The 72,089-nt window shown below is 35.4% G+C and overlaps 2 protein-coding genes across 2 annotated transcripts; one reads left to right on the forward strand and one right to left on the reverse strand.

Moving 5' to 3' along the window:
- Nucleotides 1–43,640: 43,640 nt before the first annotated feature.
- On the reverse strand, nucleotides 43,641–44,609 carry LOC149546087 (sugar transport protein 7-like). The gene is made up of 2 exons (XM_089794538.1): nucleotides 44,369–44,609; nucleotides 43,641–44,173 (listed from the first exon to the last, which is right to left on the reverse strand). The coding sequence occupies exons 1-2, from the start codon at nucleotides 44,589–44,591 to the stop codon at nucleotides 43,674–43,676; spliced, it is 723 nt and encodes a 240-aa protein (XP_089650664.1). The 5' UTR covers nucleotides 44,592–44,609; the 3' UTR covers nucleotides 43,641–43,673.
- Nucleotides 44,610–46,054: 1,445 nt separating this feature from the next.
- On the forward strand, nucleotides 46,055–47,077 carry LOC149546088 (uncharacterized). The gene is made up of 2 exons (XM_089793887.1): nucleotides 46,055–46,393; nucleotides 46,487–47,077. Exons 1-2 carry the CDS (start codon nucleotides 46,055–46,057, stop codon nucleotides 47,075–47,077), a joined length of 930 nt encoding a protein of 309 aa, XP_089650013.1.
- Nucleotides 47,078–72,089: the final 25,012 nt, after the last annotated feature.

Raw genomic sequence — 72,089 nt, forward strand, 5'->3', positions numbered from 1 at the left:
TACAAAGAGAAGAAAGCTGCAGGATGAGCTAATGTATGTATGGTTCATTTGATAAATTAAATAGAAGAATTTTATAATCTGTCTCTTGTTGGTGCTAGTTCCTATTGCTATTGTGTTTGCTTCCATTTTGTTTTACCTCTGCATCACTGTTGGTGTCAGAGCTTGGGGAAAGCTCTTGAAGCAATTAGATTTTATGTCTGGATCGGAGTCAGAAGTTGAAACATCAAACATGGTCACTAATGCTGAACTGGAAAAGAAGATGCAAGAACAAGAGAAAATCAACAAGTGGTTATTAGATGAATTTGAGAAGATGAAGGGCCGGATGGAAAAGAAAGCAAAGGTCTCCTTAGAGCAAGAGGAAGAAGGGGAAGAAGAGGATACCCCAGAGCAAGAGGTGGTTAACTTACCTGCAGATCAGAGATACTTTATAGAAGCCCTTGAGAGAGTTGGTAAGAAAGATGCCAAAGGTGACCTACCCATCTTCTCAGGAAAGATGGATGTTGATGTTGTTTTGGATTGGATAGAAGCCTTGAACAACCATTTTGAATGTGAAAATATAGCAGAGAAGGATAAGGTAAAAATTGCCAAGTCAAAGTTGAAGGGACCAGCCCTCACTTGGTGGAATTTCATTCAAGGAGAAAGGGTCAAAGAAGGTAAGAACATGATAACTTCATGGGAAAGGATGTGTGCCAAGGTGAGAGAAACATACTTACCTAAGGATTATGAAATCCAACTTCATCAAAGGAGACAAAGTTTAAGACAAAAGGAGCTAGATGTCATTGCCTATACTGAAGAATTTCAAAAATTAAGCCTGAGGTCAAAGCAAAGTGAATGTGAAAGTATAAAAGTTGCTAGATATCTCAATGGATTGAGGTTGAACATTCAAGAAGAACTTAATTTATTATGTCCAGATACAGTACAAAAATGTTATCAACTAGCATTGAAGGTGGAAGCCAAATTGAAAAGAAGACAAGAACAAAATAGTAGAGGAATAGGAAGAAATCAAAGGGGAAGAGGAAATTTCCAAGGAAGACGACAAAACCATGAAGATCATAAGGAGATAAAGCAAGAAACCAATCAAAGTGAAGGAAATTTCAGAGGTAACTTCAAAGGTAGAAGAGGAAATTCAAGAGGTGGATTTGGTGTAGAAGGAAAAGTTCAATTGTTTGTTTTAATTGTAATAAGGAGGGACATTATGCATCTAGGTGTCCAGATAGAGCAAGTTCAAGTTCACAAGGTGAAAGAAGAACCCATTTGGTACAAGATGATGACTGCCAAGAGAAGAAGATGGTTGACTCAGATAGTGTACCTAAAAGAGGAGAAAGTTTAAGGATGAGAAGAACACTTTTGAAAGTTCCTACTACCATGGAACCACCACAAAGGAAAACTATCTTTAGGATTGCTTGCAAATCTGAAGGTAAGGTATGTAAAGTCATTATTGATTCTAGATCTACTGAGAATTTAGTTTCTCTTGAGATGGTTGAGAAGTTAAAACTTAGAATAATACCTCATCCTTTTCCTTATAAGGTTTCATGGCTAACAAAGGGTCAACAAACTCTCGTAAATGAGCAAGCATGGGTTGATTTTCATATTGGAAAGTATAAGGACAGAATTTTGTGTGATATAGTTGATGTGGATGCATGCCACCTATTATTTGGTAGGCCCTGGCAGTATGATTTACAGGTACAACATGATGGAAAACTCAATATATACACCACCAAGAAGGATGGAAAGGTGATTAGATTGATTCCATTTGCTGATCATGAGGAAGTGGAAGAAAATAAGGAGAGGAAGCCAACATTATGATGGTTAATAAAAAGGAATTCTTACGAGACATAAAGGATGAACCTAAGCCTTGTTTTCTTTTGATGCCTAACCCACAGCCACAAGAACTCATTGGAAAAGACAGAAAGGAGCTTGAAACAAAGAAGGCAATTCCTAATGAAGTGAAAGAACTTTTGGATAAATATGAAGGTTTGATTTTAGAAGGTATGCCAAAATCTTTACCACCTATACAAGACATTAGTCATTGTATTGATTTAATTCCTGGAACTACTTTACCCAATAAGGCTACATACAAGATGACACCACAACAAAATGAAGAGATTGCCAGACAAGTAAAGGAGTTACTTGATTCTGGCTTGATTACGAAAAGCTTAAGCCCATGTGTTGTACCTTTTATTTTGGCACCTAAGAAGGAAGGAACCTCGAGGTTATGCATTGATTCTAGAGCCATTAATAAGATTACAATTAGATATAGGTTTCCAATGCCAAGAATTGAAGATTTGCTTGATTGTTTGGGAGGTGCAAAGTATTTCTCCAAGATTGACTTAAAAAGTGGGTACCATCAAATAAGGATAAGAGCTGGAGATGAGTGGAAGACAACATTCAAAACCAATGATGGATTATATGAATGGAAGGTAATGTCATTTGGACTCTCTAATGCTCCTAGTACCTTTATGAGACTTATGAATGAAATACTCAAGGACTTCAATGGCAAGTTTGTCATAGTATATTTAGATGACATATTAATTTTCAGCAAGACAAAGGAAGAACACCTAGAGCACATTGACATGGTTTTGAGAAGACTTCATGAGGAGAAATTGGTAATAAATTTAGAAAAATGTTTGTTTATGCAAGAGGAGCTGAGCTATCTAGGTTTTGTGATCTCTCAAGGTTGCTTGAAGATGGATAAAGAAAAGGTAAGTGCTATACTATCTTGGCCACCCCCAAAAACAGTTGGAGATGTTAAAAGCTTTCATGGTCTTGCTACATTTTATAGGAAATTCATAAGAAATTTTAGTCATATATGTGCTCCTATGTTAGAAACTATTAAAGGAGGAAGGAAGTGTAAGTTTGCATGGAGTCAATTAGAAAATGAAGCTTTTGAGTTGCTTAAGAAAAAGGTTAGTGAGAAGCCAATTCTTTCTTTACCTAATTTTAACAAAGTTTTCCAAGTAGAATGTGATGCTAGCAAGGTTGTGATAGGGGCAGTTCTTAGTCAAGAAGGAAAACCAGTGGCTTTTTCAAGTGAAAAACTCAATGAAGCCAAGCAGAAATACTCTTCATATGACTTAGAGATGTATGCATTGGTTCAAGCTCTCAAAAGGTGGAGACATTACTTATTGCCAAAGGAGTTTGTTGTGTATACCGATAACCAAGCACTTAGTTTTCTAAATAGCCAAGACAAATTAAGTCATAGACACATGAAATAGATGGACTATTTATAGGCCTATACCTTCACCATCAAGCATAAGAAGGGCATATCAAATAAGGTTGTTGATGCTCTTAGTGGAAGGAATCTGACTGTCTCCCAGATACAGCTAGAAAGTGTGGGCATTGAAGCACTTAAGGAAATGTATGTAGCAGATCTAGATTTTGGTGACATCTACAAGGTGGGTATGTGCAAGATCATGGTGTACCAAACTATGGCCTTAAGTGGCAGTGAAAAATCAACAAATCAGGGTTATGTCAACTTGACACATAATTTTGAAGTGGTTATGGACTTTATATCAAAAAGTTGTAAGAAAATAATTTGTAGAAAATTGAATGTAGTTTCTAAACTACTAGGCCTTATTAGGAGAAAAAAATAATTGATTGGTCAAAAGTTTGAATTTTAATGCAGTACTAAGAAAATTTCAGGGCGAAAATAAAAAGTAGGTGTATGTCTTACCACCTTAATCAAAATCAAATCATAATATTTTTTTAATATAATTATAGATATGAAAACTAGACTCATGCTCGGATGTGACGCATATTTTTTGATATTTTTATTCCAAATAAATAATTAAATATGAATTTTCTACCAAAAAAATTTTGGATTAAAAAAAGTCTCGTGTCTGACCACCCTAACTAATAGAAAATTTGATCAAATTTTTATTTTTTTATTTTTTTCTTATACTAGGCAAAGTATAGAATGTGACGCAACTTTTAGATTTAAAAAATGTTATACCGTTTGAAAGTTATAGCTATTTTTCCTTCAGTATGTCAATCAGCACTTTACAATAATCTTCATTGATAATTAACTAATAAATACTTATCGAACTCAAAATTTGACAGAAATTATATTGATGGAATCTAGAGAGCGATATTAAAAAACCCATTTCGTTTCATTCAATTTCGATCAAAATAACATTGTCAGACGGCTACCCGAAGTTTGAGTATCACTAAAACTCTCTATAAACACGTCTTTGGGGTTGACCGGGCAAGCTTGGTAAATACCAAGCCTGATCAGATATCCAATTCAAAATCGGATATCCGATTTGATATCGGATATCCGATATGGCTTGGTAGTCAAATTCTAAAAATCTTCAAATTTTGGAGGAAAATTCGATTTAAACGTTCTAGTTTTTTATTTTTAAATTATTTCACTTATATTAATATGTAAAGGCATATTTTAATATATTTTATATATATAATAACATAATGTAAACATACAAGATATAATCTAGTAATATATAATAATATCTTATGTTAATCTTATTACAATCTATAAATATAATATATATTATTATTATTTTTACTAATTATAATAACGTAATTTATATATATATATAAAATACGTATTATATATTATTATATTAATATGTATAATAATATAATATTTATATAACAACGTAATATTTTTATTAAATATAATATATATTATAAATATTATTATATTAATATGTATGTTATTAATATATTTATATAATAACGTAATATTTTCATTAAATATAATAATTTAATATGTATATGTGTGTGTGTGTGTATATATATATATATATATATATATATATAAAATTATATTGATATGTATATTATTAATATATAAGAGTCAAAGGGGGTCATAGGGTGACCTATAACCCTCTTTGACCCATTAAACGACGATATATGTCTCTAGGGGTCCTAGGACCCCTAGGGACATATGTCGTCCTTTAATGGGTCAAAGGGGGTCCCTTTGACCCATTAAATGACGACATATGTCCCTAGGACCCCCAGGGACATAGCCGAATCGTTCATATCGGTCAAAGGGGGTCATAGGGTGACCTATGACCCCCTTTGACCCATTAAACGACGACATATGTCTCTAGGCGTCCTAAGACCCCTAGGGACATATTCGAATGGGTATTATGGGTCAAAGGGGATCATAGGGTGACCTATGACCCTCTTTGACCCATTAAATGATGACATATGTCCCTAGGGGTCCTAGGGACATAGTCGAATCGTTCATATGGGTCAAAGGGAGTCATAGGGTGACCTATGACCCCCTTTGACCCATTAAATGACGACATATGTCCCTAGGGGTCCTAGGACCCCCAGGGACATAGTCGAATCATTCATATGGGTCAAAGGGGGTCATAGGGTGACCTATTACCCCCTTTGACCCATTAAATGACGACATATGTCCCTAGGGGTCCTAGGACCTCTAAGGACATATTCAAACGGGTAATATGGGTCAAAGGGGGTCATAGGGTGACCTATGACCCTCTTTGACCCATTAAACGATGACATATGTCCCTAGGGGTCCTAGGACCCCTAGGGACATATTTCAATCGTTCATATGGGTCAAAGGGGGTCATAGGGTGACCTATGACCCTCTTTGACCCATTAAACGACGATATATGTCTCTAGGGGTCCTAGGACCCCTAGGGACATATTCAAATGGGTAATATGGGTTAAAGGGGGTCATAGGGTGACCTATGACCTACTTTGACTTATTAAACGACGACATATTTCTCTAGGGGTCCTAGGACCCCTAGGGACATATTCGAATAGTTCATATGGATCAAAAGGGGTCATAGGATGACCTATGACCACCTTTGACCCATTAAACGACGACATATGTCCCTAGGGGTCCTAGGACCCCTAGGGACATATTCAAATGGGTAATATGGGTCAAATGGGGTCATAGGGTAACCTATGACCCTCTTTGACCAATTAAACGATGACATATGTCCCTAGGGGTCCTTAGACCCCTAGGGACATATTCGAATCATTCATATGGGTCAAAGAGGGTGATAGGGTGACCTATGACCCTCTTTGACCCATTAAATGACGACATATGTCCCTAGGGGTCCTCAGATCCCTAGGGACATATTCAAATCGTTCATATGGGTCAAAGAGGGTCATAGGGTGACCTATGACCCTCTTTAACACATTAAACGATGACATATGTCCTTAGGGGTCCTCGGACCCCTAAGGACATATTCGAATCGTTCATATGGGTCAAAGGGGGTCATAGGGTGACCTATGACCCTCTTTGATCCATTAAACGACGACATATGTCCCTAGGGGTCCTAGGACCCCTAGGGACATATTTGAATGGGTAATATGAGTCAAAGGGGGTCATAGGGTGACCTATGACCCTCTTTGACCCATTAAACGATGACATATGTCTCTAGGGGTCCTTGGAGCCCAAGAGACATATTCGAATGGGTAATATGGGTCAAAGGGGGTCATAGGGTGACCTATGACCCTCTTTGACCCATTAAACGACGACATATGTCCCTAAGGGTCCTAGGACCCTAGGGACATATTCAAATTGTTCATATGGGTCAAAGGGGGTCATAGGGTGACCTATGACCCCCTTTGACCCATTAAACGATGACATATGTCCCTAGGGGTCCTAGGACCCCTAGGGACATATTCGAATGGGTAATATGGGTCAAATGGGGTCATAGGGTAACCTATGACCCTATTTGACTCATTAAATGACGACATATATCTCTAGGGGTCCTAGGACCCCTAGGGACATATTCGAATCGTTCATATGGGTCAAAGGGGGTCATAAGGTGACCTATGACCCTCTTTACCCATTAAATGACGATATATGTCTCTAGGGGTCCTACGACCCCTAGGGACATATTCGAATGGGTAATATGGGTCAAAGGGGGTCATAGCATGACCTATGACCCTATTTGACCCATTAAACGATGACATATGTCCCTAGGGGTCCTCGGACCCCAAAGGACATATTCGAATGGGTAATATGGGTCAAAAGGGGTCATAGGGTGACCTATGACCCTCTTTGACCCATTAAACGGCGACATATGTCCCTAGGGGTCCTAGGACCCTAGGGACATATTCGAATCGTTCATATGGGTCAAAGGGGGTCATAGGGTGACCTATGACCCCCTTTGACTCATTAAACGATGACATATGTCCCTAGGGGTCCTAGGACGCCTAGGGACATATTTGAATCATTCATATGAGTCAAAGGGGGTCGTAGGGTGACCTATGACCCCTTTTGACCCATTAAATGACGACATATGTCCCTAGGGGTCCTAGGACCCCTAGGGACATATTCAAATGGGTAATATGGGTCAAATGGGGTCATAGGGTAATCTATGACCCTCTTTGACCCATTAAATGATAACATATGTCTCTAGGGGTCCTAGGACCCCTAGGGACATATTCAAATCGTTCATATGGGTCAAAGGGGGTCATAGGGTGACCTATGACCCTCTTGACCCATTAAACAATGATATATGTCTCTAGGGGTCCTAGGACCCCTAGGGACATATTCGAATGGGTAATATGGGTCAAAGGGGGTCATAGGGTGACCTATGACCCTCTTTGACCCATTAAACGACGACATATGTCCCTAGGGGTCCTAGGACCCCTAGGGACATATTTGAATGGGTAATATGGGTCAAAGGGGGTCATAGGGTGACCTATGACCCTTTTTGACCCATTAAAGGAAGACATATGTCCCTAGGGGTCCTAGGACCCAAGAGACATATTCAAATGGGTAATATGGGTCAAAGGGGTTCATAGGGTGACCTATGACCCCCTTTGACCCATTAAACGATGACATATGTCCCTAGGGGTCCTAAGACCCTAGGGGCATATTCGAATCATTCATATGGGTCAAAGGGGGTCATAGGGTGACCTATGACCCCCTTTGACCCATTAAATGACGACATATGTCCCTAGGGGTCCTCAGACCCCTAGGGACATATTCGAATGGGTAATATGGGTCAAATGGGGTCATAGGGTAACCTATGACCCTCTTTGACCCATTAAAAGATGACATATGTCTCTAGGGGTCTTAGGACCCCTAGGGACATATTCGAATCGTTCATATGGGTCAAAGGGGGTCATAGGGTGACCTATGACCCCCTTTGACTGATTAAACGACGACATATGTCCCTAGGGGTCCTAGGACCCCTAGGGACATATTCAAATGGGTAAAATGGGTCAGAGGGGGTCATAGGGTGACCTATGACCCTCTTTGACCCATTAAACGACAATATATGTCTCTAGGGGTCCTAAGACCCCTAGGGACATATTCGAATGGGTAATATGGGTCAAAGGGGGTCATAGGGTGACCTATGACCCTCTCTGACCCATTAAACGACGAGATATGTCGCTAGGGGTCCTAGAACCCTAGGGACATATTCGAATGGGTAATATGGGTCAAAGGGTATCATAGGATGACCTATGACCCCCTTTGACCCATTAAACGACAACATATGTCCCTAGGGGTCCTAGGACCCCTAGGGACATATTTGAATCGTTCATATGAGTCAAAGGGGGTCATAGGGTGACCTATGACCCCCTTTGATCCATTAAATGACGACGTATGTCCCTAGGGGTCCTAGGACCCCTAGGGACATAGTCGAGTCATTCATATGGGTCAAAGGGGGTCATAGGGTGACCTATGACCGTCTTTGACCCATTAAATGACGACCCTCTTTGTATTATATATTATTATATTAATATGTATAATAATATAATATATATATATAACAACATAATATTTTTATTAAATATAATATATATTATAAATATTATTATATTAATATATATGTTATTAATATATCTATATAATAACGTAATATTTTAGTATATATAACGTAATATTTTAGGATATACTATTTATACTATTTTAGGATAATAATTATAATATAAATAAACACTAAATATTAATATTATTATATGTGTAGTAATAATAATAATACTATTATAGCTATAATAATAATATATATTAATACTATATATTGTAGCTTAATATAAATAAACACTATATATTTACACTATTATATCTATATTAATAATATTAATACTATTATAGGTATAATAATAATATTGATACTATAGGTATATTAATACTATTTTATATTAATATTATTGATATTTTATACTAATACTAATATACTATTAACTTAGTTATAAATTAAAGTCGTTTGCCTCCAAATATTTTCATAATATTAATATTATTGTGGCAAAGGAGGGAAACCTTAGCAAGTTTTCCCCCCAAAAGTCCTCTTCCTATATCGGATATTCGATTATACTGGCATCAATTTCAAATATTTGACTGTCCCTACAGACCCGACAACATTACTTTTTTACCTCTTTTTTCACGAGATTTGTAAAAAGTCGTGTTTTGGGACCCAACCAATCGAAAAGAATTCGTAAATATAACCTTAGGTGTTCGAATTTGTCATTTGAATGGGGAGCAGCAGTCGTCGAAAGAATAAACGTAAAAGGAAGATATCCAATGAAGACATTGTAGCATATAGGGAAAAGGACAAAATGAAACACCGAAAAAAAAGACAAGGTATGCTAAATATCAATCAAGTTGACGATGAATTAATAGAAGGTGAAATCATAGAGTCAGATAATGAAAATGTACAGTTGGGGAATGAAAATGTACCTATTGAAAATGATAATGCAGAAATTGAAAATGTAGAGATTGAAAATTTTGAAGAAGAAATGCCACCAAGTCATAATCCAAATTGCATAATTGACCATGTCGAAGATGACAATGCACAGGAACTTAATGCACAAGAACCTTACATATCTCCTAATTATAATCGACATGAAGGTTCTAAAACACCAAAATGGATAATTGAAATTGATGAAACGATTATGACTAGTTTGGAAGGAAAAAAATCAGAAAGAACCATTTGGTTATGGGCTTCAAGACTATATCAGATGTTTTTCGGCAACAAGACAGTGGTAGAGCAATGTCAGCTTTTCATGCACTTATTAAAGATGCAAATGATGAGACCTATGCTTTCCAAATTGAAAATTCGTGTCAATAAAAAGTTGGAAAGAAATGCCATTATTGTGAAGAATATTTTCAGTGCTCTCAATAGCATTGGGAAAAATAGCAGAGAGAAGGATAATAGAGCTGCTCGAAGGGTTATTACAACCTCTTTGGTAAGTCATCATTTGAGAAAGGGTAGATATATGAGACAAACTTGTATTGATTTGAATCTAAATCATACTACTTTGAGAAGAGCACTTAGTCGACGAGAGAAAATTGATGATCCTCTTCAAAATGAAACATGGGCATTTGGTGGGAGACTTCCACGTTTTGATAAGAAGCTATCCGATGATGTGAAGGAAGAAATTATACAATTTTGGCACTCTAACTCACGAGTATCACCCAATGCTAAAGATGTCTTAAAGTTGAGAATTGGCATCAGAGACCGCACGCCACATCCTAAACACTATTTGGAGGTAAGTCAAACTATGTTGTTCAAACAATTTAGAGAGAGTCATCCAAGTGTTCATATATCACAAAGGGCTTTTGAATCTTTGAAGCCATTTTATTGTGTGCCACTCAAAATTCGAAATACATGTTGTTGCAAATATCATGTTGAGTTTTCTATGCACCATGAACTATTATGCTCCATCCATTCTACTTTGCATAGTAAAGAAATGTTGGAGGATTGTGGGGCTAGTGGGTTTCCAAAATCATCAAGAGACTTGTTAGATCAACTCTTATGTCATAGAGTTGATGGTTGTTCCTTTTATAAAAATGCTTGCTTAAATGAGAAGTGTTCAGAATGTGGTGGCTTATCCAAGTTTGACACATGTTTCCATGAGGGGTGTGAACAAGATCTTGGAAAGACAATAGTGAAAAAAAGGGTCTATGAAATGGTGAAATACACATTGAAAAGTGGGAGTGAGAGCTCTAGATGTGAATTGGTTGGAAAAGATATCAATGTGGCTAATTTTATTTCAAATTTCAAAGAAAATCTTTTTTACAAGTATGCAAGACATAGTCACAGGTCTTAGTGGTTGGATCAACAATTTAGAACGTGTAAGGAGACTTTTCCCATTGGCACTATTATATTAGTTGTTGATTTTGCTGAGAACTACACATTGCAACCTCAAAATGAGACACAATCTTAGTATTACAACTCTATTCAGATTGCAATTTTTGTTCACATAACATATAGACATGCCCCTGATAGTGCGGAAGATAATCGAAAGATTATTAGAGAGTATATTTTTATATGAGTGATGATAGATCTCACTCTCACGAGTTTGTGCAACATTGTTTCGAGAAAATTTTTTATTTCTTACATGAGCATGCAATTTCTATGGATAGACATATCATTTGGTTAGATAACTGTACAGGTCAATTCAAGAATGCTCGCATGTTTTATTGGTTGTGTAGGATGCACGTAGAGAGAGGGGTGCCTCATATTTGGAGTTTTTTTGAGTCTGGCCATGGAAAAGGGGAACATGATGGAGCAGGGGCATGTGTGAAGAGAGCTCTAGTTAAGGAGCAACTGAAGATTTCAACAACAGAGCTTCTTGATGCTCGTAGCATTGTTGATTGGTGTAGTTTAGCATTATCACAGGGGGGGACTCTTAATTCAGTGGTACGCAGGTTCTTTTGGTTGGTTGAGGAAGGGTCCATAGGTGATAGATCAGATTGTGCTACAGTGACAAACTCATCAAAAATGCATTCATTTCGAAGCTCTAATTCTAGTACATGGACCATTTGGACACGACAACTAGCTTGTTTTTGTCGTACTTGTTTTCAGTGTGATTGGGATCACTATGAGTCAAGTGAGTGGGTGGACACATGGGCTCCACATTATCTTACTCCATTGTCTATCATACCCTCTATCAAAAATGATGACATGGAAAGTTCACTTGAGCATAATCATCTATCAGATCTACTTTAGCCAGGACATGTCTTTACATTGGTTGCACCACAGGGGAATGATGAGAAATTTGATTATTTGTTAGCACGTTGTGTAAGAGGAAAACAAAAACTTGCACAACCGATCACAGATGATGATGGATTCACGTATCCTACTGGTTCAGTGGTTGTTTCTGGAACATGGCTACGGACATACATGCTTAGAAGGAACGAAATTCCTACATTTGAAGACTATCAGAAGCACAAAGTAATTCTCATATATTCGCATCTTATTATAGCAACAAATGTAAAGTTATTGAAGCATCAAGGAAGACCAAAAGTAAAAGAACTTTTTACTATTGCTAATGCTGATCATGAAGCATTGTTGGAGACCCTAAAACAGAGAGAGGACCCTATTGGAATACTTGACTAGGTATATATACTTCTTATGTTATTTTCTTCATAATGATTTAATGAATTGATAATTATCTTGTTTAATACAATAAGTTACTAATTTTTGTATGATATTGGAATGTAGGTACATCATGAAGAGTTGGAGGGGGGTGGTATTGGCGAGAATTTCTAAAATTTATGATGTATTATGATGTAAAATGTGTAGTTTTTTGTATATGGTTTTTGTATTTTGGTAGGTTCTTTGTAAGGAATTATAAGAGGAAGATATTGAACAAGTTCTTCCAAATCATATTTGCATGTGATACAAGGCTATAACGACAATTTTAAGAGCATTTATAACTATATGAAAGATAATTGCATGCGGATATCTTATTACAAATTTGGTTTTTTCCTTATTTGACATAAAGCTGACATTATGATTATTAAAAATATTTTTATCAAACTAATCAAATAAGAAAAATCCATAAAGTACGGATGAACAATTAGAATACTTGATTTCTTCCATTTTACAACCAATCATAGCATTTGAAAGCATAAAGAGTCATAATATTGTATAATGTTTTGAAAGACTTTCATATTTAAAAGTTGTATGAAGCACATTTGGGATAAGCCATAAAATCCATGAAAGAAGATAGCATGTAGGATAAGCAATTAAAGCCAATAAGCAAGATAGCACATGCATACTGACATGATATGAAGTTGGATATGAAGGCTATGTGTGGATGAGTCATTAGAGGTATCAACAATCCCATCATAAATGAGATCTTGGATTTTATGTTTCAACACTATGGAATCTTTAGTTTTATGAAATTTTCTTCCATGGAGATTAATTTAAGAATGCCCCATGTGTATGTAAAGGTCTTAAGGGAGATTAATTTAAGAATGCAATATTCTCCTCTAACCTTTTCTCAAGTTTAGAATTGATTTCTATCATGTGCTTAGAGAGATGAAGGTAAGAAAGATTATTTGTCTCTTCTAGCTCTTTGTATTGAACATATAGAAAGAGAGATGACAAGTGAACAAATTTAAGTGTAGTCAATAGATCAAGGAAACCATTTAGTGAAAGAAATTCTTAGTATGCATATCATAGACCATGAAGTTAGAAAATACCAATAGCTCTAAGACCAAAGAGCCATTTTAAGTATGTTCAAGCACTAGAGACATAGAAAATCAAAGTCAATTTATGAAACTCCCCTTAGCAAAAAATGCAAACAAATATTTGCATTTGACATTTTGACTTGGTTGAAAAAGTTTGACAATAATTGATAATATTGCAAGCTTGATGTTCAAAAGCAATTTTTTTTCCAAGAAAGATAGTGACACATGGAGTAGTCTTCAAACAATCATCCATCATTTGCGGCCACCCCGTACCGAGGAGTCTCCAAGGCGCTCTAAGTGCATTTTGAGGTCAATCTTTCGAGGGTCATAACTCAGAGCTCGTGATGGCTATCGATGAACTATCAAATGCTACAGGACGGTGATCCTGAGGCCTAAAATAACCTATCTCATTTTCGAGAGATCACATTCTGTTTGGATTTAGCATAGCGATCTCGCTCGATGCCAAAACTCGCAGTGTGCCTCAGTTCATAGGTGCACCACAGCGTAACTTTGAAACCACTGATCTTGGCATCGAATCATCAGTGCCATTAGCTCCGGATGGGTGAGTGAACCCTAGTCACACCCTTGTTCTGGCCACGAAGACCATCCATCATTTGCGGCCACCCCATACCGAGGAGTCTCCAAGGTGCTCTAAGTGCATTTTGAGGTCGATCTTTCAAGGGTCATAACTCAGAGCTCGTGAGGGCTATCGATGAATTGTCAAATGCTACAGGACGGTGATCCTGAGGCCTAAAATAACCTATCTCATTTTTGAGAGATCACATTCCGTTTGGATTCAGCACAGCGATCTCGCTCGATGCCAAAACTCGCAGTGTGCCTCAGTTCATAGGTGCACCACAGCGTAACTTTGAAACCGCTGATCTTGGCATCGAATCGTCAGTGCCATTAGCTCCGGATGGGTGGGTGAACCCTAGTCACACCCTTTTTTTGGCCACGAAGACCATCCATCATTTGTGGCCACCCCGTACCGAGGAGTCTCCAAGGTTCTCTAAGTGCATTTTGAGGTCGATCTTTCGAGGGTCATAACTCAGAGCTCGTGAGGGCTATCAATGAACTATCAAATGCTACAGGACGGTGATCCTAAGGCCTAAAATAACCTATCTCATTTTTGAGAGATCACATTTCGTTTGGATTCAGCACAGCGATCTCGCTCGATGTCAAAACTCGCAGTGTGCCTTAGTTCATAGGTGCACCACAGCATAACTTTGAAACCGCTGATCTTGGCATCGAATCGTCAGTGCCATTAGCTTCGGATGGGCAGGTGAACCCTAGTCACACCCTTGTTCTGGCCACGAAGACCATCCATCATTTGCGGCCACCCCGTACCGAGGAGTCTCCAAGGTGCTCTAAGTGCATTTTGAGGTCGATCTTTCGAGGGTCATAACTCAGAGCTCGTGATGGCTATCGATGAACTGTCAAATGCTACAGGATGGTGATCCTGAGGCCTAAAATAACCTATCTCATTTTTGAGAGATCACATTCCGTTTGGATTCAGCACAACGATCTCGCTCGATGCCAAAACTCGCAGTGTGCCTCAGTTCATAGGTGCACCACAGCGTAACTTTGAAACTGTTGATCTTGGCATCGAATCGTCAGTGCCATTAGCTCCGGATGGGCGGGTGAACCATCCATCATTTGCGGCCACCCTGTACCGAGGAGTCTCCAAGGTGCTCTAAGTGCATTTTGAGGTCGATCTTTCGAGGGTCATAACTCAGAGCTCGTGAGGGCTATCGATGAACTGTCAAATGCTACAGGACAGTGATCCTGAGGCCTAAAATAACCTATCTCATTTTTGAGAGATCGCATTCCATTTGGATTTAGCACAACAATCTCGCTCGATGCCAAAACTCGCAGTGTGCCTTAGTTCATAGGTGCACCACAGCGTAACTTTGAAACTGTTGATCTTGGCATCAAATTGTCAGTGCCATTAGCTCTGGATGGGCGGTTGAACCCTAGTCACACCCTTGTTCTTGCCATGAAGACCATCCATCATTTGCGGCCACCCCATACCGAGGAGTCTTCAAGGTGCTCTAAGTGCATTTTGAGGTCGATCCTTTGAGGGTCATAACTCAGAGCTCGTGAGGGCTATCGATGAACTATCAAATGCTACAGGATGGTGATCCTAAGGCCTAAAATAACCTATCTCATTTTGGAGAGATCACATTCCGTTTGGATTCAGCACAACGATCTCGCTCGATGCCAAAACTCGTAGTGTGCCTCAGTTCATAGGTGCACCACATCGTAACTTTGAAACCGCTGATCTTGGCATCGAATCGTTAGTACCATTAGCTCTAGATGAGCGGGTGAACCCTAGTCACACCTTTGTTCTGGCCATGAAGACCATCCATCATTTTCGGCCACCCCGTACCGAGGAGTCTTCAAGGTGCTCTAAGTGCATTTTGAGGTCGATCCTTCGAGGGTCATAACTCAGAGCTCATGAGGGCTATCGATGAACCGTTAGAGGAGACAAGTTCGTAAGGATGGAGTGGCTTAGTGTTTTTGCTAAAATAAGTTAGTGGGAAGGCTTTATTAGAGGGTCTTGGCCAAACTAGTGGGGTGTTTGCCAAAATTTCTTGTTTTATTTCTACTTGGTTTTGTTTTCTTGTTTTGTGCTTGAGTATTGTTATGGGATTGGGACTTACACTCACCCTTGTGGGAAGGGAAGAGAAGTCCATGGTGAAGGGCTTAAGTTGGGTTCGAAAAATGTATTGAGAACCTTGGAGTATGGGCTCCATTGTATGCCATAACATTTCATATCTTGCTGGGGGTGATAAGGAAAGTATGGTGTAGAAAGGAAGTTTGAGGAGTTACAGCTGATGGTAGTGGGTTTAGAGGAGGAAACGTGGAGGCCTCGAGAGGGCATTAAATGGTTCATTTATATAGCCCCGAGAGGGTATGAAAATTGTTTATTGCAAATATGGTTTGGTATGGCAAGTGTCCATTTTAGAACACACCTTCACCCTATGTTTATGGTTCCATCTGTGAAGCCATTGTGAAATAGTCTTGGGGGAAAATTGTTCAAGTTTGAAATGTAATGTTTATGCATTGAAAGATTGTATGTGTATCCCAGTTTGAGCCTTGTTCCCTAGCACGGGGGTGGTCTCTTTGAGGCCTATGGTTGGGTGGAAAGCACCCATGGTCCTTGTTATTTTGTTGTGTTGCATATGCAGATTTGTGTCCAAGGGAGCAATGGAAATGGCTTGGAATGATCATCTTGCAGATTGATGTTGGATGAGAAAACTTGACATTGTGCCCTCATTTGTGAAGGAGGATTCACCAGCTTATTCATGTTCTCAACGATCATGTTGGAAAATGTTCATGCTACTCATTGTCCATATCTTTCAATGTCCATGTTCCTTATGATTTTGAAAAGTCCCTTATGTTGCCCCATTGTGATGGAAGGAGATTGTATCATTGTTACCTAATGTACGTGTAGAAGAAAATATTGATAAGGTTGTATATGCATGTTTCATTTGGAGTTTATATTGTTATGAAAGCATTGGTACGAGTCACAAATTTTCTTTGACATCATTGTTATCATTTGAAAATGTGAAAGAAAGTTTTCTCCTTGTGGTATTGTAAATGACTAGTTGATAATAACAATCCATAGATGTTATGTGATACCATTGATTGTATAAATTTAAAACTTAGTAGATTTCTTACAATCTTGTTGTGCACTCAATAATTTGGTGAGGAAGCAATGTTGATAGATAATGAGGATATAGTAATATACTAATTGTCACATTAATATATATTGTAATGATTAATGAATGTGTATACATTGGTAATGAGGATAATAAGTAATTCTGATCCCCTTCCCTTACATGCTAGAATCACGACCTAGTCCATATGATACAACTGACAGACCCTAATAGAATATTAGTATCAGAGGCTTGTTAGGATATGAATTACCTCACTAATTTATGAGTGTTGTATCTTGAACTTGCTCGTTTGACTCGTGACGCTAACTTGAACTAGACTGTCATCCAATCTATTTGGAAACCACCTGTGACTAAAATGTTAACACCTTCACACTATTCACATGAGTCTTGAACTCCTATTCAATGATAACCTTGTTTTACAATATGTAATTTCTTATGCGACTTCATAAGCTAAAAAAAAATAAAAAATTTGTTGTGTTTTTACTAGTAAAATTTAGGGCATGACACATGATCCATGATAAATTGAACAATACTAGATACTAAATTAATATGTATATCATTGTGCACGTAAATGATAAAAATATATATCAAAATACATGTATCCATAGACAAAATTTTACACAAATATATATCAAAGATCATGTATCCATAGACAAAGTACTCAAATATATATATATATCAAAATACATAGATCTATATACAAAATGTGGCTGATCCTGCCATTAGAATGTGTATAATATCAATGTTTCTATATACAATGTGGCATATGCCATCTCAAAATGTCTCATGATGCATCCTACGAAAACTATACTATCCTAGGGTGCTGGTGGATGATCAAAATGCAGCCTCTTCGCTGCACTAGGTGGATCGGATGCCTCCTACATAAACAAAATGGGAAAACCCAAAGTTAGACTACTAAATTTATATGATTCTACGTATCTAACATTGAATTACTCAAATTCATAATGATCTTTTCCATATTGAAGATTAATACTATCAAAAATTCATAATAAATACCTCTCTCGTCGACCTCCTGTGCCGCTCAGGAGTCCTCTCGTATGCCCTCGGCAATGCTGGTACCTCTTTGATTGTGGGCTGTATATGTTCAAATACCTTTGTCAGATGAATCTACAATTTAAACTATAACATTATTATTCATAGCATGCTAAATTTATAACATATTTAATCATGAATTCAAACTACAACTTACTATTGTAGGCTCCTCCTCAGGAGTGAGTGGCCGCGTCCTCAAATCTACATAACTGTCCCGTCGAACCTCATGTGCACTAGGAGTCTCCTATGAGATACAAAATAGTAGTTGTTAATATCACGGAAATTAGTTTTGAATTTATTTATGAAGATAAGTGATGCAAGAGCATCCCATGCTCATCAGGGGAACATTGAAGATCCAAGGCATTACAGAGGTCATGGAACATCTCTTGAAGTCAATTGGGCAATCCTAGCACCAATTATGGCTCATGGAAGCATACAACGTTATAATGTTGGACTCATATGTGGAAGAAAGTTGTAATTGGGCATGAGATAGGATTTTAGGATTTTAGGATTTCTGCATCAATTAAAGAAATAAAAAATAAATGATTCTTATACATACAATGGGGCTCTCTATGCGAATGAAAATCCCTGATGATCTAGGACACCGAATCTGTACAGGCTCATTGCCAGTAGCCACACCCTATATACAATAAATAATGTAATTAAATGAGATTAACACAAACATTTTACAAGAATTCATCAATATTTAATCAATTAGAAAACATCTAATTACCTTTCCTTTGTCAATGCATGCTGGCTCACCCCCCGCACTTTGTCCCCCCGGGGCAGGTGGTATTTGCAAGATAAAAGAAATATTAGCAACCATATATGCTACAATATCAAATAGAAAAAAGAAATGCGAACACAACATAATGTACCGTAGATGTCTCAAGGCCAAATGAAATGGCCGAGAGTGTAGCATCATCTATCTGTCTGAGCTCCTCCTCGGTCATCAACTAAACATGAATGAAGATCACATACATGTAAAAGTCAGTATGGCTTAAAAATTAAAATTACTCTATTATAAAAATTAACTTTAAATCACATATGTCATAACAAAAAAATGTATACACGTATCGACACCGAAGGAGTCCATGCCTCTACATTCCCCTCCTCTCTCGCATCAGGGTCTGTAGCCTCTGCACGTGCGTCTGGTGTATCCTCGTCTAATACAAAATGATACTCAGGAAGATCACCTATGGGACCCAGGAAAATATTCTTGCATGTAATGCAAGTGTGAGGCACACAAACGTGTGATGAGCTAGCCGATGATGAACTGGCACCAACATCATCAACACGAGGAGGCAAAACTGACCTAGCCTGAGATATCATTAGGCTACTCAGCCTATGAATGGCTCTGATGGTCTAAGAGCTAGCCTCTGCCATAATATGTGGATGCTGCACTCGAGGAGGGGGGGAGATATCAGGGGGGGGGACAAAAGTGCCAAGTTTCTTCCACTGGGAAGAGGGTCTATCCTGAGGAGCTCCTAGTCCTAAGCCCATGTTGGGCTTCATGCTCCAATAGTTCGCTTTAAGTTTCAACACAAATTCTGCATATAATTTTTTAAGGAAATAAAATGGTATGTCTAAATTTCCATGTGGAGGGATATCAAAGACCATCCACCAACAGTCCCAAAAATTTGCACGTATGGCGTCATTTGTGCACCATTTAATCGATAGTTTGGTTTTTTTTTGGGTCAACTGGTATACCCGTTTTTGGGTTAGCAAAAAGGCTTGCCAAATCATCTTTGGTTATGTTGAGGGCCGCGACCTCATCATAATCCAAACCATCATCAAACATTTGGTGCATTTCATCACGCCAACGAAGAGCAGCATTTTGTTGGTTTGTAAGAGTTTCAATGTTATCCACTATGGTGTTTAACGTGGATAACATAGGAGCCAGTGCAGGTACATTATTGTATGTTCTATGCAAACCTCTCAACTCAATGAGATTTTCATTTATCAAATCCTCGATTCGAGGAGGGTTTTGAGGAGGTAGAGGATCATTTGGTGGACAGTTTTGTGGGGATACTGGATCGTTTGGTGGTGGGTTGCGAAGAATATTATTCCCTGCCTCAGTGTCATCATTTTGATCAGCCATTCCTATTGAATTGCAAAACGTAATATATATTAAAAAAAAAATCTAAATTTTAACCATTTTTGTCAAAAAAAAACCCTAGATTCAACTAAAATAAACAAAATCTTGTTAAAATCTATTAAATTTAGGTTAAAAATGAGTCGAGGGGGGGGGGGGGGGGGGGGGGGCGGGGGGGGAACATACCTGATATCTGATATCCGATTTGCTATCTGATATTCGATTTATTATCTGATATCCGATCTGACTGGCCCAAATTCGCGTGGAAATAAGGGCCGCGGGTCTGTGATTTTGTATTTAATCCATGCATAGGTATCGGATATCCGATATTATAATATATATAATATAACATATATATTACATTTTATATATTTTTATATTATATTTTATATTTATTATATTAATTTACTATATATTATAATATAAAATATTATTATTATACTATATTATTATAATTTATAATATATTATACTTTTTTATTATATATTATATTATAAGATATTACTTTTTATTATTATATTATATTATATATATATATATATATATATATTATATTACATTACTATATATTATAATATATGAAATATTATATTATATTATTATAATATAATATTTTATTATAATATTATTATTATAGTATAATATTATACGATTATAATATAATAATATTATTATTATTATATTATAGTATAATAATTATTATAATAATAATATTAAATAATAATATTATTATTATAATATAATAGTATGATACATTATTTAATAATATTATTATTATTTTATATCAATAATAATAATATTAAATAATATATCATACTATTATATGATTTTAATTATTAGTTGGATATTGGATTTAAAATCAGATATCCGATATCAAATCGGATATCCGATATCAAATCGGATATCCGATATGATATCGGATATCTGATAAGGCTCGGCTTAACCTTCCAGGTTTGGTTCCTGGATAGGTAAAAAAAAGTCAGAGCGGATTTTGAAGCGCTTTTAGGCGTCTTCAAACTCTCTTTTTTTCACATCGCCACTTTTTGGCACACCATGATCCTGCACATACCCAAGTATGTATGGAGTTTGGTGAGAGATACCATGCTGATTTTCCTGATTTCTTGATACAAGACAGACTTCTTTTCAAAGGAGGACAACTATGTGTACCCAGGTGCTCTATGAGGACAAACATTATCAAAGAGAAGCACAGTGGAATAATGGGTGGACATTTTGGTTTGGATAAAACCTTAGAATTGGTTAGAAGGTACTACTATTGGCCTAAACTTCAGACTGATGTGAGAAACTTTGTGGCAACATGTATGATTTGTCAAAGGGCCAAAGGAAGGACTACAAATGTTGGGCTTTATCAACCTTTGCCAATACCATCTAGACCTTGGGAAAGCATAACAATGGATTTTGTAATGGGGCTGCCACAGACACAAAAGGGGTATGATAGTGTATTTTTTGTAGTAGATAGGTTCAGCAAAATGGCTCACTTCTTACCCTATAAGTCAACCAATGATGCTTCTCATATAGCAAATCTCTTTTTCAAAGAAGTCATAAGGATTCATGGGCTACCCCTCAATATAGTTTCAGCTAGGGATGTGAAGTTCAAAGGACACTTTTGGAGAACTTTATGGAGGGAACTTGGAACCAATTTATCATTTTCATTAGCCTACCACCCTCAAACTGATGGCCAAACAGAGGTAGTTAATAGAACATTGGGCAATTTGTTAAGAACCCTCACAAGACAACATGCAACAAAATGGGATGTAATCCTACCCCAAGCTGAATTTTCATATAATGACTCCATCAATAGAAGTACAGGAAAATCACCATTCCAAGTGGTATATGGAATTCATCCTAGAGGGATTTTTGAGTTAAGGGATATGAGTTCACATCAACAAGTTAGTGCCCAAGGAGAAGAATTTGCTATTGCCATAAAAGAAATCCATGATGAAGTCAAAGAAAAACTCCAAACTAGCTCTTACAAGTATAAGAAGCATGCAGATCAGAAACGAAGACATTTAGAATTTGAAGTGTGAGATTTAGTATGGGCAAATCTCAAGAAGGAGAGGCTACCAAAAGGTAAATCTACCAAACTTATGTTGAGAAAACTAGGTCCTTGTAAAATATTAAAGAAGTTTGGACCAAATGCTTATGAGATTCAATTGCCACTTGAGATTGGCATTTCTCCCATTTTCAACATAGCAGACCTCACACCATTCAAAGCAACCATTGAAGAAATTGATACAGGATAGATTGCTGATACAGAAGACATTCAACATCTACCATTTAAGCAGACACCACAACTAGACATGATACTTGACACCAAAGTCATTAAGTAGCGAAAAGGACAGGAGACCAATCAGTATTTGGTACCACTCTACAAGATATCAAGAAGCAAGGTACCACTCTACAAGAGCTCATCTCAAGTGGGCTTGAGATAAAATTTCTTGGGGGGTATGGTGCAGGAGCACCCACATAAAGTATTTAGGTCAAGTTTTATGTATTTAGGTCAAGTAGGTCAAGTTTTATGCATGAGCCAACTTGAGAAATTTATCTTGATTTCGTAATTAGGATAAGATAATTTTCTTGGGATTTGTACAGATCATTGTGGGGTCATTCTTCCCCATTCTATACTAATTATCTAGAATTTTCTATTTTGTAATAATCTAGAATTTTTCATAAACTGTCTTAGCAAGTATAAGTAGAGTCTTAGGCTTAGGTTTAGGTCAGGCTTGAGAGCAAATTTTCTGGAAACAAAGTTACGAAGAGAAGAAAGCTGCAGGAAGAGCTAATGTATATACGGTTTATTTGATAAATTAAATAGAAGAATTTTATAATCTGTCTCTTGCTGGTGCTAGTTCCTATTGCTATTGTGTTTGCTTCCGTTTTGTGTTTTACCTCTGCATCACCTCTATATATATATATATATAATCATGTCAGTAATTACCAATTACCATGGTAATTATGTCTTTATATATGTATATTTTAATTTATTTAATAATAGATCTGGTAGGAAAATTAATTACTACTGTTCAAATTTGTCAAATAAAAATCCATGTTTTCTTTGCCAAACCCTATATTCATAATTTTCTAAATCCATCCCATTTTCCAAAATGAGTATACTCAAACAAGGGTTTCAAATTGATTTAATTCACATACATTTTTTCAATAACAAAGAACAATAAATTTCAATATGAGGATTTCAACCTGAATAAATTCTAAAACAGATCCATACAAACATGGAGCAGACAATGAAATTTTGAAGGGAAACTACTATGCAAATCTCAACAAGATCCTACCTCGATCTCTAACCAGATGAATGCTCAAAGCTTGCAAGAAATTCACATCTTCTCAAAAACCCTATTTCTCAGAATTTTCTCCTCCAAACTTGTGTTTGGAGAAACGAGCTCTAATTTCTTAACAAAGAGCTTTCTCCCTTAAGGGTTTTGATTTTACAATCATGCAAACCCTTTTCTTTATTATTTTAATTTCACATGTAATCTTTTTGCATTTTTAATTAAAATAAACTCTATTTAATTTACTCTCTCTCTCTCTCTCTCTCTCTCTCTCTCTCTCTCTCTCTCTCTCTCTCTCGCGTGCACGCGTGCCCGCACACACACACATTAAATTACAAGATGTCTTTAAATGTATTTATTAATTTAAATAATAATATTTAGAGTTCATTAATTAAAATGAAACTACTAAATTAATTATTATTAAATTAAATAAATATTATTACGCCAAATTTGAACCTTTAATTAAATATTTTAAATTTAATTCTTTTATTTAGTTAATTTCTCAATTAATTAAATATAATTAAAAATTAATTTTATTTATTAAATTTTCATTAAATTAAATCATTTAATAATCTTTTCATTTGATTTAATTATAATTGAAAATCACAACAAGCCCACAAAACTAAATAAGAAAATCCATTATAAAGACAAAGTACTAAATCAAACTCAGGGGTCAAAATCTCGGATTCATGTCACTTGACAAATTGATAAGAGTAAATAACTTAGATACTTGTCCTACTTTCGAGGACAATTGGCTTGGGTTTAGAATTTGGACTCAAGAACTATCTTCCCTCTTTACCACTGAGATACTACAATAGGTCACACTCATTTTGGTACTTCAGGGAAGTTGATGCCTGGTACCTGCAATCTGCATAAAAGTCGAGCATATACATATACAATATAAATCTAAGCTAAATAAGCAATTGCGAGGAGTGGTGCATTGTGTAGATCCCAACTAGTAGGTGACTACGATTGCTTCCCTCAACCACATCAAGAAAGTCAAACATAAAGTAAAACATACAAGTACACCATACACATGCAAGTATGGTGTACGTAACCATAGAAACTGCATATAAATCATTTATCTATCACCATGAGATAATTGAAAATCACTATATGCAAGCATCATCATCGAAAGAATGATCGTGAACACATGAAATAATCGAGTATCAAGTAGCTCATCAACAAAATCAACTGAGTATGAAATAACATCCAAATCAAATCAAGTAACCAAGTACCACTAATCATAGAGCATAACCATAAAGCTGGCCTAAAAGAATTCAATAATAAAACATGAAAAGTAAACTAGGGGTAGGCATTACACATCCAGTTCCACAAATATGAGCATGTCTTATCCTCAACAATGGTACAAGAGATAGTTGCATCCACCAATCGTGATTTTTACAAACATCGTCCTTGTATGATGATGTATCCTTAGTTGATATATTACACCTCTAGTTATCACGTGGGTAAAGTCTAGACTTTATTGCATTATTGCATTAGACTACTACGTGTCCATGCATTATAAAGAACCCAATTACTAGAATGAGTTAGGATTTAAATGCTTGTTTTTTAATTATTGAGAACAAGATTTCAATAATCCTTAAGATTATCTATAAGTTATTTTTGCATTCAATTGTGTGAATATTTTTGGATCACACTTCATGATTTGAAATGTTGATGTAAAAATTTTCATGTGATCAAATTGTTAGATCATAAAGTATGTTTCAAATCGTTGTTGCAAAAATATTTACAACAATTTATTATTGAAAGATATCAAGATTTGGATCCATCAGAAATGGAATGAGAATGCACAACAATATATAAATTATGATATAGTTAAATAATCTGTCATGTCCCCTATTCAAATAATTAAAATAAATAAATAAATAAACTTTGTTAAGGCAGGCAGGCTCCAAAAAGGTGAAATTTCAGAAAAAGAGGCTAATCTTTGGAAACCAATGGACTAATAAATAAAAATTATTATTAAATTATATTTTATTAACCCCTCTTGGACATGAGTTAGGGTTATGCCCTCTTTAAAAGGGGTTTGGAGGCATTTTGGGCACATCCTACATCTTGATTCTTGCTAATTTTCTTGTTGTTCTTCAGAGGCTGCCAAACCTGTGGAGAAGGAGACCCAAGAACGGGAGTTTGCAGGTTTCCAGGAAGGCTAAGGATGGGAATTTGAAGCCATTCCATGTGCATGCTCATACAGAGTTTGCCCTTGTGCTGAATAGTGCCGATTTGGGTGTTTTCGGGGTTGTTTTTTGTTTGAATTTGGGTTTTCAGTTGAGTGTTTCATATTAGTTTGGTTTGCTGCTGTATTTCAGACTTTATGATGTTAAAATAGAGCTGAATATATGTATTGGGTCGTGATTAAACTTCTGAGATAATTTATGAGTGTTTTGTGGTGTTTCCGAGCATTTTTGTGTTAATTTCAGGAGCCCGATTGAGCATAGTTTTGCCCTACATTTGTGATCTGTTGTGTAAGGGCTATACAAATCTGGAAATGTCATTTTGTAGGCTGTTATGCTACTGAAATTTCTGTAAAAATGTCCATTTTCAGATTTACTAATAATTTGTGAAGTTGTGAAGTTTTTGGCACTAATTTGGACATACCCGATTTGGGTTTTATTGGGAAATTGGCAGATCTTTGTAATATTGGTTGTTTGATTTTAAAGTTCTGATTTGAGGCTGGAAATATCATAAAAAATCAGTAAAGGGACATTTCAGTGGTATCAGAGTCGTGATCTTGCCAGCCTGAGGGTTTGTAGAAGTTGCATGTCAGTTTTAACAACTACCCAGATCTTGCATGTCAAGTTTTGATAACTACCCAGATCTTGCATGTCATATTTTATGATTGCATGCAACTAAGTGAAAGAGAAAAAAGATATTTGCAGCGAGAAAAGAATAAAAAAATTTTGATCAAACCCCCAGTTGAAAGCAAAAGTACAAAATCCAAGGAAGAAAAAAGTATGGTTGATCCATATGAGATGGCAAAGAAATTCTTCCAAGACATCCAAAATACTCAGAAGCAAACAGTGGATGGGTTGGCGGAAACTAGAGAGGCTTTGTGAATATTGACAGAAAAATTACAAGGAATTGCATCTATTAATGAGAAAGGGAGCACTTCAGAGGAGCCAAGAAATGGGAGATCCACACCATCTAAATCAACCAAATCTATTTTCTTGCCTGCAGATGAGCCACCAGTACCAAATCTAGCCATTAATCTAGTGGAAGAGGTTACAGGTAATTTGATTACATTAAGAGCTACTTACAATGGCTTAGATGATGACTTTCGTAGTTCAGTTCCTTTTAGAGAATATGTGGATATGATGAACGCTTTGATGCCCAAGAAAGAGAACAAGAGGGAGCATGACACAAGTGGAAGAGAGCTCAAAAATAAAATAAGCAAGTTTACAGCACCTACTTTTGATGGAACAAATAAAATTTCAGCTAGAGCATGGCTACAAAAATTACAAACTTTCTTCACACTTAACCCCATGAAAGAGAGTGATGCTATTCAATTTGCAAGTCTACACTTGGAAGATGCAGCCTATGATTGGTGGTATCATGGAATGACTACTCAAGGTCACGATCAGGTAACTACATTTGAAGATTTCAGTCAAAGGGTGATAGATAGATTTGACCTCAAGGATGATGAAGAGTACTTTAAAGAATTGTCAAAGTTGAAGCAAACCAAATCAGTTAATGAGTATATAGAAGAATTTCAAAAAGTGGCTGTTATGGTACCTGATATGAGTGAAAAGAGGATCGTTTATCTTTTTCTTGATGGTTTAGAAGATTCTGTTAAGGGTTTGGTTAAGGCTTTCTCACCCTCAACCTTACAAGAAGCTATCAAAAGAAGCTTGCAACTTGAAACTTGCGTGCCTATGAAATCAATCACTAATCAAAAACCCCCAAATCTTTGGCAGCATAAGGGAAATTTTCAGAAAAAGACTTTCCCAACACTACCACCAAAAGATGTGACAAATGTGGCAAAAAAGAAGGTAGATGAAGAGACAAGGAGTGAATTACGAAGGAAAAAGCTTTGTTTTACTTGTAGAGAACCATGGGTTCCAGGACACAGATGTTTGGGGAAAGGTCAAGTGCACTATATTGAAGTTGTTTCAGAATCTGATTCAGATGAGCATGAGGAATTTCATGATACTAGGGAGGAGGTAGAAGAAGAGAAAGTAAAAGAAATCAGCAAGGATGGCACTTTAGCAGCATTATCAGGAGTCCCAAGATACCATCCCTTCCGAATTCGAGGGGTACTAGCAGGGCAAAGGTTGACTGTTCTTCTTGATAGTGGGGCAACTCACAATTTTATTGATGAGGGATTTGTTATGAAAAGAGGGCTTAAAGAAGAAGATTTTGAGGGATTCAATGTTACTGTAGCTGATGGATTCACTATGCCTTGCACACGGGTGGTGAAACAACTCAAGATGACCTTAGGAGATTATGAGTTATGTGATGACTTCTATGTGGTTGGTATTGGGGAGACAGATCTTGTATTAGGTGTTCAATGGTTGCACTCTATCGGAGGCTATTACATGAACCATCAAACTATGGAGTTTAAATTTCATTCCAATGGGAAAGAAGTCATATTGAGAGGGTTATCGAATGGAGCACCTAAGGAGGTCTCTGCAAAGAGGATGGAGAGGACTTTTCGAAGAGGACAAGTAACATGGGCAGTAGGAGTCATAATCCAACCAACAAGCTCTCCAAAGAATCAAGGTAATTTCCATTTTGAAATTCAAAATATTCTTGATAAGCATAGTATAGTTTTCAATGATTTTCCTCTAGGATTACCACCAGATAGAGGTTTTGAGCATGTTATAGAGTTAGAAAAGGGTGCCAAACCAGTTATAACAACCCCATACCGCCATCCAAGAGGTTATAAGGAAGAAATTGAAAAAACTATTAAAGAACTCCTGGACATGGGATTCATAAGGCCTAGCTCTAGTCCATTTGCATCATTTGTGGTACTTGTCAAGAAAAAGGATGGTACAATGAGAATTTGTATAGACTACAGGGCTCTAAACAAGAAGACCGTAAAAAATAGGTATCCCATACCATGCATAGATGAACTCATTGATGAGTTACATGGTGCTGTATACTTCTCAAAAATTGACTTAAGATCAGGCTACCATCAAATCTGAATGAGGAGTGAAGATGTGGAAAAGACTGCTTTCAGATGTCACTAAGGGCACTTTGAATTTCTTGTTATGCCATTTGGACTCACTAATGCACCTGCAACATTCCAATCTTGTATGAATAAAGTATTCAGTCAGCATCTTCGAAAATTTGTTTTGGTATTTTTTGATGATATCTTGATATACAGTAAAACATGGGAAGAGCATCTAAAGCACATAGACATTGTTTTGAGAATCTTGGAGCAGCAATCCTTCTATGCTAAGCTATCTAAATGTGAGTTTGGTTTGACAGAGATCCTATATTTGGGACATATTATAAGCTCTAAAGGAGTACAGGTTGATCAACAAAAAATCCAGGCAATTTTGGATTGGCCTCCACCCACTAATCTTACACAGTTGAGAGGTTTCTTTGGGTTGTGTAGCTACTATAGGAGATTTGCCAAGGGATTTTCTCAGCTTGCTGCCCCCTTGACTGATTTGACAAAGAAAGGAGCTTTTGTTTGGACAGAAGAGGCACAAAAAACATTTGATAAGCTTAAGGAGGTAATGAGTTCATGCCCTGTGCTTGCAATTCCAGATTTCTCTTTACCTTTTGTTGTTGAATGCGATGCTTCTGGAGAAGGTATAGGGGCTGTCCTAACTCAAAGGGGACATCCAATAGCATTTGAGAGTCGAAAATTAAATCAATCAGAGAAAGGGTACTCCATCTATGATAAGAAAATGTTGGCAATCATGCATGCACTTCATAAGTTTAGACAATATTTGGTATGTGGGAGATTCATTGTAAAGACAGACCATAATAGCCTCAGGTTCTTCTTGAACCAAAGGGATTTGAATGATTGTCAACAAAAATGGGTAAGCAAATTGCAAGCTTATGATTTTGATATTGAATACATGAAAGGAAAGAATAATGTGGTTGCTGATGCTCTCTCAAGAAAGCCCACTTTGTGTTCCTTATCATCTATCTCTGCTGATTGGAAAGTCTCCATAATTTTAGAGTATGCTAAAGATTCATTTGCCACCAAGATTTTGGATAAGTTAGTGGATGATAACAGGTACAAGGTTGTTGATGAATTGATTTATTACAAGAACAGGATCTTCTTAGTGCCAGGGTCAAAAACTAAGGAGAGAATATTGAGGGCCTTTCATGACACACCTTTGGCTGGTCACCAAGGATACTTCAAGACATACAGGCAAATTCGAGAGTGGTTTTCATGGAAGGGTATGAAGGAGGATGTCCTTAAACACATTAAAGAATGTATGGTATGCCAACAAAGCAAGAGTGAGCAAAATTTTCCTGCAGGGTTGTTGCAGCCACTTCCTATTCCCGAACAAAAATGGGAAAGTATTTCCATGGATTTCATCACTGGGTTGCCCAAGGTTCAAGGTAAGGATTGCATATATGTGGTGGTAGATAGACTAACTAAGTATGCACATTTCTTTCCTATCACATCTGATTTCAAGGCATCACAAGTGGCCGAATTGTTCTTCAAGAAAATTTTTAGATTACATGGTTTGCCTAGAAACATTGTTAGTGACCGGGACAGTAGATTCCTCAGCTCTTTTTGGAAGGAGCTCTTTCATTTGGCAGGAACTGAACTCACTCCTAGTACTAGTTATCACCCTCAAACAGATGGACAAACAGAGATAGTTAATAAATGGATAGAAGGATATTTGAGGAACTATGTTTCAAATCAACAACATGCTTGGGTGAAATGGTTACACCTAGGGGAGTATTGCTACAATACATCTCATCACATGTCTATTGGTATGCCTCCTTTTCGTGCTCTTTATGGTTATGATGCCCTTTCCTTTGTTGATCTAATACTTTCCGATATTAGAGTACCCGCAGCAAGTGATTTCATCAAGCAAAGCCAAGACATAATAAGGTCCCTCAAGGATAATCTACAACATGCACAAAACCAACAAAAGATATATGCTGACAGGAAAAGGATTGAAAGATCTTTTGAGGTGGGAGATTTGGTATTTGTTAGGTTGCAGCCATATAAGCAAAGCACCTTGAAGAGAAGTGGGGCAGAGAAATTCAAGCCAAGGTTCTATGGGCCTTATAAAATCATCAAGAAGGTAGGAGAGGTAGCTTATGAATTGGAGCTCCCACCAAACAGCAAAATACATAATATTTTTCATGTATCTTGCTTAAAGAAGGTTCTAGGCCAGCAAACCATAGTATCTACAGAATTACCACCTCTTGATGATGAAGAGAAATTAGTTTTGATACCAGAAGAGATTTTGGATACAAGAGAGAAAAGGTTGAGAAATAGGAGCATCATAGAGCATTTGGTCAAATGGAAAGGATTACCACTAGAGGATGCAACTTGGGAAGGAGCACATATTCTTGAGAATTCCAACCTTCATTTCTTGAGGACAAGCAATATTTGGGAGGGGAGGACTTGTCATGTCCCCTATTCAAATAATTAAAATAAATAAATAAATAAACTTTGTTAAGGCAAGCAGGCTCCAAAAAGGTAAAATTTCGGAAAAAGAGGCTAATCTTTGGAAACCAATGGACTAATAAATAAAAATTATTATTAAATTATATTTTATTAACCCCTCTTGGACGTGAGTTAGGGTTATGCCCTCTTTAAAAGGGGTTTGGAGGCATTTTGGGCACATTCTACATCTTGATTCTTGCTAATTTTTTTGTTGTTCTTCAGAGGCTGCCAAACCTATGGAGAAGGAGACCCAAGAACGAGAGTTTGCAGGTTTCTAGGAAGGCTAAGGACAGGAGTTTGAAGCCATTCCATGTGCATGCTCATACAGAGTTTGCCCTTGTGTTGAATAGTGCCGATTTGGGTGTTTTCGAGGTTGTTTTTGGTTTGAATTTGGGTTTTCAGTTGAGTGTTTCATATCAGTTTGGTTTACTGCTGTATTTCAGACTTTATGATGTTAAAATAGAGCTGAATATATGTATTGGGTCGTGATTAAACTTCTGAGATAATTTATGAGTGTTTTGTGGTGTTTCCGGGCATTTTTGTGTTAATTTCGGGAGCCCGATTGAGCATAGTTTTGCCCTACATTTGTGATCTGTTGTGTAAGGGCTATACAAATCTGGAAATGTCATTTTGTAGGCTGTTATGCTGCTGAAATTTCTGTAAAAATGTCCATTTTCAGATTTACTAATAATTTGTGAAGTTGTGAAGTTTTTGGCACTAATTTGGACATACCCGATTTGGGTTTTATTGGGAAATTGGCAGATCTTTGTAATATTGGTTGTTTGATTTTAAAGTTCTGATTTGAGGCTGGAAATATCATAAAAAATCAGTAAAGGGACATTTCATAATCTTGTATGTGAAACTGGACTCACCATAGATCTTCTAACCCAAATTCCTATAATATTAAGATCACCAAAATGTAGAAATGATTACAAGAAAGTAAAAAGATTAATGTTAGATACTTAAAATGTTTATTTGCTTAAGTATCACACATTCCAGTGTTTCAAGATGTGAGTTTGAATCATGATAAATCATAAAGAGCTACAAAACCCACAAAAGCTAATAAGTGGAAAAAATTAAAGCTACACTACTTTGTCACCATCTTAGAGTGTTTGCGTAGAAATCATGTCTTAAATGAAAGATCAGTTGATAGTTGTCGACTTTTATAGCTTGATTGAATCATTCTTTTTATGTTTAAATCAAGAATATTTTTCAGCTAATGAAGTTTAGAAATTACATCACTTAAAGATTGCCAAAAATTATAGGATTTATCAATAGTGTAAGCCATGTCATGTTTTGAGCTGAAGTTAAGGGGGATAAAAATGTAATAAATCATTAGATAGGTCTTGGATAGGGGTAATAGAAGTGTCTTTGTGGAGCAAGGCTATACATTAGATGTGTTGTACTTCGATCAAATAGGAAGTTTTTAATGGAGATAATTTGTTTTATCTTATTTTGTATCAAAGGAGTTTAATTTTATGTTTCAATTTTTTGAATTGTTTTTATAAATTAATAAATTATAACATTAGCAAACTATATTCACTTATTCATCATATTTATACATTCATATTACTTTAAACACAATTTATCTATTTTAACTAGACCTCTAACATATCCCATGATTAATTTATGATTTGAAATATTTATCATATACAAATTAAATTGATACAAATATTTAATTTTAAAAAAAAAATCTAAGATAAATTATTTATAGATTAATTTTTGTACAATTATATTATTGTTAAAATCCATTAAAATAACCAAACCCTCATTAAAAAATTACAATTCAACTTATTAACAAATGATTAAAAAATCTGTTATAAGTGATATAATATTTTATTTAGTATTTTTACATTATTTAATAACATATTGTAAATTAGATATTTTTATACTATATATATATATATTAGTTTACAATTATTTTAAAATATAATACACAAAATTAGAAACATACATAGTAAATTTGATTTTTGCGTAGCTTATAACTTGTTTTATAGTTATTTATTTATTATTAGTCCCTGCCTTATCTAAGGCAGGGAACTAATGTTCCCAGTTGTGGTGTACAGTTTAATTTGAATAGCTACAATCACCCTATTTCTAAAGTTCAGAAATGAATTATTTTTAAATTAATTTTTACATATTAATTATTTAATTTTGATTGGCTGACGCCTATTTTTCTAGGGGTAAAATTGATTTATCCATACAAAAATTTGCTGAAATTAAATTCTGGAAACTTCTTTCCAAATTTCTGGAATGTTTTTCATAGCACTGTGAAATGTTGTGTTGGAAGCTTGCGTCTATAACATGGCTTCCTCCAATTGAAAGGTGTAACATGGCTTTCAAAGTCTCTGAAACGGAAGCAAAAGCAAAGAAAGCTTTGGCACAGTAGCCATTAAAATAGCAAGAGCACCTTGAATCTGATTAAAGTGTAGATCATTGACAATAAGCTTTCACTGTTCATACAGTAATTTGTATAGGCACTTGGAGAGAAGTAAATCCCTTATGAGATAGAGTTAATTGTTGCAACGACAGATGATTGAAAAACCCTAACTACAAATCACCAAAAAATTGGTTGCCGCTAAAGTCCACAACCTGAGGCATCTCAAGCGCTGTTAAATCTAACCACAAGATGCCAGAAAACTGGTTATTTATCAAGCTAAGCTCCACAAATGGCGGCCGTCAGATTCTGCTAAAACTACAGGATTTGCCAATTTCTGCACTCAGCTTGAGCGATTCTTCAGATGTGCATCTCCTCAAAACCACGACCGCTAGTAGAGATTTCTTCCTAAAATTTGAAATGCCTTTACATCCTTGGCTTTAAACTAACACGCTCTTCCAGGGCCAGATCTGTAGCACATCAAGGGACAAGCATTCGATGGCAAAATTGCTAGGGTTTCACCTTCAGCTTCAGGTCCCGCGTCCAAACCCTGACGCAATTTCATATCAAAATTGTGCAAATTCCTCTCATCATCATATTGCAACACCATATCTAACTTAGCCATAAGCATGCCTGAGTTTGTCACTTGTTTTGTCGCCTGCTCCTCGTCCTTCTCGTCTTCCTCCTCATAATCCATCGGAAATCGACATTGAAGATTTTACAGAGTGGCAACAAAATAGAGAGTACCTTTCTTAAAGCCGATGATTTGGGCGAAATGCCATTGCATCCTGGGGCTCGATGCCGAAACCCTAAGCCTTTCCTTGTGACTAAAGCTTCTCGATCTCCGCCATTAAAGACTTCTAGGTCTTGCATTACTCGTTCAACTTCACTCTCACCTGCCCCACACAGGTCAAATTCGGTGGGCTCCTCGGCTTGGTACTCAGAATTCTTCTTGCTCGGGATAAAAGAACATAGGACTCGAATGCCCTCTCGCACTGTTCCACCCAGCCCAAAAAATCGACTTTGTCATTAAGTGAAAATAATAAAATATGAGTATTATCTTTATATAAAAATGAGGCACAATGCATTTTATTTAACAATTCAAATCATTATTTGCATGAAACATTACAGCTAAATTTTTTTTTTGGCATAGGTAATTATAGATTCACTAGGGGAGAGGACCCAGTAGTTGTGCACCCTAACTTCGTGCTTCTCAAAATCCTATGTGGAAATTTCAAATAACTCTCATTTTTTGATAGCAGCTTACTTGGCAAGTCCCCTGCTTATAACTAAGGTTTCAGAGCCACATCATCAAATATGATGCCACATCAGCATGCTTTTTGTCAAAGTGTCCAAAACAGCCCAAAAAAAAAGTGAGACCAATCATAGTGCATTGGATACCCCCATACTTGTGCAGCTGACGTGGCATCACACTATTGGTTGTTTTTTGAAAAAAGAGACACTTTTCATTCACTTATGGGTAATTATCATTAACAAAAACAACTTTAAAGTCACATCCATTGATACAATCTTGTCAAAAATGTTGGATATTAAATCAACAAGTATGGGTATTAAGTTAACAACTACTATCACAACTATTGGAACGCGCTCAACTACTGGGTCCTCTCCCCTATTAATTGTATCATTTCAAAAGATAAAATTTAGTAGATCATATTTTTAATATTAATTAATCATAATATAGTTATTAGATATAAATTATGATAAAAAAATATAAATTAAAAAATGTCCTTTTATTAAGTTATCATAAGCATAAGACTTATTTGATACTATGCTTTTTTATTTTCATTAAGGGAAAAAATCTATATTCATATATATTTTATTTTTATTTTTGTAATTGCTACTCATAATGCAAATTCATATATTTAATGTATATAAGAAATAATAATCTTTATATATTTTTAATAACATATTTTTTTTCCATAATTCAATATTTCTACAAAGAAAGACCATGTCAAACTTGATTTATGTCTTTGCTCTTAGCTATTAGCTTAATGTTATGCAACATTATCAAGGCATTCTTTCACTTGTAACCCTTGCACAAGGTAGGGACTCAAGCTTTAAAAGAGCTTTTGTTCTATAATACTTAAAGTATATGTATTGTTCAATGTCCGATTGTAAGGGTGGAAATGGGGTTGATTATATAATATCAGACTAAATTGAATTGAAAGGTAATGTTAATTTGGGTTTCCAACTCAAAAATGCTATAGAAAATTGAAAAAAAATAGTGTACTCTAATATTAAAATTTTGGGGCACTGCTTTGGCTGCCTCCAGTTGTCTTCTATATGTGTTTTTTTTAATGAATAGTGTCTGATTTCGGCTGCAGCCATGTAAACTTATTTGTAGAGTGATCTTGTATCCTCTGGCCCTTTTATGTGAATTGTAATCTTAATACATTTTTATTAATAGAAATGAATTATTCATCAAAAAAATTTGAGACATGTATACATAATTTCATAATCAAATCGACATAAATGTGTCATCCATACCTTTGGTAAAATGTTCAGCACTATAAAGGCCCGTTTGGATCATGGATTTGAGGTGGAATTAGAATTCCGTATTCTAAAAACTTTTCAATCCACCATTTGGGTGTGCAAAACACGAATTAGAATTTGATAAAAATGGGATTTCGTATCCTCATTTATACTCCATTTCGTGGATTTCGTCTTCCATCAAAATACTTGGAATTGGCCATAAACCCGTTTTAATTTCAATTTTTATTAAAATGGGCATATGATATTTGTTGAAAGCGATAATTTTTCGCATCCGCCAGGAGCTATTTCATTTCCCGCTCGAATGTATCCGTTGCCATTGCTTGCTCGACCAGGTATGTGTTTATGTTTTGTGCTTTCTAGGTCGCGAGGGTTCTACTTCTCCATTTCTCCTTACGATTCGTCATTTTCTTCAGGTTGCAGAGGTTTATAGCAGAGGTGAGGAGGCGAGTTAGTTTGGTTGCAATCTTCATCAGCGGGTAGGGCTTTCTCAACGGGTTCCATACCATTTCTTTGCAAACTTGAACCTTCTTTTCTGGAAACGGCGAGAAATCTGGGTGAGCTGCCATGAATTTATCCTCCTTCCATAGTTGATTTGAATTTCAAATGTCTTTAATTGAGCATTACTATAATGATAATGTTTTCCAACAGCTAGAACTGGGACTGGTTGCAAAGTACGTTAGATGGGCTTTCTTATATATGATTTAAATTTCCTAAATCTTGTTGTGGGCGGAACTATAAAACACACAAAAACTTTCAACCCATGTGTACAATGAGGGGTATGAGACAGCACCATGGAAACGATTCCAATATAAGTGTTTGGCCAGAACAATGTGGTTGGGATTTGTTCTTAAAAAATTCCCCATGTTCATCCCCAAAGAAGAGTGAAGAGGGTATTTGTTTCTGCGTCATTGGTGCTATCTGATATTTACTAGATTTTGAGGGAAAAGAAGAGTGAAGAGGGTATTTGTTTCTAAGGGAAAAGCCTTGTCAAATTGTTTTGTAAGGCAAAAAGTGGTAGTGGAATATGACAAAAACTGTATAAAACTGAATTTGTTTTTGGCCTTTGCTATCAGAACTGTTGTAGGTCTGGTGCATTGTGGGGAACTGACATTTTGGGGTCATTTTAGTGAAGGAAATTTTTAAACAAATACATTGGGTCTTTTGAAGAGTAAAGGCCAAACATGAGTATTGCAAGGTTTATTAAGTGCATGACTGCAGGGGATGGTGTTGTGGGGAAGACTTGCATGCTTAAGTTTCTGCATAAAACTGTTTGTGTTTTTTCTTCTCTAGATAGTAAGCCTGTAAGCTTGGGATGTGCGGATGATAAGTTTTTGAATAAATCTGTTTGTGTTTTCATTTGATGTATTGAAACATTTGCAGTGATTCATCACATAGGATGTCAAACATGAAAAAGTTGTTAAACAAACCTTCAAAATAGAGAAACCAATCTAAGTTATTGCAATGAAAAACCTATGTAATGTAAAAGACTTTAAGCTAAAAGTTGCATTTGTATTGTTTCACTTCAAAGTTTTATGCTCCAACCTTTGAAGATGTGTAAGGTAGAGAGATATGTCTTTGAGATATGTCTTTGCATGCCCCTCCTACCATCAATAGAACAGAGATATCTCTTGATCCTCTCCTCCTGAGAGGGTTTTCCAAGGCATCAGCCTCTTTAATGAAGACATAAGGGGATGCTGAGATATCCCTAGGACCCTCACCAAACTCTGTCATATTTTAGAATGTCCTGGAAACCTGCAGCTGTCCCTCAGATCTGACACTTTCAAAAAGCAATTTTAAATATTTTTGGTATGCTTTATGCTAGTTCTTATGCTTTATGCTATTTTTGGAAGCTATGCTTTATGCTAGTTCTTTGCTATCCATGACTGCCATTAAAACTTAATTCACAGAACAGCTAAGGGAGTGAAAATCCGCCATAAAACAAGTAACTTTATAGTCAGGAGTGACTGTTTAATTTCACCTCATTTTTCTTAGGATTAATTTCCTGTTTCTTGTAATCTTTAGACTTTCTTTTAGCTAGGCGATGCTCCATTGTTTCCCATTTTTGATTATACATGGTTAAAGCTCAAATGAGATTAAAAATTAAAATAGATAGACTAATCTTGTGACCACAGCCTCAAACCAATGGAAGATAGAGCTCTTCCATCTAAACAAAAACTACAGTGACGACATGACCTTTTCATTGTCTACAAATTTCAATAATGTCATTTAAAGTTATAATGAAGTGGTGTACTATTCTCACTGCATTTATGCACAAACTCCATTAAAACCCAGTTGCTGAAACCTTGAAAAACTGTTCACAAAGTTTGTTATTTGATGACTAAAGACTCATGCACCAGGATGGCTATTATAAATGATATCATATTATAGTAGTTTTGATATGATGTTTATATTAAAGCAATCACAAAGTCAGGGATTGTTCCTTAATTATAAAAAGAAGAATAACCAAGTCACAGATTAAAAAATAAAAATTACAGCAACAGTAAGAAACATAAATGGTGCACTGATAGAAACTATCAGCACATATCCCCTTTCTTGATATAAAAAATCTATCTTTATAATAAGAAACATTTAAACAATATCAATAAGAAACATAAACAACCCAGTGAAAGAAGAGTATCAGCTATATCCCCTTCTTTAATATAAAAAACCCATTGTAAAAGCTAATTCAAAACAAAGTTAACATAATCCCATCAAACATGACCCTTATCAACTACAACCATACAGTAAAATATGATTTCTCTATAATTGACCTCCAGTTATTAGATTTATGCTTATTGTTTCTTTTTTTTCCCTGTCAACCACAACTGTATAGTAAAACATCCTTTTCAGCATTCCAAGTTGCTCAGATCAGAATGTATCAATGCATGTATGAATCCTTTTTCCTACGAATCAACATTTGCTTTTTCTATAATAGCTCCATCTGGAGCCAATTGCCTAAGCCTATAGTGAGCTACCCTCCATTCCATCTCACAACACAAATTTACAGTATTCTCTGTTCCATCTTTTTCACTTTTACTGGTTTATTTTTTCTCTTTTCAAATAAGAGCTGGTTTAATTATATTCATCATTGAATTCTAATGTTCACTCTCACAAAGTTGTTGATTGTATGATTTTTTGTATTTTTACAAATTCTATGGATCTAATGAATGTGTCTCTACATTGGTTTTAGGTTGCTAATGGATCTAATGAAAAATAAACACGTTCTAGGACACATTGCTAAGAAGAGAAGAGTTTTTTGTGCTCTTGTTGTTGGTCTTGCAGCCTTTGTTGCATCTATAGCAGCGATCGCACAAGAAGGCAGAAAAGCAAGATGTAAGCGCAAAAGAGACGAGATTCCCTTTTATAAGCGTATTATCTATTTGAATGAAACTGATTGCCATGATCAAATTCGAATGAGTAAACAAGCCTTCTTTCATCTAGCTGATATTCTTAGGGAAAAAGGAACCATCAAAAATACATTGAACTTAACACTAGAAGAACAGTTAGTGATGTTTCTCCATACTCTTGGCCATAATCTGAGGAATCGTAAGATTGCTCATAACTTTGGTCACTTGGGAGAGACAATAAGCCGATATTTCCATAGGGTTTTGATGGCAATCTTGGCACTCCATAGCAATTATTTCTTGCCACCTAGTCCAAACACTCTTCCAGAAATTAGTGGGAAGGACCGTTTTGATCCGTACTTCAAGGTACATATCCTACTGGCACACTTTTGTTTCCTTGACTATAAATTCTATAAGTCTGTCCCTTTGATTATAAGTTTTCTTACTGTAGGATTGTGTGGGAGCAATTGATGGAACTCATATTCCAGTCATAGTCGATGTTGACACTCAAGCTCCATATCGTGATAGAAAATGAAACTTGTCTCAAAATGTTATGGGTGTGTGTTCATTTGATTATAAGTTTCAATATGTCCTTGCTGGATGGGAAGGATCAGCTGCAGATAGTCGTGTCCTAGCTTCAGCCCTATCAAGATCCGATCAGTTGGTAGTTCCCCTTGGTATGTCATGTATTTTTATATGCCACTACATATGACAATTTTTAAAAAGTTATATTAATCAATTTTTATTTTATGTAGGAAAATATTATTTGGTTGATGTTGGATATCCCAATGTACCTGGATTTCTTGCACGTTATCGCTGCACGCGTTACCATCTAAAAGAGTTCTCGAGGGCAAACCCAATAAATAGCCCACAAGAGTTGTTTAACCACCACCACTCATCGCTTCGGAATGCAATTGAACGCACATTTGGCATTTTGAAGCAGCGCTTTCCTATCCTAAGACATGCGACATCATATCAAATCATGACCCAAATTAAGATTGTTTTGGCATGTTGCATACTACACAACTTCATTACCATAGAGGATGGTGTTCCTTCTGAAGTTGACATTGAAGAGGAAGATGATCGTGAGGGGATAGATGTACCAATACTTGAGACATATGGGATGACTCAACGTGATAAAGATGATTGGGGGAAGTTTAGAGATGATATAGCCAAAAGGATGTGGGATGATTATAGAGCTCGATCTTAATATGGCATGTTTGTATTTAATGCCACATGGAAAGCTCAAATATATTGTACTTAATGCTGTATGGAAAGCTCTAGTTTTTTTGAATGCTACGTAATGTTATTTTCATCTACAATAGTACTCTAAATTCTTCACGAAAAAAGTTATGATTGTTTCTCCCTTTACCATCTTGACTTGATGCAATTGTTTCTTTAATGCAAGTGAACTTCTTCTGTGTTTGATCATACACATTACTTCCATCTTTTTGTACATATCCCTGCTTGAATACATCTTGGAGGTGATAGAAACAAGATGCTCTTACACAAACTGAATTTGAATCTCTCTTATTATGATATTGTTATTTATTACTTATTGATGATGCTATGAAGTTATATTGATGAAGTTGTGTAGATTATGAGAAAGATAATGCACTGTTTGCTGCTATGTCCTCCATTCATTTGTTTGCTGCTTCTTGCCTTTTCCACTATTTTGCCTGCTTATATCCTGAATGTCTGCATTCAAAATCATCTTTATAAGGAGACAAAATGAGAAACACATTTCCAATTTTTTAGGCATGGTGCAAGGGAGCCCATTTTAATGATCACATCACATTTGGCATCCCTATGATTGAAGATAAAATTATGGTTGACAAATATTAAAGGCAAGGAATAACATTTGCTAGAACTTAATAGATGGGCCAACACATAAGACTTTAGATATCAAGTAACTGAAATATAATCACTCTGAGTCTGCCTCTGAAGACACATTGTTTCAATCGAAGGTCATGGCAAGTATCAGCTGGTCGAGCATGAGTATGTATTCTCCCTATGTCCTATACTTCAAGTCTGTACTTGATAAAGACTTCTATGTTTGGGGATATGACTGAACCTGTGCATGTACAGGTATCATCTAGGTGCAAATACCACTTGGATGATTTGCTACTGTCCAGCTGTTAGCTAAATTTGTTCTAGATCATTGAGTAGTCATTCATAGCTGGCTGTTGTTCTTTCAACTATCAAAGCTAGACAAAGTTGTACTGGCTGATGTAGAAAAACATGAATGCTGATTGTTTGAATACCTGATGGATTTAGCTGTATAAGGTTAGAAGTTCAAATTTAGTCTATTTTAGTTTTGCTAGTGTGTTCTAACATGCAAAGTAAAGCTATGGAAACAATCCTTAACTTATATAATATATAAACTTAAATATAGGAAGATAACAGGAAATTAAAACTCAGATCAGATTATGATCCTCATCTAAAACCTAAAGCTCAGCAAAAGTATACAGAATCAGATTTTAGTAGAACCATTTCTCAATACTTGCAAGGACATCCACCAAATTCTCATCACTTCCTTGCCTATAAAAACATCACCATTGTTGCTTTGATCAAATTAATAAGGGAAGCGGATTTTCAAATTTAATTTACACAAAATATATTTAACAGCAAGAGTCTCCAATATATTTCTTAATTCAGAGAGAGATAATTTCAATAATATGAATCTTGATCTATGATCAATCTGTCAACGTCAATTTGCCTTTATATGTAGATTGATCCCTTGTTGAACGAATATAAATAACAATCTGCCTATTATCGCTGATACTCGTATCTATAGATATACCAATCACTGTTGATCTGAATAATGATGATAATTTTCAGTTTATTCTCTGTGATATAAGCATTATCTTCCATGATATTAATCTAGTGTGATTAACGACATTAACGGTTTGACCTAGAAGGCGATGAGTGTTTATAAAAAAACTGCTTACATCTTATTATATGATTTGTTACATGAATCTTTCTAATGCAAGAAAATAGTTTGTAGATACATCTATCAACCACAAGATATAGAAGGAATCTCATGGGACATAATCCATCTATTTTCATTAAATTGTTCTTGATTTACTATTTCCTAATTTTAGGTTGATGTCATTGAGAGTTCGAATTCAAATATCTGTATAAATTTATTATATTCATTGTTGTGTACTCGATTCTCAACTAGCAACCAATTCACTAACCAAAGTGCACATTGATATTTTTTTCATTTTTAAAAAGTTTTCTTATCAAAACAATTTGCACCTCTATAATAACTAGTTTTAATATATTTGAAGTATGAGAGAATACGTTCTGATACAAATATTTAGTTCTTTAGAGGAACCAATATAACTTGAGATTTCACAATAAAACTTAATATTCTAACCATTTTGTCTCAACTTCTTTTTGTCAATATTACATAAAAAGAAAAGACACACAAGATTTTGATATTCTGTAGGCAACATGTTGGCAGGCCAATAATAGTGCTGATGTTGTTTCATATGTTCTTGCAGATCTTGCTTATAGGTTTCATTTCAAATGCTCTATCAATGACAAACACTTTTCTGTATATAAGCTATGATAGGGACCTTGAAATATATCAACAAAATGATCTCTGAGTTGAAGTTTGAAGCTCAAAATTATCCATTGCACTGCTATTAGAGACTTTAGCTTCAAATAGATTCTAACGCAAATATGTGTTCTTCCTTTTTTACAGCACCCAAATTAGCATGCTCAACAACACCCTTCTTGGTACATTCAGTCCTAATTTTTATGATCTTTGATCCTCCTATAATAACTTTCTTATTAGTAAGTTTGTTCTAAAATTTCTGCTCCATGATCCTTCCTCTCATATTCAATTAATTTTAATCTCCCTCCCACTTTCTCCTTCTCTCCCTCTCTCTTCCTTTCCCTATCCCTTTCTCTCTCATCGTGAATAGTGTCTTCCTTTCTCAAACAAAGAATGCCAACAACCTAAAGGAGCTCTTTTTAACTCTCATTTAGATAAATCACACAAGTAAGGGGAAGGTTACATCTTCAGATAAATCGTATGGGACATGCTGACCTGAAAAGGGATTTACATCTTTAGTCTTGCAGATGGGAAGGTAGGCATACATCATTACCAATTGGACTTATTGAGCTCCAAAAAGAGGTTACATCTTTGGACAAAACAAAATAAGGTGGGTAGAGATTATGCCCTAGAGGACTTCCAAGCAAGCTGACAAAAATAACTTAACATCTTTGCACTATTGAATTAAATTGAACAAGGAGACAATTATGTGGGGATTGATCATATTCCATTGAGCATCTAGTGAGCAGTGTGGCGGGAAGAAATCTCCCAAATTAAGTTGTGAATCCACTCTAGGGGATCTTCAATTTTCTCATTAGCTTCTTCAGTTTCAATAGGTGGCACAATTTTCTTCCAAAACCAGTGTTTTCTCCACTGAATAACCATTTCTTCAATGGGCACACCTTTGGTTTCTGGCAAGAAGAGATATACAAAGACAGTCATAATGAAGATCCAACCTGCAAAGAATAGGAAGATCCCAAATCTGAAAACACATAAGAGGGGTAGAGAGGCTTGAGTCATTGCAAACATTAGAAGAAGGTTCACAGACACAGTTATCGCCTGTCCAGCAGACCGTGTCTCTAATGGAAAAATTTCACTTGGCACAGTCCATCCAAGAGGGCCCCAGGACCACCCAAATGCAGCAACAAATATACAAATGATTATTACCAATAGCTCCAACGAGTTATTTGAAAGCTCTTTGTCTGCTTTGTACTTCAAGCCCAATATTATGCCCAATGTTGCTTGTGAACAGATAGAACAATAAAATTACTAGTGAGTGTGCAATACTGCTATTAGTGATACTACTATAGGTTTCAGTCTCCATTCTAATTATAACAAACAAATTCTTGGCTAGAGCTGTTCTTGGTCTACCCAGAAATCTTTTTTCCTAAAAAGGATGCTATCATCAGATTAAAAATTAAAGATTCATCCCCATACCTGGCATATTATCATCAGAAATCCTCCCCAAATTAGCAAGGCTCGGCGGCCCCATCTGTCTATAGTGACCATAGAAAAAAGCCCAGCAAACATGGGCAAAATTCCAGTCAATACAGTAGAATAGAGAGAAGAATTTTCCCCTAGTCCCAAACTCTGGAATAGCATAGGAGCATAGAACAATAATGGCTTGATACCAGCCAAAATGTTAAACGTTGGCATGCAAATTGCCAGTACGAGTTGTGGACAATTTGTTCTTTAGAGGAACCAATATAACTTGAGATTTCACAATAAAACTTAATATTCTAATCATTTTGTCTCAACTTCTTTTTGTCAAGATTACATAAAAAGAAAAGACACACAAGATTTTGATATTTTGCAGGCAACATGTTGGCAGGCCAATAATAGTGCTGATGTTGTTTCATATGTTCTTGCAGATCTTGCTTATAGGTTTCATTTCAAATGCTCTGTCAATGACAAACACTTTTCTGTATATAAGCTATGATAGGGACCTTGAAATATATCAACAAAATGATCTCTGAGTTGAAGTTTGAAGTTCAAAATTATCCATTGCACTGCTGTTAGAGACTTTAGCTTCAAATCCACAGTCTGTTTCATGGCGATAAAAGTTGTTCAACTGCTCCAAACTCATATTCTTTGTGGCCTCATCATCCTTCTCCAACATCCACATTAGATGCTAAAAAACAATAGTATCACATGGAAGATTGAGAGCCCCCTTGTTGTTGAAGCCAAACTCCTCCTCTGCCTTCTCAAGAAATTCTAAACACTGGAAAATTCAATTATCTCATGGGAATAATGAACCTCTTCAGCTCATTTCCCACATAGACAGCCAAGTAGCCCTCTGGAACATAAGTAGGAGAACCTTTTCTACTGCTCCATTGAGAGCCCCCATTAATGGATGTGGATGTTTCCTTGTGGGTATTGGCCAACTTGTGCCATTTCTTCACAAGTTGCTGCAACTTCACAATCTGCCAGATTTTGTTTGCCTTGCTTGATCCACTCATTTTACAAGATCTATAGATAGTCAGATTTAAGGTCAGTGGAAACTTAGGATAGATCTCCAGAGTCTAAAATTTCTCTACCCAATACCCACTGAGCTTGATTCTACATATATTCTATGCATATATCCAATGTAACAAAAATTATCCTAAAGAAACAATGGAAAGAAATCAGTAGAAGCATATACATTTTTCTCACTTTGGCTACATCATCCCATCTGCCAGATGAAGCATATACATTTGCCAGCAGTGAATAGGCTCTTGCATGTTTTGGTTCCAACATGAAAATGCTTTCTGCTGCACGCTTTGCTAAATCCACATTTCCATGGACTTTGTAGGAACCAAGCAACACATTTCAGCTACCAATTTTGTGGGTGTGTAGTGAGTGAGCAGCATCTCTGTATTGATCTTTGTTACTTGTTGAAAAAGGCTCGTATTCACTAGAAAAGGTTAATTTTTTGAAACTTACAATTATTATTACTACTTAGCTTCTTATCATAGTGAAGGTGTTAGCATGAAATAACACCAAGTATGTATGGCAGGCTCATAACACAATAAGATTCCTAGTATTGGGTTTGTTCTTCATTGTATCTGCATCACTGTTGTTTTGCAATTGTATATATGTTTTTTGGTTGATAGATTTTTTATTTAAACAGAGTCTTGAGCATGGACAATGATGTTCAATTCGTTGATACACCTTCTTCAAAAAAGGTGTTTTGGAAACCATGCATGGAGAGGAAGTTCTTAGACTTGCTGCATGAACAAGTCACCTTGGGTAGAAAAGGTGAGGGAGGATTCAAAAAAGAAGCATGGATAGCCATTGAACGGAAGTTCAATGCAGAGATGAGCATGAATTTGTCTAGGGACAATTTCAAGAATAAGCTGAAAACTTGGAAAACAGGATATAGGATTATGAAAGAGCTAAAAAGTACTAGTGGATTTGCATGGAATGAGTCCACACAATCGATGGATGCCGATGACAATGTGTGGGAAGAGCTGCTTAAGGTAATATGGCCTTTTAAATGTATCGTTTTCTTTTAAAAACTTATTAAGATATCAAGATAGTCATGAGTAATCCAATTTTTTGACAACATGCAGAGGAAAGAATTTAAAAATGCAAAAGTTTTTAAGAGGCAGTCATTTCAATATTACAATGACTTAGCCGTGATTGTGGGAAATGACATGGCTGATGGTGCCACAGCGACAACAACACAAGACACAGAAGAAGGGCACCATATGGATGAGTGTATTGGTCTTGATGATGATTATGAGGACATTCGTACACCTAATCAGGTTGCTGCTGATTTGGATAATGAAGATATGAATATTCCTATGTCGAATCAGTGTAGTGCAGCAAGTGGGAAACATGTTCGTGAAGCATCATCAAGCAAGAGACCAAAGAGGAAGAAGGCGAGTATGGCTAGTTCCATGGATGGGATGTCTCATTCAATCGATAAGCTAAATGAGACCCTACTCAAGCCTCAATTTATTGAATTGGCTGAAGAGCGTAAGCTAAAAGATCTACAAGATGTCTATGCTGCACTAAAAGCCACCAATGAACTTAGTATTAGTAATTTGATTGCAGCATTTGACACCTTTGTGGCTGATCCTGATAAAGCCAAAGGGTTTTTAATAATGAACGAAGAGGAGAGAGCTGAATACGTTAGAATAAAGTTTTTACGGATTTAATACCTTTATTGTTGTTCATATACTATTGAGGTTGGTTTTATAACTGTTAAAAGTTACTAAATTTTGTGGGTTCCCATCCCGTTTGATGGATATGACCAAGGATTTTTAGAATTTTATCATCTGTTTATTGAAAACTTTGGATCTAAATAGTCTTATTCACTTGATATTACATTATTAAGTTTCTAATTTGTTATCTTTATATGTGAATGCAATTACTCGGATGTAGATTAGTCATAAATATATCATGAATTATATGATGACTGGTCTGAAGTTGTTTATCACTATTTATGATTGTTTATAGCACCCACCATTCTTAGCACCGAGACATGTGATTCAAGGCCTTTATTGTATTGTGATCCATGTCCCCACATGTGCATGTGGCATTAAGTTTTCAGCCCATCAGATTTATTTCACAAGTTTGATCTTCAAGTCATGTGGAAGAGTGGTACTCACTTGTTTCAATTTAATCTAATGCATTTTATCTAGAAATCATTTGGAAGAAGGGTGCTGTGTTTAAATTTTCTGTGTATTGAGCTTCCATGAAATATGTCGTAGTTGGAGGCTAGATCAATTTGATCTCAAGCTATTGTGCATCTATGTTCTTTGTTTTCTAAAATTTCAATTTGTTCCTTCAAATTCTGAAATCTATAGGCAAAATATAACCAGTAGTCGGTTCAACACAACCATAGATCAAATTCATCTTAAAATCACGTGGAAGGGTGGTGTTCTACTTGAGTTTCAGTCTATTGGACTTCATGAAGTTTTCCGTAGTTGAATCAAGTAAAGCTAGAACAAGTTAAGGTCATCTTAGCCACTTGATAAACATTTTATCTTACTATTTATTACATAACATTTATGCATTAGTACGTAATAACAACATAAATCCTCCTTGCAACTGATTTCTTGAATGTTTATATGCTTGTTTGGTCTCTACACCAATTAAGACATGGTGCATTGTTTTTTGATACAGGATTCATGGATTCGAAAGTTGTGCCCATTTATAATTGCCCATGTGGTGCTGGGGCGTGCATATTAAAAGTGTCGCGCACGAGCAAAAATCCTGGGCGCGAATTTTGGTGCTGTCCTGAGAGTAAAAAGGTTATTAATTATGACATGTTATGTATTGTATATTTCAAACTAATGACATATAATATCTTTAGTATGAACTAATGACATGTAATATCTTTAATATTTTGTATTGCAGGGGAGCGGAGGTTGTGGACATTTCAAGTGGTTTGACTCTACCACTACTCATAATGAAAAAAACCATTGGAAAATGTGTAAGACACGAGAGGTGGCCAGGGCTAACATTGGTTCAATGACAAAAGATGAAATGTATGATGAAATGTGTAAAATGTTTAAGGCACGAGAGGCTGAAATAATCTTTTTACGCTACCTTCTATGTGTAATTATTGGCCTCTTATTCGGCCTTGTATTTTGGGCCCTTTTTCGACAATGAGCTTAATACAGATCGAACTTTATTACATGTTTTGTGTTGTCTTTTAACCTCTTACTCGGCCTTGTATATTGGAACCTTATGTGAGAACGATTAAATAAAGATAGAACTTTATTATATGTTTTATGACTTAAGTTAAAAGAAAATTTGTAAATTTAATTTAGTTCCTAATTTAAATTTTGAAATTATTAGACTTTCTTTTCCAAAATTAACAATCTCAAGATAATTATATGAAAATTTGAAATATGAGAAATTATAAATAAAATGTATTTTGTGTTGTGTCAAAAATATCTGAAAAATACAAATAATATAAAGATGTTCAACAATTCTTATATATTCTAACTCATTTTAAATATTCTTTTGTTTAAATATTGTACAATATTTTTTATATTTGTTTCTTACTACTTAAATTGTTCTAGTTAAATTAAAAGATATTTTTTATTTCACAAATGTTATATTATATTTATTTATATTTTTTTAACCTTACATTTTATATATTTGTATTATTAGAAGCGTACTTGCGTTTTCTATTTTATATTAAATTTTACAATACAAAATTTAGATAAAATTTGAGATTTGGTTGGTTTCAAGTTCTACAATTTTTTTCAATGCAAATTACATTATTAACACCTGGCAATATGTGTTGTGCAATGACAAGTACCACCTCTTCTGAGACGTGAATTGTTAACACCTTGCAATATGTGTTGTGCAATGACAACTTATAAATTAATGTAGTTTTATTTTGGTAGATTAAGTATTTTCCACAATTTTAATGACAATAAATATAATGACTTAAAAATCATATAATGTGTAAGGTATATTTTAATCATGCTAAAATGGTGTATTAAAAATATATTTCATTCATCTTTAAAAAAAAAACTTGTTCATGTCGGTATTCCAATTCCAATTACTAAATGTGCAATCAAACGGAAGAAATGCGTATTCTCATATTGAATTCTTGGTGAGCCAAACGGGCCCAAATTGAATTCCCAAAATTGAAACTTGAATTTCAAGTTCCAGAATCCCAAATCAAAGATTTCGGATGCTAATTCTGAAATCATATTCCAGCAACCAAACGGACCCTAACTTCACTATTCATTTCTTTAATTGGAAGTAACTGCGGTAGTTTTGTAGCTATCACATTTCAACGTTTTAACTGCGGTAGTTTTGTAGCATCCGAGACATTCAATCAAGTTGTCTGCCGATTCTTCTGTACGTGAAATTCCCATCTTTTTCAACGAAGCAATGCAAATTTTGGTACAATGTTTCACACTATTTAAAGGCAAGAAAAGTAATAATTACTGACGCTAAAATCTGCTTTGTAGATATCGCTGGGAAACTTCGTACTATGTTTCAGCGTCATCAATCTGTCTTTGTCTATTTTTCAAAAGAAAAGGACGAAGATACTAAGAAAATGAAAAGACGTTTTTCTAGTCAATGAGCACAACTATCAATATGGAATTTGACGGTCGCTCCTATCAGTTATATAATTTTTTTATAAAATATTGGCTTGGTTATTTTAAGGTCTTTTAAAAAATAAATCATTGTCAAATTCTGATATTTCCAACCGAGTCAAATTCATTGCTCTATAATTAATCAATTTTTATTTATTTTTATATAATTTATATTATTTTTTAAAATTTAATTAGTAATACAAATTAAATATGATAAACATTTTATTTTTAATTACACTTATTTGTTTATGGATTCGATTGTGCAAAGATTTTTACTATCAACATTTTGAATCACACTTTGTTTTGCATTTCTTGTTCTCTTTCATGTTGATGATGAATTACGTAGTGCAATTCGAAACGTTGATAATAAAAATCGATACAATCAAATCTAAAAATAAATCATTATAATACAATGGATTGTAGAAATTTGATCTCTTTAATTTTGGTTTTAATATAATATTATAACTAATCTAATTTTTTTTATATACACTCATATATACATATCTATACATGTACATGCATACATATATTTAAAAACGAAATTAAAGAGATCAAATCTCTACAATCTATTGTATTACAGTGATTTGTTTCTAGATTTGATTGTATTAATATTTTTATTATCAACATTTTGAATCACACTATGTAATCCATCATCAACATGAAAGAGAGCAAGAGAGCAAGAAATGCAAAATAAAGCGTGATTTGAAACGTTGATAGTGAAAATCTTTACACAATCAAATCCATAAACAAATAAGTGTAATTAAAAATAAAATATTTATCGTATTTAATTTGTATACTAATTAAATTTAATATATTAGAATAGAGTAAAAATTGAATACATTAGGTTCATTTTGAACTATTCAGCATAAACTACCACAGTATCATACTTTTAAAGCTACCATATCACCACTAAACATGACTTCCAAGGTAGTCAACCCATTTGTTTCACTTGAACAAGTATCAAATTTACATAGTGTTGATTATCAAAAATTGTACATGGTGTTGATTATCAAAAGCTGCATATAGTGTTGATTATCAAAATTAAACATGCTATTGATTTATTTTTGAGCCTCATCCGTCATTATAATCTAGAGCTTGCAAGAAAGTTGCATCAAACAATTCATCATTCCATCCTTCTAGAACAAAATCATTTGTCAGCTAAACCTTTTCACTAGTAGAAACATTTAGAGCAGCCTATTGGGTGCTAGTGGAAATGCGTAGATCCTCCATCATTCTTTCAATTTGTTTAATGTCATTCGGGTCCATCATACCCTTGAATTGATCAAGGTACTTGAAAGCCTTGACCTCATCTTTATGAATAAGTAGCATTCCATCCCTGACCAGTGTCATAAATTGAACCATAGAGACTTCCAAAGAAAGTGACACTTGAGACATAATGAAAAAATGTGTGAGTTTACAAGTAAACTTAGTAAGTCCTCTATCCTTCTGTTGAAAGAACTCTTCATTTCTCACTTTCCAAAGGAACCATAAAACCTCACATGTAAGAACATACCAAAAAGAGTTAAGCTTAGAATAAAAAACATCAACATATCCAGCTAAGATTTCACTCCAGGAAAGACCTGGTTTTGAATTTCATACAGTAGGATTGCCCAAAAAAATTGACCATATCATAATAGAAAAATCACACTGAAAGAAAACATGTTCAAAAGACTCAATTGTATCATAGGCCTTGCAATGTCCAAGAGTAAGACCTAAAGACTCCAAGTTAGATCCCAAGGCAAGTTTTTTGAGCAATAAAAGCCATTTAAAATAAACTTTTTTGTGTTCCACTTTTGACTACCATAAGTACTAAAAAAAGAAAGACCATTCAAAAAAGGGAGAATACAATCCCCACCCTTGGATCACTCTTTGAAAATACTCAAGGTCAGACACAAGCATATTATATAACTGTTTTACTGTTATTTCATTAAGCATTGTTCTATCCCTCCACAACAGTTGTTTGAAAAATCTGTATGCATCAATAGCCTTGGAGAAGTTACATGTACCAAGTGCCTTATAAATTAATGTATAATTTTTCTTCTGAGTCTGTGTGATACCATATCTAGTTCTAAGTTCATCCCAAGTACCCATCTGATTATCAATCATTAAGTCAATGATTAAAGTCACTCCCAACACATTCCAATATTTTGTTGAGAAACTTTGCGTGTAAGTGCCAAAGGTTTTTTTATTTAGGTACAACCACCACCAAATTGATCTATCCGTGACAACATAAGATGGGGAAAAACCAACAACAACTCTAATTGGTAAGAGTATCCTTGAATGGCTTCAAGCCTTCTAGAGGGTAGTAAAAACATTAGAACCAAAGACCTTGATCTTGAAGTCACCTAAACGCAAATCACATAATGGAATGTTCATCCAACTTTTACCTTTGGAGATGATAGAACATTGAATGTTATTTTTGATTAAGACTTTCCAAGGTTCATTACCATATATGGCCTTAAGAATCCACTTAGAAGCAAGAGCAATACCATTATCTTTTAGGTCCTTCAAACCCAATCCACCATATTGCTTGGGTTTACAGCACCACTGCCAATTTACACAATGTCTCTTTTTGTTTCCCATCCCATCCGACCATAGAAAGTCTCTCAATTTTTTTTCAATTTTATCCATTTTTTGATTAGTCATTAAACAAGTAGAAGCGAAGTAAAGATGATGAGATGACAATTTTTTTTACACAACTTGTACCCTTCCTGCCAAAGAGAGATAGTGAGTCTGCCATTTAACATGTTTCTTTTGAATTTTATCAAAGATCTACTTCTACATATCTTTAGTTGAAGGATTAACATCAAAAGGGATACCAAGGTATCTGACAATCTCATTAGGGCCTTTCCATTGCCAAGACATCAAATCAACCCAATTGGGAAGAGATTTAGACCAACCTAGAACTGAAGATTTATGAGGACCAATTTTGGCACCTGAGGCTAAATAGAAGAATTCAAGTCTATCCAAGGTGTTACGAAAATTCATCTCCTCAAGTTCCAAGAACAAAGAAGTGTCATTATCAAACTAAGAATTGAGTAGAGTATCAGTAAATATTAAGAAGGAGAAGACCTTTAACAGGAGGACCAAGGGAGGGATCACTGAGAAAATAAAATAAAGCATCAACAATAATAAAAAATAAGGAAGGGGCAATGGGACAACCTTATCTAATTGATCTTCCAAGAGGAATAGGGCTGGTAAGATTGCCATTCACATCTATGATAGTGGAAGAGTCCTTGAAGAACACCTTTATCCATTTGCAAAAATACTCAGGAAATCCAAAAGCTTGCAACATCCCAATAATAAAAGGTCATTCAATTCTATCATAGACTTTTTCAAAATCAAGTAATACCATAGGGCCAATTTATGCTTTCTCTTCTTAGCCCAATGCATTTCTTCCCAACTAGTTATTAAATTTTCCAATATATACCCGCCCTTAATGAAAATTGTCTGTGTAATTGAGATAAACCTATTGAGAAAATTCTCAATTCTTCTAGCTAACAATTTAGCAATGATCTTATAGGAGATGTTCAATAATGTTATTGGCCTCCAATTTTTTATTTCAGCTCTATCACCATTCTTTGGGATCAATTTGATCATGCCTTTATTAATGTTTTTTTCCAAGGACCCTCTACTAAATGAGTCTTCATAGAGTGCCAATAAATCACTGGAAATCCAATCTATATTAGTTTTGTAGAACTTAGTAGGAAGGCCACCACTCCCTAGTGATTTATCATTGGCTAAAGAGTTAATAGCCCATTTAACTTCTTCCAAAGTAATAGGATTGTTTAGTCTATTGCTATCTTCTTTTGACACTTTTTTGGAAATCAGTTGAAGAAATTTATCAAGTTCCTCATAATAAGAATCAAACATCTCAAATGAAAGAAGCTGAGAATAATATTCAAAGAAAGCTGATTGAATTAGCTCTGGGTCCAAATATTTTCCACCATTAAAGTGAATGTGTTCAATGAGATCCATTTTATTCTTTTCCTTAATAATATTGAATAAATATTTAGACCCCCTATCACCTTCTAGATTCCAATTCAATTTGAATCTAGTTCTCTACCCTTGGATCTTATAATTTTGGATCTTCCTCAAAGAGTGTTTAGTCTTAATCAAATCAGCTTCTAACTCCAAATCTTGAATTTTGATCTAGAGATCTTTCTCTATCATATTAAGATTAGTTTGTGCCCTAGTTTCTTCAGCATTTAAATCCATACTATTTTTTTTACCAATAATCCGAAAAATCTTTTGCCAAACATCAACTAATCCTTCCCACAATTCTCTTGGTTGAACATCACCACTAACCAGTTTATAAATACTAGTGACCTGTCTAAGAGCACTAATATTATCCTGGTCTTTAAGAAGAGAAAGATAAAGTTTAAATGGCTTGTTACCCTTTACCCTAGAAACTAGAGTCTCATCTTGCAACCCAATCTTTGCAGAGATAGGGTAATGGTTAGAGAGAGAAGTTGGAGTAGTTGTGATGGGGGAGTGCCTAGGATCAGAGTAAAAACAAAGAAGAGAGGATTTTGCATAAATTCTATCCAATCTATAATAAACCCTTTGAGATCCATTTTTATTATTGCACCAAGTATACCATATATCCTGAAATTATGATTTCCTATCTTCTAGAGGTTTTAAAACATTAAATTTCCTCTTAAATTTATTCCAGAAGAATAATTCATTGCCTTTCCAACTGAAAGAGTTACCTCCAATTTTATCCTCCCTATGTTAAACCATATCAAAATCATCAATAAAGATCCACCTGATATTAGGCAAATTATTTAAAGCCCATTCCCATAGTGTTGCTCTATCTCTATAGTCATTAGGTGTATAGAAGTTACACAACCCAAAGCTCAGACATCTTTACTGAATACAATCCACAATGCCTTATGACAAGGATAAATTCTTCTATTAACTATATCATCTACCCAATTAGGTCCCATAAGAATAGAAACTCCCCCCTCCCCTTTCATGTGTTGGAGTAGAATGCAGTAGCATGATCCCAAAGCATTTTTAAAATAGTGTGAGCCTAAAATCCAACTATTTTAAAATTTTTTAAACAAATAAAATCTTTTTGTATAAGTTTATTGCACCATCTTCTGACAATGTATATTCTATCATTCATCTCCAACCCTCTAACATTCTAGCTATGGACGTTGATCATGTTCATGATTTTTAGGGTTGTTCTTACCATTGCTATACAATCTATTAAAGCAATAAGTGATATCTCCCTATTTATTTTTATAACCGTTATAATTAGTTAATATCTGATTATCATTGTCCTTTATTTTCTTATTTCTTTTATTGGTGACTTCAACAAAAGGGGGCTTAGTTCTATTCTTATCTGGAGAAATTTCCATCCTTGAAGACTTTGAACCATTCAACTACATATTCTTATCAATCAAAGATTGATTGGAATTCTTAATCAGCTATGCCCTCTCAGCTAGAGAATTAAGAGAAAGTTGTTGAGCATTAAGCTTGATGGGGGTTTCAACCAAAGGCACTTGAGCAACACTATCTTTTGGACAAATAATGGATTTTAGCTGGGTAGAACCACTTGGGATGATCTTAGAACTAGAAATGAGATCATAAGTTGGAGTTGGCTCAGTATCATAAAGAGGGTTGACAATAGTATCAAATTCCTTTTCTAAGAAAACATTAGAAAGTTTATTTTTATCATTTTCCATAGGCTTATCTATCCCCAAAATGCTATTAGAGTTACCTGAGGATGGAGCCGAGGATTTCTCTATTTTAGAACTATAAATTTTATCAGTATTATCTTTAGAAATCTCAAGCTTAGTAATTTGGGGTCTAAATAAGTTTGGACAATCCTTTCTTTCATGTCCATTCCTTTTGCAATGAAAACAAGCACCTAGATTACCAAGTCAAGAGACTTTCCATGAAAAATCTTCAGCATCAATAGTAAGGGAGATATGATTAGGGAATATAGTTCCAAGTTTGAGAATAACTAGAACCCTAGCATTTAAATGTGGGAGGGTAGTCTTTGATTGTTCTATCTGTAAAATCGAGCCAATAGGCTTCAATAGCTAGTGGATAAAGGGCTAGAAATTAACATTCAAGTTGTCAATTTCTACCCAATTCGGTGAAGCCCTAGTAGACACTTCTTCTACATTTCCTATCTGCGACCATGGGAAGGCTCTGAATAGAGATTTACCCACATTCCAAAATTTCTTGCTAAGTATTATTTCTTGCATACTATGAGTCTTAACAAATACAATAAAGAGACCTCTTTGAACCATTCTACAAAAAAGTAACATGAATCCCAAGTTTCTTACCCCAAACACTTACAATCCATTCATCAAAAAACTTTCAAGAGGGTAAAAACCCTTTTTCTAAGGATGCAAAGAAAATTGCAACATTTTTTAACCAAGATTGTTCTCATTTAATAGCTCTTACCATATCCTCATTTGACGAGAGAGAAAGGGTCTTCAATTCATGGGTCAGGATATTACCTTCCTCCTCTCCTCCACTAACACTAGATGTAGAGTTTCCTCCATCCCCGAGTCTATCTCCATTGGTTGTGACTCCATTACTTTGAATTCCATCTGGAGTGATCCTACAAATCTTGCTAGAGAAGAAAGAAGATTGCGAGAAAGACGTTGAAGACTCCTCCACCACAACCTTATATTATAATTTCTTTAGTAAATCCTTTTGTTGAACTCTAGAATTATCATGGTCATTGGTGTCATTTAAAACCTTACCAACTTTGATGCAGGAGCATCTAGAGGTATAAGGGCAATCCTATGTCACCCAAAAAAATGTACTTAGACTTAGTTTCTGTTTCATGTCTTTACATTTTTGGATACCCATCTGGCTCAAATAAAGGTTCCAACTCTCATAGTTCAACTATCAGTGCGTTTGAAAATCTCAAAAAAATAGGAGCATGTATTTGGGCCATCATTTTGGTAAACTAGAAGGTGTGAATTGGCCAGATGAATGTAATCATGATTTAGAGCATTCCAAAAAAAGAATCAGGTCAATAGGCCCCACGGTTTGAAAGTTATTGCAGTTTTTCGAGTTTTGGAGACCTCCTAAGAATGCTTCAAAGTCAAGTTTGGGGCATTAAATGATCTCAAAAAGGGTCAAAAAATGGGGGACAAGAAAAGCTTGTCCATAGGGCTATAGAGCGCTTTGAGAGCTTTCTGAAAATGTAAACGGTTCGTCAATCGGAGCTACGGTTCAAAAGTTATGCCTCCCGGAAGTTTGGTTACCGTTTCTGGATTCTTCTAGATTTGCACCGACTTCTAACGGAGCTTCCAGAACCTTCTATTTCGTCGGTGGATTCCTACTAGCACTTTCTAGAATGTACTCCTAGTCCTTAACCCTCCGGGGTCTATTTAAGGAGATTTCGGGCATTGTAAAAGGTAGTTCAGAGTGGAGTTTGAGAGGAGGTACCATAAGGAGAAGTTATCTCTAGATTTATGCTATTGTAAGCCCTTAGGGCATGTTTTGAAGTTTATTTTCCTGTACTGGTTGTACTAGCTTATTTTCTTAGTTAATATAATTTCCCTTTTCTATTGTTTCCATTCTGTTCTTGGGTTGTGTCCCCATCAAACTTTCATCATTTCTTCATATGCCTCTCCTCCACCATCAACCACAATTGCCTCCCCTTAGTTTCTCACGAATGATGGACATGGTGGATAGATAATGGTGGGGCAAGGTAATATTTATCAATTATTAATAGGGAAGCCCAACCGACAGAAACAAAAACCATGAAAGGATACTCAGACAAGCACACTAACAAAGAAAACAAGTACCAAAAATGATAAAAACAATGAAAACTAGGGCACAAAAGGAGAAAAATTGGGCAAGAAACATGTTGCAAGGTACAAGAGCCGAGGCACATAAGTGTCTAGCTTTCGTACTCAATTGCAGAGCTCTCCAAAGTCTTACCTTTGATCTTTCTTTTTCATACTAATTAAATTTTTAAAAATAATACAAATAATATATAAATAATATAAATTGATTAATTATAGACCAATAAGTTTGTCTATACATGTACATGTACATGTGTGTGTATATGTGCGTATGTGTGTGTGCACATGTGTATATATATCTTACTATTAATAAATATATTCATGGCTTGCCACTTTTGCCACACACACACATATATATATATATGGTGAAAGTGGCAAGCCACAAATATATTTATTAATAGTAAGTTGGTTCAAGAGATCGTGAAGGAAAGAACACATCAAGAAACCCTTCAATTATTACTCAAATACAAAATAGAAGTAAAGATATACATACATACATACATACATACATACATACATACATACATACATACATACATACATACATATATATATATATATATATATATATATATATATATATATATATATATATATATATATATATATATATATATATATATATACATATATACATACTGACATAATTGAAGGGTTTCTTGATGTGTTCTTTCCTTCATGATCTCTTGAAGACCTTTATATGTATATATATATATATATATATATATATATATATATATATATATATATATATATATATATATATATATATATATATATATATATATATATATATATATATATATATATATATATATATGTATGTATGTATGTATATGTATGCGTGTGTATATATAAATACAATGTGTTATTTCATATTTCATGAGTATTAAAGACCTTTATAATTTGGCAGTATAAAATAAACTGCTCAGTGAATTACAAAACAACCCCTGAAATAAAATATTTCCCAAGTAGCTGCATGTATGATTTTTCCTTTACTCAATAGGGCATTACATTATGAAAATTAGGGGGGGGGGGGGGGGAGGAATATCAGTGGGCCCCTAGATCTTTACACATTTGAGTGACATGAATATGCCCATCAATTTCATGACCAACACACAACAAAAAACTAGAGCCATAAAATAATATACTCAAGCTACAAGTGATGTGTCATACTACACCAATTCAAGTTGACACAATGACTACATCCAGTCCTAGTGAATAAAGGCAAGATCAAGACTCACCATCCAAATCATCCTAGAAAAATGTGAGCCCCACTATCTAGATGCACATACCAAAGAAGCCCACATAGCACCATTCTCAAACATTCCCATTTTAGATTGATACTGCTTACCCCACAATAGAGACAAAAGGGTAAGTGTACCAAGATGATGTACAAAAAGAGGGGGTATAAGTGGACACTCTTTTTTCTAAAATCAGGTGAAACTGAACTTGGATGAGACATTTGAGGATCATCCACTCAAAATGATAAAATGTGCAAACGATATAAACCGTAGTACTCTAAATCTACTTTATAAACTATTAGATTTTTTACAAAATAGATAAGATTAGGTGGGTCAAACCTTGTGCACATGAAAAATAGTTCTTGATTTTTTTAGAAAACATAACATAGTTGCTTTTGTGTGCAACATAAAAGACATAGTTATATTTGGTATTTTATAAATCCCTTTGGTCTGATGATAATTAAGAGTGATATCTAGAAGATGTGTATTTTTTCATTTTTTTTATAAGTATTTTTTTAATGAATTATTTAATTGACTATATCCTAAAATCTTGGTACCTGTTCATGTGCTGAACATAACTTGTATCAAAATAATCGAAAATGGAAACTTTTTTTTAGAAGTGTATAGAATCAAGTGTAGAACTGCAATATGTAATTTATTTTGAATTTAGTTAACTATATCAAAAGTTATTTTTAAAAAGGTAGATATATGTCTGTGAGTACTGTAAGGACATTGGTAAAAATAATTAAAGATTACAATGTTAATGTTGTCCAAAAATAGAAAAAAAAAAGGGTTAGAAAGCTAAGATGTGTAAGATTATGGTGGTGATTTTAGAGATACCCACTTCACCAGTGTTGGTGTTTGAAAATGTTACCTATTTCCAATTACCCTGATGAGAACAAGATGCATCTAGGGGCAGCTAACTCCCATTATCAACACATCCATTCAGACACCAGGCCAACTATAAGGCTATACTCCTTCTGCACTTTAGGTTCTGCAAAACCTAGGCGAGTGGACCTATAGATTCTTTATATGGTACCAGTTGTCAAAGCATACACTGAATCTAATGCAAAGTAGATAGAAACCCTTATTTCTCCTAATAACTTATGAAATAACGTATATCTGTAGTAGCTAGATGCAAAACAATGAAATTCATAAGCTGAGTGAGGGCATTCTGTTTAGAGCTCTTCAACATGAAAGGGAAATTCATTTGATTAAAGATGTTGATTCAACAAAACTTCAAAAATGCAACAGTATAACTAGTGATCCTATAACTGATCAGTGCCTACTCCATTGGGCAATTCCATGAATTCAAAACATACATCTGTGACATCAGGGCGTATCTCATATACCCATACATCAGATCTATCCAACCACCTTGTGATTCATACATCAGTGTTCATTTAGGTCTCATTCTCACAAAATATCCTTCTCAAACAACCAGTAACCTTGTTTAAACATATTGAGCATTTACTTGGCCCTTTGGTCCAACAGCAAAATACATCAAACATACAACCTGAAAGGGATGCAAATGGGTCTCAAATCTTATTTCCAAAACCACATAAGACTTACAGATTGCTGAGACAGGAGACAAGAACCAAAACAAAACTAGTGAAATTGTTGCTCATATGTATTCCTTTCCTTGAAACTATACATTCAGATGCATAAAATTAAAACATGAAACAACCTAATATCTCAGAACTATCTATATTATCTCTACAATGCTGTTCACATGAGAGTTCTGCTGAAGAAAATGGTGTCACAGTCATGGAAACATGTCAAAATACTGGAACCAATGGTCTCACAGTGCAAAAACTGGAATCCCCAATGGTATCACAGCAATGAACTTTTTCTTCCCAAAAACTGGAACCCCTAAAAAGTGAAGAAAGAAAGAAAGATATAGCAAGAAATGAATTCCCGGATCTGATATGCAATTGCCAGGTGTCCACTTGAAATCCAATCCTCTATAACTGAAAAACCTCTTTCTTCCCTCTCTCTATCAACTGGCAGATCAAATCTTCATCATTATACCTCTCAAAGGCATCAAAATATCTGAAAAAGTAATGATGAAAAGATGCAACTGATTCTTGATGCATTCACGGTAAGAAGTGAAAAACTAGTTACAATGTGATTTCAAGAAGCCAAGGAAACAACCTCAAATTGATTTTCTTCACCTTAAGATTGCAACTAACCCCTAAAACCATCCTCTAACCAATCTTAATTATCACTGAAGAACTCAGCCTGTTCTGTCGCCAATGCCTTTGATTTCACAAATTGTCCTATAACTTGAACCAAGAAGCACCTGTGCAAAAACAAACTCCAGATTTGGAAAGTTCAGGTTCTCCCGGTTCCAACGGTATATTGGAGTGCCTGATTCGGTTAAAAATTTCCCCAGATATGGTCGTTTGAAAATTAGGCCTCTGTTTATGTCTCCATGACAATATTTCACAAATATATGAACTTTCAAAAGTTAAAACTATATCAGAAGTTCAAACTTTATTTAAAAAAAAAAAGAAGTCCATGTCAGTTTCTTGGCAAAATAATTTTAAAATGAAAATTTTAAAATCATTTTATTTTTTCTAGCCTCTTTAATTTTGGGTCAACTCCAGGTTTGACCAATGCCACGTGTCACTTTCTGATTGGCTGCTGACTCTTGCCGGATTCCTGAGTTTTTCGGCGACCTCGCTATGTCGCTTGCCGGATTTTTCAAGATTTTCCGGCAAGCGACATAGCGACCTGCCGGATTTTTGACTTTTCCGGCCGCCTATAAGCTGCTGACGTCATCATTTGGGCATGCATTTTCTTTCAAAATTTACTTCACTCCTTCTAGCTGACTGGGACCCACGTGCACCTACCTTGCCTTTTCAAAATGCTTTGTCTTGTTGACACTATATGTTTGGGTGCAAAAGCATATAAAGACTAAAAATACTTCCCACTTGCTCAATGTGGGATAATGTTCTTCAATGGTTCTTGCTCTTTGTGTTTGCTGTGATTGCTAAATGCATGAGTTTTCTTATTCCAAACATGAAATTCCATCTTGCTGGTCGTTTTTGCTATGAATCTACAGACTTTTCATTGTAATGGTCATTTCTTATGCACATGGTCATTTAAAATGCTGCTACTCCCTTCAAAAACGTGGCTGCACCTTTAGAGAAGCCATGGGCTTGAAAAATGGGGGTTCTTTGCTTCCTTTTTTATGCACATATGGTCTTTTATTGATTGCTTGCTGCAAAAACGTGAATCACATGCTACCTTGAGCTTTATTTCACCAACAAATTTGTTCATTTCTCTAAAAAACGTGGATGCTTCTTCCTCTGTGGATGTTTGCTGCTGTCCTCTTTGTTTTCTCCAGACATGGAGCACATCTTCTATGTTGAAAACTACCTCTCAGCTGCAACTTTCAAATTGAGACTACAATGTGGGAGAGAGCAACCTTTATGCAATCTTTTCCTTAATTCAATGTGCAAACTCACAACAAAAGGCTTCATTGTGCTCGTGGATTTTAATTGATGTGGAAATTTCTTGATTAATACTATCTTTTGAAATTGCCGGCAAATCAGCATCATATCGTGATCCTCTAAACCTCTTTAATGGAACACTTTCTAAATTCTCTCTTTCTTGAATCTTCACATGCTCCTTGTATTTTTCTTTTAAGAAACCATTTCCACCATTTACTTTGTCATAAGATTGAATCATATGCATAATGATCATCAATTCATTATTTTAAACTCACTTTTAATCAATTATACAAATTGTGAATTAGTGTCTGGAGGCCTGCCGGTTGTAATTAAAACTTGATCCAGTCAAGTTACCAAGCCACGAAAATCGGCATGAGTGTTCAATCCTGCATACTCTATCACACTGCAAATTTTCAACCCATGATGGATTCCCAGTCAAGAGATTTTAATTGCCGAACATCCATACTTCAATTACTCTGCAGGCAAACAATGTTAAAAAACATAAACTGGGCTCGGGTTCGGCATTATAAACTGGGTTATTGATCACTTGGGGTTTTGAAAACTAGGATATAAGTTCTTTGCCATGAAGAGAATATAATTCCATGTTTTGGGCTCATGAAGAATCACAGGGCACATTTGGCGAATTTCCGAAAACAGGCACTTGGAAATTTTAACTGGCAAATGTGTCCAAAAGTGATTTTTGGCAAATGTACGGACATAAGAAAGTATGCAAATGGATTCATCATGACTTAAGAATTGGCATACTTCAAGGATTTCTAGGACACAACACAATGGTACAATCCATTTAGGCTAGCCAATCACACGATCAAAGTTATAACATGCCGAATAGGGGTACGGATCAATCTGGATACCGTAGCCGTAACAAAACAATGCAAACTGGGTTTTTGATCATGTTAGCAAACTGATCAAATGGATTCGACATGATCTCAAAATTGGAACATATGAAGTGTCTTACCCCTAGAACACAATGCAAAAAGGATTTTTTCATTTGGGTCAACTGGGTCAAAGATATGATTGGTCGAACAGGGCTTCCCAGAATTGTGATCAACTAGTTAAATGCACAAAACAGTAAATGACCAACTTTGCGGGGTGCAAAACCTAGTCAAACGAATTCAAAAAGACTTGAAAATTGAAACATAGGTTCTTTGTTATACACACTAAACATCCCCAAAGTGACTAGTCATGACACAGTTCTGGGTAAAAGATATTTAGATGCAAACTAGGCCTCTGATCGCTATTTGACACTTGGTAGAATTGCAAATTTTGACACTAGCTCAAAATGGGACTTCACAGAATGATTCGGGATGGCAAAATAACATTGTGGATCATATGCATATGTCAAATGAAAGGTGTTAAGCCACTCAAACACCATCTAGGCCTCAAGCTACCAACTGACCACATGCATAAAAGGCACTTTAGGACATGATTTTCCAAAATTTTCAAAATGTGACTAAAAATGAAGCATGCAATTTTTAGTCCCAACAGTGGCTCTGTCTGGGGATGCATGCCCCTTGCGGGCATGGCAAGGATTTAGATCTTTGGGAGAAGTAGACCACACACTTGAACAGCAAAACTCTCTCGAACAACTTTATTAAAAACAAGAAAACTACTCTTAACTATGTACAAGAGATGGCCCCAAGCCACCGAAAAGTTTTAGAACTCTTTACCTCTGTCATACACCTTATTTTCATTGACATTCTCCTGAGGAAAACTGAAACTCTCATTCTTCCTTGTCTTACCCAACACATCATTATTCACAATCAGCTCAATAGGCAAAACAAAACTATCATCATCTTCATAGTGCGAATAAAAATCAAATATACTTTCTTCATCTTGCCCACTATGAAAATATGAATCAGCGTGATCATAATAACTTACATCATACTGAAAATGAAACTGATCACTACTGATTGAGTCATGGATTCTTTCAACTGGAAACACAAAAGCTTGGTACTCTATTTCATTCAACGAGTTATATGGAGCAGATTGTAACTCACCTTGTGCTTCCATAAATGAAGAGTATGTGAAATCTAATCGTTGCCTACTTGCAACCATGTTACACTTTGAATCAGATTTATCCTCCTTTGCTGAAACCTCTTCACACTTAAAACATTGATTAGTGACCATATATGAAAATTCATTCTGAAAGTGTTGATCTAGACTATGCTGATCACTATCATTTTCTTCATCAAACTGAATGTCGGAATACACCTTGAACTCATCTTTACAAGACTTATTAGCACATGAAGAAAATCTATAATCTGATTGACAACCTTCACTATTTTCCTCCTCATCATATGAAAACTCAAAACTTATTGTAGCATAACCAGCATGGAAAGAATCTGAAACAGCATTAAACTTCCCTTCATTAACATAATCGGCATTCAACAAATCGTCATGTGCAAAGACATTTGAGGAACTGTCACCTACACCTCCAAAGTCTAACAAAGATTGTTCGGATTCTACCTCTTTTTCCACATCAAACTTTGGGGAATTGATTTGACTGAATGAAAAAGTATTATGAGAGAAAATATGAAGATCCTTAGAGATACTTACGTGCTTTTCAAACTCACAAGCCAACAATTTTGAGATTTCACTAGAGCTCAAAAAGACTTCCTCACAAATCTTCTCCTGGCTGTGATTGTCATCTGGATAACATGAAGAACTTACAACAGCAAGATCCTTAGTGTAACAATATGGAAAATCAACATTATTACAATATTCTTTCTTATCGTGGCAATCACTAGATCTACTGTTGATACAACTTTCTTCAACTTCATATGTACTGTAACAAAATTTATCTTCTCTTTTATATCCATCTTTTTCATGCTGATTGCTATTACCTGATTCATTAACATTTGAATCCGCCTCTTCACAATCAGAAGATAGATTATCTTGCTCTATGGACTCATTGTATTCATTACTACCTTGGCCTTCAGCACACTCATTATCATCAAGAGACATAATATGAAATCTGTAATCATCATCTTCCATCTCCTGAATGAATCTTTCAATTTGTAAAAACTTTTGTAATCTTATAGGTGCTAGCCAATTGACTGAATCGGGTACTAGAACATCAAGGAAAATATTAGGTAGTGAAGATTCCTCGGGTCTACAATGAAAAGGCATCTTACTGATTACTGACTTAAGCCTTAAATAACATTGTTCGACACTTAGACCTTGAGTACTGCCTACCTCATTTCTTATAAGATTTACAATCCATTTGTAAACCATTGTATTCAACATAGTAATGTTATTATTCACGATTTTCAAACTCTCAGAATTTGGGGAACTAATCTCAGATCTAAGATCTGACTCCATCATAAAACAAACTTTCTACCTCTTCTTTCTAGTGCTGAAAATCACTAAATAGAGGCAACTTCTTTAAACACTTGACTTCCATGAAAAGAAAACATGAAAACCAAAATACCTCCAGTGCTGATACTGAACTTGGATCTGCTGATTTGGCACAGGTGCAAGACTGAAAATCCTTTACACCACTGATCAAACTTTGTAGAGTCGCCACCTCTTTGCAAGAGGAATGAAATAACCACTGCTGTGATCTATTTTTATATTTCAATTATTTATAACAGTAGATTGCAACCAGCACTTAAAAACTTATCAAGAATTTGAAACTCCTTTTCAAGAAACTACCAAAAGCTTCAGATCTGCCCATACAACTGAAAGTCCTTCCAAATTTTGCAATGAAATCAATTAGGAACAAACTGGTACAGAGATTTGAGAGTCGCCACTCACACTTGGTGAGAAATAAAACATAATTTGTCACTTGACAAATCTGAACTAGACCTTCAATGTAGGAGAAACTTGCAGATCACTGACATCTTGAAAAGAAAATATACTTTATAAATGAATTCTTGACTCTGAAACTTTTTCTACAGTATTTGCAAAAACTAAACTGATTGAAGATAGACCTATGACAGTCATAGAACACAATTTTCATCCAGTTTCAACATACTGCTGATAATGAATAAAGCTTAACTGGGGAACATGAAACTTCAGCAAGGAAAAGGAACACATCTTGCTATTGATATGATATATCCAATCTGTTTCACATCAAAGGCTCCTGTTCTTTCAACAAAATGGATTGCCATCTTATTTCCCCAGCAGAGTCGCCATTTTGTTGGTGTACAAAATGTTACCTATTTCCAATTACCCTAATGAGAACAAGATGCATCTAGGGGTAGCTAACTCCCATTATCAACACATCCATTCAGACACCAGGCCAACTATAAGGCTATACTCCTTCTGCACTTTAGGCTCTGCAAAACCTAGGCGGGTGGACCTATAGATTCTTTATATGGTACCAGTTGTCAAAGCATACACTGAATCTAATGCAAAGTAGATAGAAACCCTTATTTCTCCTAATAACTTATGAAATAACGTATATCTGTAGTAGCTAGATGCAAAACAATAAAATTCATAAGCTGAGTGAGGGCATTCTGTTTAGAGCTCTTCAACATGAAAGGGAAATTCATTTGATTAAAGATGTTGATTCAACAAAACTTGAAAAATGCAACAGTATAACTAGTGATCCTATAACTGATCAGTGCCTACTCCATTGGGCAATTCCATGAATTCAAAACATACATCTGTGACATCAGGGCGTATCTCATATACCCAGACATCAGATCTATCCAACCACCTTGTGATTCATACATCAGTGTTCATTTAGGTCTCATTCTCACAAAATATCCTTCTCAAACAACTAGTAACCTTGTTTAAACATATTGAGCATTTACTTGGCCCTTTGGTCCAACAGCAAAATACATCAAACATACAACCTGAAAGGGATGCAAATAGGTCTCAAATCTTTGTTCCAAAACCACATAAGACTTACAGATTGCTGAGACAGGAGACAAGAACCAAAACAAAACTAGTGAAATTGTTTCTCATATGTATTCCTTTCCTTGAAACTATACATTCAGATGCATAAAATTAAAACATGAAACAACCTAATATCTCAGAACTATCTATATTATCTCTACAATGCTGTTCACATGAGAGTTCTGCTGAAGAAAATGGTGTCACAGTCATGGAAACATGTCAAAATACTGGAACCAATGGTCTCACAGTGCAAAAACTGGAATCCCCAATGGTATCACAACAATGAACTTTTTCTTCCCAAAAACGGGAACCCCTAAAAAGTGAAGAAAGAAAGAAAGATATAGCAAGAAATGAATTCCCGGATCTGATATGCAATTGCCAGGTTGTCACTTGAAATCCAATCCTCTATAACTGAAAAACCTCTTTCTTCCCTCTCTCTATCAACTGGCAGATCAAATCTTCATCATTATACCTCTCAAAGGCATCAAAATATCTGAAAAAGTAATGATGAAAAGATGCAACTGATTCTTGATGCATTCACGGTAAGAAGTGAAAAACTAGTTACAATGTGATTTCAAGAAGCCAAGGAAACAACCTCAAATTGATTTTCTTCACCTTAAGATTGCAACTAACCCCTAAAACCATCCTCTAACCAATCTTAATTATCACTGAAGAACTCAGCCTGTTCTGTCGCCAATGCCTTTGATTTCACAAATTGTCCTATAACTTGAACCAAGAAGCACCTGTACAAAAACAAACTCCAGATTTGGAAAGTTCAGGTTCTCCCGGTTCCAACGGTATATTGGAGTGCCTAATTCGGTTAAAAATTTCCCCAGATATGGTCGTTTGAAAATTAGGCCTTTGTTTATGTCTCTATGACAATATTTCACAAATATATGAACTTTCAAAAGTTAAAACTATATCAGAAGTTCAAACTTTATTTAAAAAAAAAAAAAAAGTCCATGTCAGTTTCTTGGCAAAATAATTTTAAAATGAAAATTTTAAAATCATTTTATTTTTTCTAGCCTCTTTAATTTCGGGTCAACTCCAGGTTTGACCAATGCCACGTGTCACTTTCTGATTGGCTGCTGACTCTTGTCGGATTCCTGAGTTTTTCGGCGACCTCGCTATGTCGCTTGCCGGATTTTTCAAGATTTTCCGGCAAGCGACATAGCGACCTGCCGGATTTTTGACTTTTCCGGCCGCCTATAAGCTGCTGACATCATCATTTGGGCATGCATTTTCTTTCAAAATTTACTTCACTCTTTCTAGCTGACTGGGACCCACGTGCACCTACCTTGCCTTTTCAAAATGCTTTGTCTTGTTGACACTATATGTTTGGGTGCAAAAGCATATAAAGACTAAAAATACTTCCCACTTGCTCAATGTGGGATAATGTTCTTCAATGGTTCTTGCTCTTTGTGTTTGCTGTGATTGCTAAATGCATGAGTTTTCTTATTCCAAACATGAAACTCCATCTTGCTGGTCGTTTTTGCTATGAATCTACAGACTTTTCATTGTAATGGTCATTTCTTATGCACATGGTCATTTAAAATGCTGCTACTCCCTTCAAAAACGTGGCTGCACCTTTAGAGAAGCCATGGGCTTGAAAAATGGGGGTTCTTTGCTTCCTTTTTTATGCACATATGGTCTTTTATTGATTGCTTGCTGCAAAAACATGAATCACATGCTACCTTGAGCTTTGTTTCACCAACAAATTTGTTCATTTCTCTAAAAAATGTGGATGCTTCTTCCTCTGTGGATGTTTGCTGCTGTCCTCTTTGTTTTCTCCAAACATGGAGCACATCTTCTATGTTGAAAACTACCTCTCAGCTGCAACTTTCAAATTGAGACTACAATGTGGGAGAGAGCAACCTTTATGCAATCTTTTCCTTAATTCAATGTGCAAACTCACAACAAAAGGCTTCATTGTGCTCGTGGATTTTAATTGATGTGGAAATTTCTTGATTAATACTATCTTTTGAAATTGCCGGCAAATCAGCATCATATTGTGATCCTCTAAACCTCTTTAATGAAACACTTTCCAAATTCTCTCTTTCTTGAATCTTCACATGCTCCTTGTATTTTGCTTTTAAGAAACCATTTCCACCATTTACTTTGTCATAAGATTGAATCATATGCATAATGATCATCAATTCATTATTTTAAACTCACTTTTAATCAATTATACAAATTGTGAATTAGTGTCTGGAGGCCTGCCGGTTGTAATTAAAACTTGATCCAATCAAGTTACCAAGCCACGAAAATCGGCATGAGTGTTCAATCCTGCATACTCTATCACACTGCAAATTTTCAACCCATGATGGATTCCCAGTCAAGAGATTTTAATTGCCGAACATCCATACTTCAATTACTCTGCAGGCAAACAATGTTTAAAAACATAAACTGGGCTCGGGTTCGGCATTATAAACTGGGTTATTGATCACTTGGGGTTTTGAAAACTAGGATATAAGTTCTTTGCCATGAAGAGAATATAATTCCATGTTTTGGGCTCATGAAGAATCACAGGGCACATTTGGCGAATTTCCGAAAACAGGCACTTGGAAATTTTAACTGGCAAATGTGTCCAAAAGTGATTTTTGGCAAATGTACGGACATAAGAAAGTATGCAAATGGATTCATCATGAATTAAGAACTGGCATACTTCAAGGATTTCTGGGACACAACACAATGGTACAATCCATTTAGGCTATCCAATCACACGATCAAAGTTATAACATGCCGAACAGGGGTACGGATCAATCTGGATACCGTAGCCGTAACAAAACAATGCAAACTGGGTTTTTGATCATGTTAGCAAACTGATCAAATGGATTCGACATGATCACAAAATTGGAACATATGAAGTGTCTTACCCCTAGAACACAATGCAAAAAGGATTTTTTCATTTGGGTCAACTGGGTCAAAGATATGATTGGTCGAACAGGGCTTCCCAGAATTGTGATCAACTAGTTAAATGCACAAAACAGTAAATGACCAACTTTGCGGGGTGCAAAACCTAGTCAAACGGATTCGAAAAGACTTAAAAATTGAAACATAGGTTCTTTGTTATACACACTAAACATCCCCAAAGTGACTAGTCATGACACAGTTCTGGGTAAAAGATATTTAGATGCAAACTAGGCCTCTGATCGCTATTTGACACTTGGTAGAATTGCAAATTTTGACACTAGCTCAAAATGGGACTTCACAGAATGATTCGGGATGGCAAAATAACATTGTGGATCATATGCATATGTCAAATGAAAGGTGTTAAGCCACTCAAACACCATCTAGGCCTCAAGCTACCAACTGACCACATGCATAAAAGGCACTTTAGGACATGATTTTCCAAAATTTTCAAAATGTGACTAAAAATGAAGCATGCAATTTTTAGTCCCAACAACTAGTAGCAAACTTGATGAAGACAAAGATGAGAATTCATCTAAAAAGATGAAAAAATGTCTAAAGGAAAAAATAAATGGAGGGAAAATAGTCTTCCAAGCCTTTGGGTTGTTTCCCTATGCTTTTACCAAGCCATAACTCGATTGGGATTCTAGGATTCAAATAACCTGATCAAGTTTTGAAGAAGTAAAAATTTACTCCCTTCAAAATGCATTAAAAAGCTATTGAAGAGCTCTACAACATAATCTAGATAAACCAATCCAATGACATGAATTTTTTTTCCATCAATTTGAATTAAGCATGGTCTACAATAGGTATTCATTACTTCCTAAATATGCAATCAATATGTAAACACGAATGCCAAAACTTACAGTGGACCTCATTTGATTGGTGCATCACTGCATATCTTTCAAACAACTGATCATGGTATTGAATCATTAGCATTGTTAGCTCTAGATGGGTGGATGAACCCTAGTGACACTCCTATTCCAACCATGGAGATCCTAGAACGTTCATGACCACTCTGCATTGAAGTGTCTCTAGGATGCACTAAGTGTGTTTGGAGATCGATCTTCTGAGGGTTGCAACTCAAACCTCATGAGGGATATCAGTACTCTACCAAATGTGATAGGACAATGATGTTGAGTTCTACAATAATCCCTCTCATTTTGGGGAGATCCCATTATGTTTGAATTTGGCACAATGATTTGGGCCGATGCCAAAACTTGTAGTGTACCTCAGTTTATTGGTGCATTACTGTGTAACTTTCAAACTGAAAATTATGGCATTAAATCATCAACGTCGTTATCTCCCAATGGGTGGGTAAACCCTAGTGACACCCCTATTCTAACCACAGAGAGCCTAGAATGTTCATGACCACCTCATGCCAAAATGTCTCTAGGATGCACTAAGCACATTTGGAGATCATTCTTCTGAGGGTTGTAACTCAGAGCTCATTAGGGATATTAGTACTTTGTTAAATTATACAAGACAATGATTTTGAGGTCTATAATAACCTCTCTTAGTTTAGAGAGATCACATCCCATTTGAATTTGGCACAATGATCTCACCATATGCTAAAACTTGCAATGTACCTCAGTTCATTAGTGCATCACTGCATAACTTTCAAACCACTAATTGAGGCATCAAATCATCAACACCATTATCTTCAGATGGGTGGGTGAACTCTAGTGAAACCCCCATTTGACCATAGAGTGCCTAAAATTTTTGTGACAACACCACACTGAAGTGTCTCCAAGATGCACTAAGTGCGTTTAATGATAAATCTTTTGAGGGTTGTAACTTGGAGCTCATGAGGAATATCAGTGATTTGTTAAATGCTACA

Source organism: Cupressus sempervirens, chromosome 7, assembly GCF_028749045.1.
Source record: "Cupressus sempervirens isolate cs-2001-9-10 chromosome 7, ASM2874904v1, whole genome shotgun sequence".
Classification (NCBI taxonomy): domain Eukaryota; kingdom Viridiplantae; phylum Streptophyta; class Pinopsida; order Cupressales; family Cupressaceae; genus Cupressus; species Cupressus sempervirens.

What these genes read in the sequence shown, in the direction of transcription:
- LOC149546087 (XM_089794538.1), bottom strand. Translation starts at nt 44,591, where the DNA reads ATGCCAACGTTTAACATTTTGGCTGGTATCAAGCCATTATTGTTCTAT. An exon ending in GATGATAATATGCCAGGTAT is followed by an intron (nt 44,174 to 44,368) that starts GGGGATGAATCT and finishes GTTCACAAGCAA; the next exon opens with CATTGGGCATAATATTGGGC.
- LOC149546088 (XM_089793887.1), top strand. Translation starts at nt 46,055, where the DNA reads ATGGACAATGATGTTCAATTCGTTGATACACCTTCTTCAAAAAAGGTG. An exon ending in TGTGGGAAGAGCTGCTTAAG is followed by an intron (nt 46,394 to 46,486) that starts GTAATATGGCCT and finishes GACAACATGCAG; the next exon opens with AGGAAAGAATTTAAAAATGC.